This window comes from Natator depressus, chromosome 1, assembly GCF_965152275.1.
Source record: "Natator depressus isolate rNatDep1 chromosome 1, rNatDep2.hap1, whole genome shotgun sequence".
Classification (NCBI taxonomy): domain Eukaryota; kingdom Metazoa; phylum Chordata; order Testudines; family Cheloniidae; genus Natator; species Natator depressus.
In genome coordinates, this window is record NC_134234.1 from 196,122,118 (window position 1) to 196,183,065 (window position 60,948).

Here is a 60,948-nt window from a genome sequence, read left to right on the forward strand (position 1 = left end):
ATTAATGAAATTATGAACTTTAGATGAGCTTGTATTGTCCAGAAGGAAAGAGCAAGGCAGTACAAGACACATGTCTGGGGACAAGTCTGGGACTGGGAATTTGCTGGTGTCACTCTCCAATATAGTTCAGGAGTGGCTGGCTAAGAGCACTCATATAAACTCAGCTGGGAATAGTTTACATGCTAGAGGCTGTGTGAGAGCTGGCCAGGAGTGGCTGCTCTCACAGCAAAGCAGTGTAAAAGGCACCCCAGGCTGGAGAATTGAGGGGACACAGTTGTCTAACAGTCCAGTACCCTGGGTAAGGTCACAGAAATCTCTCGCCATTTTACACTAACATTCAGGGTGGTAGTACAGGGCACAGGCAGTCATAGGAGTTTTTAACCACTGTATCACTGCGAGCTGCTCCTAGCAGTGTTTAAGATGGTGGTAAAAACACCAATGATCTGTTTATACTAGTGATCCCACTGTTACAACAATGGTGGAGCTGCAATGATGGGAGTGCAAAGGTAGGAGATTTCCAAAAAGTGTCTAGCATATACACAGCCAGAAATTATTTGGAAAGCAGAATTTGCCTAGACAGTCAACTCCTAGCTTAATAAGATTTCACTGTAAGATGAAAATAAGAATTGGAAAGGATGGGAAGTCACCATCCTCCCTCCTTCTCAGACACTCATACCTTGATCTTGCAAAGAGCACATTGTACACAGACTGCTCATCTTCTGAGAGTTTTAACCGGTGCAACTGAGTGCGTCGCTCAGGCAGAGATACCTAGAGAGAAAACACAAACAGAGTCAGCCATTTACTGTGTAGAGATTTCAGAAAGCCCCATAATCACTGCTGATTCCTTCAGCTTCATTGAATCCAACATCACCGAACAACGTATGCAAGACTCTACTGTCTCAGAGATCGAACAGCTTGTCGTTCCCCAGGCCAGATGGTCCAGGAATGCTGTGCAGGCAACATGCTCAGCTCCTTGGGAGGAAATCTTTCACACTGCTTTGGATAGAACGCTGAAGCCCCTGTGGCCTTCTACAGAGCAGGGTTTCCTGTGGTCCTCCCCACAACGTTCAAGAGTCAAGGAATAACCACAAGATGGCAGCCATGAGCCGACGTGTGGCAGAAGCCATGGATCACCAGGCCTAACAGGATGGCGCTATATTTTAAAATGGGTCAAGCATGTCAGGTCCTAAATGGGTAGGATGTGATAAGGATGGGATGAGGTTTCTCATCTGATTTGAATCTTTAAAAAAAATAAAAAAATCCTTCACTCAAATTAAAGATGCTAAGCCATGTAGAGCACTCCCTGTTGGCTCTGCTTCTGCAGGTACAGTAACACCCTCAGGTTCCTCATCACAGCCACAGTAGCTAACAAGCGAGGCTGATAAGGAGAGAGGTAGTTTGGGCAGAGTTAGAGAATATATACACAGAAGGAACATCTACTATGTCCATTGAAACTTAAAAAATCCTATTGGATAGGCATCCCTACAGCCCACATACGTGCATCCCCAGCCACCTTCCCTGCAGGTTCAACAGCTAAGAGTGAACATGCCTCATTTGAGGTGAGGTGATTGGCATCTGCTTCCAGAACATCTCTCACCTCAGGCAACAATCGCACCCAACTCCAGCCCCAACGCCATTGCTGAAAACCCCTCCCCCCAGCTTGTAGTTCATCCCTCCAGATGCCAAGTTCCCTGGCATTCTTCACATAAGAAATAGCAAGGTTAAGGATGAACTCACAATTGCCAACCCCAAACATTCAAAAACTGAGTCCAGCCCCACCAAAATAAAAAGATTAAAAAAGTAATGTTGGGTTCTTTTTATTAGCCTTCTGTTTTTCCATCCCTTAGGCTATACTTGCTTCACATTTTCATGCTTTTCTCTGCAATCATGAGGGCCAGAAACTTACTTAGTTTAAATTAAAGCTGAAACTCTCATACAATATCATGATCCCAGGAGCTGGGGCTTTAGGAAAAACACTTAAAAAAAAAATAATAATCACAAAACCTCAAAAATCACTAGAGTTGACAACACTGAGCTATAAAACGTTTAATTTGCTAATATATTGCATGGAAAGAAATCAGATGCCTTATATTCCTCTTTGAATATTGAGACTCACTACTGGGTTTCTCCTCTGCTCTACAGTTCCAAAGAGGATCACACCTGCCAGTCACTGACCAACAACAACGTGCTGCTGCATTTTGACCCAGCTTTTAGTCCAAGAGTTAACATAGTGTAGCACAGATCTCAGGAAATGGCACCCTTCTTTCTGTGCTAAACCTAATCATCCTAAAGCAATCATGGTACAAACTGGGTGTTTAGAGAGCTGATAAGTTCTGCTTGGTTAGCACTCAGGTTTAAAGGAAGTCAAATGCTCTGTTTATATCAGTCAGTACTAAGAGGCAAAAACAAACAACTAAGCCTCAATTGCTACATGCTTACTAGGGCATGATTAATTTCTGGGGTTGAGAAAGCAGCTACTTGGTACACCGTTCACAATTAGGTACTACAAGCTAGCTGCACAACCTTTCTAGATGTAGCCTTTTATAAAATATACATATTTATTTAAAAAAAAGTTCTGTATGCCGAGATACCCCAAATAATCCATTAGAGGAAACCAATTGCTATCTTAAATTGTAAGTAGCCAGGGAAGGCCATCTTTGGTATTTCATTGCTGTTAAAATCCCAGTAGTAGGAACGGCTAGCCTGAATAAGATAAATTTGATACCTGATTATTTCTCTTCTCAGAGTATCCAGGCTCACCATTCTGACCTGGCCATTTGTTGGATGTAAGAATTCAGTTCACTGACTCTCTGCTCTGTAGAATATTTTAAATTTCCTAACTTCATTAGGAAAACAACAATATATAATGAGCTTTTTGTTCCATTTTGGGAAGCTGGGTTGGTTTCCCTGAAGAGGAAGCCAAGCCTCCTTGCTGGTGAATGACAGGGTCTGGTCTTGCATCCTAAACTGCAGAACAAAGGGAAAAACCAGTCGCAGAGTGACAAGCCCGTATATGAAAAACTACCATCTGATTGCTACATGGAGGGCACAGATCCCTTTCCCACACCCAGAAGAGGAGAGAGGTCATTACCAGGGGCTTGCCAGTCGAGTCCAACTGGTCCTTGGTTCTCCGCAATAAGAGACTCCTGGTTAAGATACTCAATCTCTCTCCCCCTTTCTTTGTATTGTTATCTACCTGATTCTTCCACAGCTTGAATTCATCAAAGGGAGAGCAACGCAGAAACCTACCAGGAGAAGAGAGAAAAGACAATTAATGCCAGTTTAAGTGAAGTTCTTTGGTTAGTCTCAAGAAGATCAGAAGAGAATCGGATTGCTTCCCGTCCAAAACAGCCTCGTGTTCTGTTTACATCAAATTCCCTCAAACAAAAGCCCACAACAGTAACAGAATCTATATTCAGACGTAGCACTGACACATCTTTGCACACTAAAACACAAACTGCCTGACGATCAGAGAAATCTTGCTCCCAATGGTGCTAGGGGGCAGTGCTGTTGGTTCAGCAGGGATCACCTCCTCTTTCTTAGTATACCTCTGAACACCTCATTTTTTATTTATTTATTTTTAAGATGGCAAAAAGAAAAACAGCATAAGAATTTGCCAAAAGGCATCACATTTAATGCTTCAAACTCCCATCTCTCTAAAAAACAAATAATCTGTTCATCTCAAGTTTTGTGCAAAAGTTCCCCTCCAATCAGCCAGCTTGAAGCTAAACTCAGGGATTAAATCAGATATTTTTGATTGTTTTCAAAAGTAACAAGTGTTCAACCCGCTTATGACCCAACTAGAGCCACTTTTTGTAGAGCCATCTAAATTCATAACTAATTTGTTGGAAACTACTGTAATAAGCACACGCTCCCTCATTCTAATGAAGCCCCAGCAATGCCACAGGAGAGAAACAATGACTATTGAGTGAACACAGCTGTTCATTAAGGTCAATGCCATGGTCAGTTCAATTCTCCTGTAAGAACATACAATAGATTAATAACTAACCTAACCCCCTTGTTTATGGGAGCAAAAGTATAAGCAATAGGTCAATGGCCCAGGATACAGAGCAACTAGGCTGTGGACCACCTTATCTGCAGGTGTAGAATCTAATGCCATACAAAGAACTGAGGTAAAACTACTGGCCTAGCCAAAATCCAGTCACCTGAGAAGTCTGCACTACCATAAGTTGCTTGATGGTATTGAATTACTAAAGAATAACCGGATTGGGAATCCTCACCACTAGCAAAGTTACTCTACACCAGGATCTTTGGTTTAAGATGACTGGACGATGCCCATAGACAAAGCTATGGTTACCCATAGACAAAGCTATGGTTATATTGTTTCCCACGTGGTCAGCTCACCTGAGCAGCGAGTACATATCCAGCAGGTTGTTCTGTATAGGCGTCCCGGTGACAGCCCATCTGGCACTGGCTCTCAGTCTGCACACAGCTATAGAGGTCTGAACTTTGGGGTTTTTGATATTGTGGGCCTCATCCAGTATAATCCGAGCCCAGGCTACTCGGAGCAGAGGAGAGCAGGGACATGATGTATCCTGGAGGAGAAAGTAGGCTTGAATTTATAATTCTATATCAGGCTGGGGGGAAAAAACCCCACATCCTGGAAAGCCACAAGTCGATAGGTTTTTTTGGCAGGAAGTCTTTCCCTGGTGGAAGTCCCCACAAATGTGAGCAGAGGTCTTAGCAGTCACCACTTCTATTGCGGTTCTCTCTCCACCCCTTTATAACATAACATGCACTGCTTATTTCAGTCAAGTAGCTCTGCAAAACTGTCAAGAAAGTCTACTAGCCCCAGACCAAAGTGTCCTTGGCTGTCCTTTACCATGATTATGGATGATAATGAAAAAAATGCATATTTTAATATCCTGCCCAAAAACATATTCATTCTGGACAAGGAGAATTTTGCCAGGTTATGACAAAAGGATAAATGTAATGCACCCCAAAAGATAAATCCCATCTCATTAATCCATGAGGGGAGATGTTACATTTACAAGTGTGTGGAAATACATAGATCCAATGGCTGCGGGAGACATATTTGGGTCTCTTGTGCATACAGATGTAAGGCATAAAAGTTAATATCATATACAAAGTGCACCTAGGGAATTGAAGTGTACTTCATCTGTACCATACAGCCAATTGAAAGTAGTTTTGACTTTAGTGTCTATCTACACTGCAAGAACACACACATGGCTGGTCCATGTCAGCTGACTCAGGCTTGCGGGCCTCAGGGTGCAGGTCTATAAAACTGCAATGTGGACAGACATTTGGGCTTGGGCTGGAGTCCAAGCCCTGGTTAGTTACTACTATTAAAAGTAACATGATTATTGTAACAAAGCTTAGGATAGATATTTTACTTTTTCTGTTTACTTTGTGCACTTGACAACTTGATTGTCTCCAGTCAGTTTCTCCTGTTTGTATAAGTCTCTCACAGCAACGGGGGATTGAAAAAGTAATATTTTTCCATGTTCAATAATCTTAGCTGTTTCTTGAAACAATAATAGGTTAAACAACTTCTCAATCTAGTATGATTTTTAAGTCTCTCTGTATAAAGCAGCCCCCTTGTCAACTGCATGTATCTCACCCCCACATCATGGTCCTCAGCAGGGACCTCTCCCTCTTCCTTCTTCGTGGGAATTTCTTTGGAGAGAAGATGGTAGGTGGTGACAACAATGTCATATTCAGAGAGGCTGTACAAAAAGAAGAGACATGCTTGTCAGCAATGAGACCCATCAGGAACCCCTTCTGCAAGGCAGCAAAATCAACACTCAAGGATGAACATGTAGGATGCTGTTCTGTAAGAGCCAGTGCGTCAATCAATCCTGACTCCCTATGCCTCCTACAGTTCTACTGTTGGGGACTTCTCCCCAAGACAGCTCAGCCAGTGAGCCTCCTGCTTAGCGCTTTGCTTCTCCTGCGCAGAATTGCTATGGCTTTGCACTTACGCCTCTACTTGCTTGTTCCGGTTGGGGCCATGGTACAGACAGACCCTCAGTTTGCCACTGCTTACGTGTCTCTCAACCTCCTTTTTCCAGTGGTGGATCAGGGATGCTGGACAGACGATTAAAGTACCTCCGGAGAGGACGACAGAGGAATCTTAAATAGAAAGACAAGAAAAGGAAGAGATTTCAGAATCTTCTCCTCATTTGAGTACAATTAGGATGGGATTTCCCAACCAGCTGCCTTGACTTTCCAAACCTTCCATCTATTTAGAGGAGCAGGCCCACTCTTCCCATTCACGTGGTTCTGCAAAGAAGATGTGTCTTTATTAAGTGTTTCAGTTCTTCAGTGTATTCCTGCAGTTGTACATTTTGGAGAAAAATCTGTATAATATTAAAAACACCACATGCAAACAAAAATATTTTAAAGCTCAGCTTATTTTTCATGTACTTGACATTCTTTTGTTGCTATTTTGTATTAACAAAAATTTCATGCATGAAGCCTTACTAGAATAATAAATAAGGATTTCAATATGAAGCACTGAAAGACTAAAGTGCCTTATTATCACACTTAATTATTTCTGTTTTAGCATGCTGAAAGTCTAAGAAAAAAAGCCAGAATGTGACATCTCATGAAAATCATCTATGCAAATATTTAAGTTTTGTTTTAGGAAAAAGAAATACTGATTGCTTAAGACACACAGAAAATCCTGGTAACATTTTTGGGAGGAATAAAAAAACCAAAACTCATAACAAATTAAATGAGGATGGAGCCATCATTCTGAGAAAATAAATTAATAACGAACGTTTCTGTATACGAGTCAGTTCTGTGCATGTGTGCATACAGGATACACCAGTGCAATCAGAACTTGAAAAGTCTGCAGGGTTGGGGTTTTTTTTTTTTTCCCCAGACTGTAGGAGGACATATGCAATCGCCACTTGCTTTAGTACAAGATATGCATAACATTACCTAGCTTCTATGCTTCAAAACTAAGTATAGATTCAATACCCATAGGGCAGAGGTGGGCAAACGTTTTGGCCCAAGAGCCACATCGGGGTGGGGAAATTGCTTGCAGGGCCATGAATGTAGGGTTGGGGCAGGGGGAGTGCGGTGTGCAGGAAGGAGCTCAGGGAAAGGGGCTGGGGCAGAGGAGGGGTGCACGATGTACGAGGGGACTCAGGGAAGGGGGTTGGGGTGCAGGAGGAGGCTCAGGGCAGTGGTGCAGGGAGGGGTGTGGAGTGCACTCAGGGCAGGAGTGCAGAAGAGGTGCGGCAGGGGGCTCAGGGTAGGGGGTTGGGGTGCAGGAGGGGTTTGGGGTGTGGGCTCCAGCCCGGCACCGCTTTCCTGGAGCAGCTCCGGAGTAGCAGTGGCCCGCACTGAGGTCAGGGCAGGTGGCCCCGGCTTCACGCCACTCCAGGAAGTGGCCAGCACCATGTCCCTGCGGCCCCCTGGGGGAGGGGGCACAGAGGGCTCCGCGCACCTGTGTGTACCTCCCCCAAAGCTTTCATTGGCCGCGGTTCCCCATTCCCAGCCAATGGGCGCTTCGGGGAAGGAACCCACAGGCAAGAGCAGCGCACGGAGCCCTCTGCCACCCCATTCCCCAGGGATGTGGTGCCAGCCGCTTCCCGGAGCAGTGCGGGGCCCACAGAACCACAGGGGTGGCAAATCCGCGGGCCGCATCCAAAGCCCTGCGGGGCCAGATTTGGCCTGCGGGCCATAGTTTGCCCACCCCTACCATAGGGGATTCTTTCCCTCACCCTCAGAGATGGAATGGTGTTTTTAGTTCTCTGTACCACATAGTTCTGGCAGAATCCTCCTTGCTGAGATTCAAGGAGGGGCGGGGAATTACACACAAAACCCCCCACAAACTAACAGTCATTTGGATCCCAAGAATATCTCCAAGGGTAAATGGTAATAGGCGAGTTCTATAGCAGTGTTTGGATTTCTCACAGACACATCCTTAGCAATCTTGCTAGGACTTTGACCAACCAAATAGCATAACATCCAACAAAGATTTAAGAAAGACCTGTAGTTCCTACATACTGGGCAGGCAGGCAGACGGGCAGACTATGGCCACACACACACACACACACAGTTACTAAACTCCACCCAACTGAGGGGCACATTTAACAGCTTGCAGAAATCCCAGGGGCAAACATAGGGGAAAAATGTAGCCTTCCGATATTCACGTGCAACTCACTGACTTCAGAAGGAGCTGCATACATATCCAAGGGCAAGACTGTATATTACTTGCACATAATGGAGCAGTACGCATCTGCCTTAATCCTGGCTAAATGGAGACAGACTACAAATCCCAGCATTCACATCTCTATCCTGATTCAGTGGAGCACTATGATCCCAGCATACACTTTCTGCAGGCTGCACCTCCAGAGCCAAGTGTAGGGCAGCCACTTTGTAGCACACTGTGGGTCAGACTTGGACCATCCAGGTACCACAACGCATGTTGCCCACACACAGTGCACATCTTTTAGAGAGCCCAGACACTTGAAGTACCAGCATTGTTTTGCAGTATAATTGTTCTATACCATGTTTCGACAGCCACATTTCCAATTTCTTCTCCTTTCCTTTCCCCTTCTCTAGCCTTTTCTGGGCCAGAATGAGTGCAATCATTGTTAGAGTCTTCCCCAGGCCCATATCATCTGCTGGAAGAAGAAGAAGAGGGAAAGTCAAGATTACGGCATGGAATGAGTCTGCATAGCTCAAATCTATGCTGAAGCATCTCAAACTCACAAGTAACACAGTATGATATTTGTTGATCTTGAAGAACTTACTACTGTAAGCTATGATTTGCTATGGGCTGCTGACCCATATCTGGATGGGAGACAAGGAAACCAGGATTCTCCAGGAAATGGATCCTGACTAAAATACGCTTTCACCACTGCCACCATGGTGGAGAATTAATTACAAGGCATGTTCTTGCCAGAAAACTGCACCTCAAATAGATACATTGCATTATTACGTTACTTACCCAGAATTCCTCCACAGGGTCTCTGACTCTCCCTCCAGAGTAGCCATGCAAGTGCTTGCTTCTGGTGCAGCAACAATGGGATCTGAAAAGATTAAGTACAGAATGTAAAGTGTAATTGCCGTTCAGAGACATTGCTCTCAGACATTTCTGTCCTCAATGCCAAGTTGATCAATCAGTCAAGTTCTGTTTTAGGGCAACTGTACACTCAGCACTTGTTTGTATTGGTTTGGAAAGAAAACTGACAGACATCTCAGAGTGGTACTAGTTACTCTGAGATCAGACTTTTTGCAATAGCAAGACACTATAAATGTTATAAGACAGACTAACTTGTGCTAGTACTTCACACACAAGCTGGAAGAAATTTTTAAATGTACAATATTTGTAAAGAAATATGAAAGATCTTTTATGAGCATGTCATTTTAAAAGCTTTATTTTACTATGAAAGATCACCGTCTGAGAAACAGATCTATCCAGTGTAGGAAAGTTTAAAAAACAATAATTGAGTTTTTATCCTTGGGAATCATGTCTAGCAAATAATGCAACTTCTGACCCTGTATGTTATATTATTGTATAAGCATCCAAACTAATTTATCATATGACCTGTAGTGGAAATCTGAGGTGTTATTGAGAGTAAAGGAATTTTTTCATGACTAACTACATTTAGCAACCATCAACTCCTAATAATGTTGGAGGAGGTCAAGTTTGACCATTTATTCATTCTCTTAGTATTCCTCTACTATCTACTGTATAGGACTGATTTCTGTACTTGAGTAAGGCAAAAAGCTATTTTTAATAATGAAATAGTCCATCTGATTGTGGCAGAGAGTTGGCAATGGCATAGCTATCAGCGTTTTTATAGAGTAGCTGTCACTGTAGTTCTTCATGAGGATTAAAGAATGACAATTAAATCTGCCCAGCAGGGACAGATTTTCTTTTGGTTCCCCAGACTCGGTTCGTGCAATACTGTGGCAAAAAGGGCTAATGTGATCTTTGGCTATATAAACATGGGAGTAGTGAGTATATGGGTGATTTTATCTCTGTATACATTATTGGTATGGCTGATACTGGAATACTGCACACAGGTCTGATATCCACATTTTAAAAGAGGATGTTGAAAAATTAGCTTATCAAAAAGATTGAGAGGTGACTTGATAACAGCGTATAAGTACCTTCACAGAGAAAAAATGCCAGATATTAAAGGGCTCTCTATTCTAGTAGAGAAAGGTGTAACAAGAACAAACGGCTTGAAGCTGAAGCCAGACAAATTCAAATTAGAAATAAGGCACAAGTAAAAACAGTGAGGGTGACTAGCCACTGGAACAAATTACCAAGGGTGGGTTCCCCATTTCTTGGAGTCTTCAAAGGCTGGATGCCTTTCTGGAAGATGTGCTTTAGCCAAGTTATGCTTTGGGCTCAATACAGAGGTAACTGGGTGAAATTTAATGGCCTGAGACATACTGGAGGTCAGATTAGATGATCTAATGATCTTTTCAGTCTTTAAACTCTATGAAACTATGAATTGCTAAAAGGCTTTGCAGCACACAGATGCAAAATTTGGGAGCTAACTGTACTTACCACCCTTCACTGTCTATTCAACAGGGAGTGCTCTAATCTACAACACAGCTTGGGCTAAATTCTATGGTAGGTTAGAGTACATACAAAAAGAATAAGAAGCGGGCAGCTGTGTCTGAGACCAGCACAGAGGATTGCAATTAAGATGATGATCAGAGGAAGAATGAGTAGTAGAAGAACTGTGAAGAGATATGCACTGTACTACTCATGCCATGTACAGAGAGAGAACTTCAGTCTCTAAGCTTGTCCACCTAACACCTTTCACTAGTGCCAAACTCACTATTCAAACCATCTCAAGTTATTTTTCTGCGGGGAAAAAACCATATGTGATTATGTATTAAGAACTGTATCATAATGCATACACACGAGGGGGCTGAATTATGGTTGTACAGGCAGCCTTAATCTGGCATTTCCTAACTGTCGAGTAAGTGACTTTACATCCTAAATAACATTATTTCAGCATAGTTTTTGTATGTCATATTTAGACTAAAGCAGCACCCAGAGAACCCAATCAGGATCAGAGCCCCATTGTGCTAGGTGCTCTGTAAATACATACATAGACATGGCCTCTATCCCAAAGACATTACAATCTTAAAGAAGAAAAGTGATAAGGTTCCAATGTAGCTGACAGAATGCTAAAAGTCTTCTGGTAAAACTGAAGATTCATACGTCACTCGCAGTACTGTAGTTTGCTCTTCCTACAAAAAAATGATAGAAGCGAAGGACAAACCTCTGCTTTTTACTGATGCACCTCTTGGCTTAAGTGGAACAGTATACATAAGGCAGTACATTTGTCTAGGAATAGGTAATACGTTGGAATTGCCCATTTTATAGCATAATCCCTGACATTATGTTTCATAATGGAGATTACATGAAACTGTGAATCAAATTGAGTACTGCTCTCTCTTGCTACTGGCTCACCTTCAACCCAGATGGGTCCTCAGCCACAGTCTCCTCTGTGGGGCAGGATTCTAGAGATCTGTGAAGATGGTTAATGGCATCACTTGTGGCACTGTGCACCGCCCTGAGTCGATCTTCAGTCATTCTGCCTCCATACAGTCCCTGCACACTGGCGCTTGCTAGGAAAAGGCAGCATAGTGAATGAGCACTGTTTATAGCACTAATTCCCACTAAAGCTCAGAGGCTAAAAGGCATGGTTAAATGGTTACAGGCTTCCAGAAAACACCACAGTGCACCTCCCTGGTAACAAACATGGATGAGTGTGATTAAAAATTGATTGTTTTATTTTTTAATTAACAAATACAATTTTTTAATTTAAGTTAAATAGAGGTTTATTTTTAAAAAAAAAACTTAAATGTGAAATTGACAACACAGGTTAAAGCTTAAATCTATTAAAATCATGTAAAAATAAATACAAAAAACATTAAGCAGTACATGTCTGCTGCCAAGTTTTAAAGAAAAAAATCAAACCATTGAACTAGTGGAAGTTACTGGCTAAGCACCTGGAGCCAGAGTTTGTTGAAGTGCTAAACCAGCTTTTGTCAGCAGGTGCAAAAAGAATATTTTCTTATTTCAGTTTATTCATCTAGTTCTTCAAACCTTAAGAAACCAACTGGGTGTTGAAAAAACAGAAACATTTGTTTTCCCCTCTTCCAATCCATGAATAAAAACTAGGTGTTAGAGGATGAGATCTATAAGCTTTAAAATCTGGAAGGACATGGTGACCAGAAACAAATCAGTTCAATTCACTAACTACAGATAATACTTCATTTGTTTAATAAATCAGTTTTAAAATGCAAAACATGCTTTAATAAATTTTGATTAACTTTTTTTTCTTATGTATCCAGAACATTTTAGTCTTATTTAATAAAAAAATTAAATGGTGCTTTTGTGTATTTTTGACTGAATTTGAATTTCCATCCAAACAGAGCTTAACACAAATCACAAGTAAAATTAATCATAATCTAGTAAATAAGAAATTCTTAATTTTTAAATTTTTATTAAAAATGATGAATTATGCATCTGAATAAATTTAAATTAAGCTATATAAATGCTTAAATAAATGTGTATAGATTAGAGAGGAAAAAAGGACAAAGTGTAGTGTAAAAGCTATATTTAGTTGCAAATAAACATGTTTTAATGGTTACCAACCAATAAGAATCCTTTCTTTAGAAAAACTAAAGAGTACAATGCAAAACAAAATTTAAACTGATGATTTAAATCAAGATTTCCGGCTTGCTGATTTAAATAACCTTGATTTAAATCAATCCACCCTGCAAGGAATTAGTATCTGATCACACTGCCTAATCCCCATGGGCAACATAGAGCTAACTTTTTTCATATATCTTATAGGTCACCAAACCCACCCACCCACGGAGTTCCCCACTTGGTTCAGGATGGAGAATAGCATACTGGGATCTATACTCTGCTTAATGAAGGACCACGTCAGCAGCTTGCCAGAAACCAACCTAACAAAATAAAGCAAAGTTTCTGACTCCCCGATGTACCCAGATATTCCTTCTATCAGGATTTACTCCTCAAGATACCTCATTGTACTTTTCTCTACACTAAGATTCTACGGAAGAAAGCAACTAGAAATTTACTGGAATAAGACGCTCTTGCTCATCCACAGAGTTTAGGATTCCCTCCAAACTGCTGCTTGACTATGGTACCTAATCTGAAAAAAGCCAACTGCTAGCTAGCAAGTAGGCCTAGTTTCTTGCTGCCCACTCAACCTTACCTCCATAGACACTACTGTAGTATTGACTGGGTCCCAGAGAGGGAGCTGAGCTGCAGCCATGCAATCCTAGAGAGGTTTTAGCAAGAGGATCCTGGAATGGCTGTGGGTTTTTCAGATGCACAGACTTGGATGGTTCAGTGGTCGTCCTGCTGAATGGGTTGCACAGAGATTCTTCCTGATTGTCACTACTCACACTGTTCCCTGTTTGAGAAGGGAAACATTCAAGGTTAATCGCTCGGCCATGGACTTTGTAGTCTCTCAGCTTTAGGTCAACATTTCAAGCGTGGTACAGTGGAGAAGGGACCAAAAGGTTTCACTTAACAAGGACCATTCAGTGGCGTATTTGAGACATGGGAGTCTCAGTTCTGTTCCCAGAGGATCTGTCCATGTTACAAGGGGTGTCCTTCTTGACACTCTCAGCATGTACAAGTGCCCAGGAACAAATGGCCCAGTGAATCTGAGAGGGTCCATCTCATCCACAGGTGATTAATACAGTTAATTAGATTAGTGAATTAGCATACAGGATTGTGAAGAAACTCCAAAAGTATCCGCTCAACCACATCTGGCCACAAAATGGCTGATGAAGTTTAGTACATTGTACACCTGAGGCAAAATAATTGAAATACCTTGTACAAAAAGTAAGGTTCTCAACAGAGAGAAAAAGTTAACCCTTAGGATACTGGTCAGTTAGACACAGGTGACATACATGATTTGCCGTAAGTCATACAGTCAAGTACTGGCAGGGCTGGAACAGAATCCAGAAATTCTGGAGTCCAGTCATGTGCTCAAGTCACTAGAGAAAACCACCTCTCAATTAAAAAAAATTTTTAAAAATAAAATAATCAACTTTAATACATTCCTTCATTCATTTTCAGGTGTTTCAATTAATATGCTGTGTCCAGCTTCCTAGCATTCCCATGGCTCTATATATGCAACACACCATGTATGAACTTATACCTTATGTACACACTGTAGTCGGACACACCACTTGGCAAAATACTGACCAATCCTCTTACCTGCCTCTGCACTTTCTGCTGTTGAGAGGCTGAGAGCACTGAGCGCAGCTTCCAAACCTTGCACTTGCTTTAATAATCTTTCGCCTTTATCCGGTAGAGCCTGAAGATTCACTGTCGCCAAAGTGCTCTGAAAAACAAAACCCAAAAATCCACGTCTTATCTACTCGGTACTGATATCCACCCCCCAACTACTTCCAACCAGTCTCTTCTACACAGGACAGTCAAAAGGTCAGAAGTAAAAAGGGTAAGACTTGCATTCTAGGAAGTCAGATATTTTAACCTAATTCTGCAATCTCCAAAATATTTGTAAGTGTAACGTAGTTCGTATAAGGATTATATCAATCTCTGGAGCATCTTTAACCAGAAAATAAGATAACTATTATTAAATTTTAGGGGAGGGGAATTAGGAACCCCTGATTCCCTAAGATTATGAGAAGGAGAACACAACCAGCATAGCCTAAAGATCTCAACAGCTCTCCAAGGCACTGAGTCTAGATTGCTTTCTTTATTCATTATTTTTACTCCTTTCTACACCATGTTATCCAACAGAAGCAACAGTTCTAGTAGCGAGATCTAAATTCTATTTTGACTTATGCGGGATCAACAGAATTTCTAAGTTTTCAGATCTTTATTATTAGTAATTATGAACAAAAGCGAAAGAACACATCTTGTTTTCTCCATCCCAGAGTAAGCATGCAAAGCTGGAATCAAATATTCTCCACGAAGTCATTTTTCCAAAGTATTACCAAACTTTTAAAAAGTGAACATGGCTGCAGTCTCCTCCATTTGATGCAATTTTGGGTGCTTCCCAAAATAGGTAGACAGACATGTACTAGCACTTCTCAAGCAAAGTTGCAAATAGCACTCAGGCTAGTCTCCCAAGTACAATCCTGCCTGACCCCAGGTACGGATTTGCGGAACTAGCCCTAGCTGTCGCCCATCCCACTGCAGCCACACGACTATTTGTAGTACGCTAGGTCGAGCGGAGATAGCACGTGTCTACTCACTCTGGAAAGCGCTCCCTCAGCTGCTATGTAGACACAGCCTAAGGTGCAGCCCATATGTTCCTACTATGTTGCTGACATGGCCCTCAGAGAAGAAAATACTAAGTACCCCCAAGCTAGAGGATATGAAGTTCTCTCACACAGCGTTTTAAGTGTATATAGATCCAACTGATTTGTGTCTAGCCTGAGTTTTTAGAAGCCTGAAGTGATCACCTTTCTCAAAGCACTCCAGAGTACCGCCTTATGTATACTGCTCGGTAGGGGTTATTAGTTTTGACTGAGCTGATGCAAACAGCTGCCTCGAGACTGGGAAGAGCAAAAGTGAAGTGTATAATAGAAACAACAACCTTCTTCTGTTTCAGCTGGACTGTAAGATGGTTCTGAAGGGCTTTGCTGTCCAGGGTTTCTTCCTTTTGCAAAGATGTTGCAACTCCTGAAGAGGAAGAGAAAATCCTTTGCTCACTCTTCCCAGATGTTCTCTCACGAACCTCCCCCTGTTGCAAATCCAATACTGACCCATCAGGTCGGTCTTTGCCCAACTTGGAAGAAACAAACACAACTTCACCTTCATCACTGTTAGTATTTTGAGTCACATATTTTCGCTCCCCTGGCACTATTCCTGCCTTTGATGGTGCTGGCTGTGCCACAGGGCCTCCTTCAGAGGGCACTTGGAGCAATGCTGATGGTATTGACAAGCCTGTAGCCTCCTGGGAAATCACACACTCTCTGGGTGTCACATTCTTTTCTCTAGCCTTCCCACCAGCATCTACCTTCACTTCTATTCCTTTGCCCCTGTCGCTTTTTGAGTCTCCCTTTCTGAGCTGCTCCTCTCTCAGTGGCTCAGTGCTTGCTTTTTGGGTGTCAAGGCTTGGGCATGAAGACTTTAGTTTCCTTTCTCTGTGCAAGGCATCTTTCACTGGCTTCGCACATGCCTCCTCCTCTATGTGCTCAGAGGATTTCTCAGACTCTCCACTGGTGCCGTATTTTTGTTTATCCCCAAAAAGGTTTCTCTCTTTCTGAGCCTCAGACTGACTTGATTTAGCTCTGGTCCCTGTTTCCTCCCCAAGTTCTGTGTCACTCCTCTTCTCCCCAAACTGTTTTTTCTTAATCTTCATTCCCATTGGAGGCTCTCTTCCCATCTGGGATTCAGATGTCAGTTTCTCCTCCTTTTTTTTATCTAGTGCCTGCTCTCTCTTTTCCTTCTGTTTCCCTCCTTCGATGCTATTTTTTTCCCTGTTGCCTTTATTAAGTAGCTTCCAGGAGGACAGTTCACAATTCTTGTCTAGAACTTTGAATGGATTTCGCTGACCATTGGGATTAAGGAATAGCTCTGATGCATACTGGGATTCTGCATCTACTGGCGGTTTGATGGCTTTGGAATCCTGCAAAATATGCAAATAAAATTATTCTTTAGAACATGAATTAGGAAAGAATATTAGCCCATCCACACCCTCAACCATGCCATAGCCCACTCAAGAAAGATCAGATTCTGGGAATATCACCCTTCCCATAACTCCAGCTAGGCTGTGTCAGAGCCGCCATCCTTCTGTTCAAGTACTAGTAAGTGCCTGGCTGTAGAAGGCACTAATGAGAAGCCTAAAGCTGATTCCTTGCACCCACTGCCCCACCTCAGGGAGTGAGCAGGATGTCTCATCAACCATGCAGCCTCTGGGAATGGGGATAGGGGAAAGAGAGACCACAGCTGGATACTGAACCCAAGTTGCCCACAACGCAGAGTACTCCCTGTACTTTGATCTGAGGCAGTTAGTTTTATCTAAGCCTGTAAAGAGAGAGGCCCCCGCATGAAATATTTCATTTTAAGAACAGCGGCTTGACACCTGAAATCCAGACGGAGCACTGCACACTGGAACCCATAGCCCATCGCAGGTTGAACTACAGGTTGCATAGTGGACAAATGTAAACAATTGCATGCTGTGAGCAACAGAGAGCTTAAATATAAATGACACGTGTACCTGCCATGGGATGCTCCCACACCACCTCTTCCCTTCCATCTTACTTTTAAGGCATCGATAGTATAGCCTAGTGGACAATAAGAGAAACCATGAGCGGCGAAAGCAAGTTTAGCACATATACCAGTATGTTCCATCACAGAGGATCTTTAAAAATTCAGTTTGCACAAGCAGTGTCCCAGACAGAGTCTCTGGATCTGCACTTTACAGGGATTTGTCTGCATTTAGTATATCGCTCAAGACCTTTGGAAAAATAAACGAGATCAAATCTAGTAACTCCCCAATGCATAGCTTTCTATAATATTAAAATCCTCTGGATACATTCATTTCCTCTGCTTATAGTTCCTCTCTTGCCTTGAAACAAAAACTGAAGGTGTGGTGACACAGAACATTCAACACGATTCAGTCACTGATTATGATCAAAGTCTTGGAACCCCTCATGGTTTACCAAAGCCCAAATTTCTTTGCCTTTTAAGAGATGGGCTGTGCAATGCATTTCTTTGAAGCCGGGGGCGGGAGGTGGTGGGAAAGGAAGGCGTTTGGCTATGGAATAAGAGGGAGGCTTCTTTTTTAATTTGGCAGCTGACAAACAGAGCTCTGTGAGATGCTTTTACTGGATTGCAGCTGTTTTCTATTTAATCATTGTGAATTTTAATTGAACACATGTTGAGAGCTTATGTGGGATATAAATATAAATAAATAATTGTACCAAAGAAAAACCTTTTATGATAACATAACATTGATACTAGTAAATAATTCGATCACTGAATAGAATAGGTTGGTCTTTAACATGAAAGGAGCCAAAATTTTGAAAGTTATTGAATAAATGAATCAAAAGATGGAAGAACAATGATAAGAAAGCCTTGTTTAAGTTTTTCAAGCAAGGCATTGGGAGTCAGAAAATTGGGTTCCATTCCACCACCTACTTGCTTAACTTCTTAAACTCAAGTTTCCTAACCGTAAAAAGGGGTAATACCCATCTCATAGGAGACTGTGCACAAGCAATAACAAAAATATGTTAAATCAATGTCAAAACTACAAGTAGCATTAACTTGCATATAGATTGTATCTATACTTTCACATATAGATATGTCTATCACCTATATGACAGAAATACCCATGTGACAAATTGGGAGAGCATCTGATTAATAATCACACACCTGTGTGATTTATCACATAACTGTAACACCTGCCCAATAATCCAACTCCCCAGGATTTATTTTAACATTTCCAACTGCTGAGCAGCTTCAAACAGCTGATGCTAAAACAAACATCATTAACCTGCCAAACAAATGTTTCCTCCCCATCCCTACTGTAGAATTTCCCTCAAAAACCATACATGTCCGAGACCTACGATGATCTTGGGCCAGTGACAACTTTAGTGTCCAATATCCAATGGCCCAGCAGGACTAGAAATGGGATATTGACATCACTGAAGGGGAGATCTGAGCCTTTCTAGTGGGACCTGGCTCTCATTTTTAGTCCTGGTCTGGCCAGAGCTAGACTAAATTATGACATTTTTATGTACAGGATTCTATTTTACACCATTTATTAGTGTTAATTCTCTCTGTCTGAGCCCAGCCCATTTGGACTCATGCTGACCAAGACACAGGCACAAGGACACAAAAAATAGTACTATGATTTTTTTTAAATCTCCGTAACGTTCCTAAAATAGATTTTCCTGTAACGTGTGTCATACAGAGACTACATGACGACACTCTATAAAAGTTATACCAGCACTTGTTTCTGATGATCTGGATAACTCAGAAATGGCTTTACCACGCACGATTAATGTGATCATCACAAACTCATGCCAATAAAATTCTTATATCACATCACTGTGTACTATCTATACAAACTATGTCTAGCCAATAGAAACTGAACTTTGTTGGGAGCTGATTTTTTGTAGGCCTTGCAGTGTCCAACACATATACAATCCATCCAAGGATATCTACAATTTAACGTTGTAAGTCATACTGTTTTAAAATTATGCCAATTTCAGTACAACAAAGACATCCCACCTCAATCCAGTTATTTACATTCTATGCTCTTAGGAGCTGGAACCTGCCATATTTGAAAAATAATATGCAAACCCGCAGAAATGTATACACCAAGCAGGATAGTGATCAGGCTGTGCTGCCACAAGAAGGAAGAGTTATCCTAACTTTTCAAATTAATAGGAATTACATGCTGTACATGTTCCCTTTAGACAAACCTACTTGTATTCTTCTCTGTCCTGTTGCTGAATCAGAACTTGCAGCTCCACCATGTACTTCTCATGGATCAAGCAGTAGGAAGCAGGAAGGCTGAAGGTGGGGGGAAAAGATTTGAGCTGTCTGAGTAAGAGCAATAGCAGAAACAAATGCTTAAGCCAAAATCCTTAGAGGAAGATCTCAAAGACACCTTTGTTCAGAGACATGTAGGAGGTCGGGTTCACAGAACTAACAGCTCATTGTCAGGGCTCCCCAAACAGCCCCCAATTCACTTAAAATTAATAAAAGGGCTAATCCCTTCTCTCTCTTAGTTTCCAGCACTTAAGACATGAAATGCCATTTATGTAACAAAAACAGTGGTTTTCTTGAACCCATGATTAACCCAGGTCTTCTGTATTGTTTATAATTTATAAAGGGGTAGTCAAGATGGGAAACAATTGAATCTCTGGTTTCTATACAGAAAGATTAAGAGATAAGATATTGATATTACTAGCTAATCTGTGGGTGAACTGCAGGATGGTCTATGGCTACATCTACAAACCACGGTATTTTGTAACCCATGATGAGTGTATATGATGCATATGGGCATCCGAGTTGAAGGTGTGTAGGCTAGTTGGAGATACAGGCTGACATTTTACATCCTGACATATCTCCTTTACCATGACTATAAAAAAGTTGATAACTGTTAATCAGTTGGTGTGATCAGTCTGCTGCCTATCATGATGACTATTATCACATTGTTCCCTTGTGTTTCCCTCACTTATCTGTATCTCTTATCTTAGTCTTAGACTGTGAGCTTTTTGGGTCAGAGACCAGCTTTTTGATCTGTGTTTGTACCACAGCTAGTGCAATGGGGTCCTGGCCTCTGACTAGAGCTCCTAAGAACTATGATAATAAAAACATTAAATAATAGGATACTCTACAGACTCTCTGTGGGGATTAGGATGTTTCTGCCTTCCTATCAATCCGTTCCACACTCAGATTATATGTTTAAACCGCAATGCTCCTCAGAACACATATACAGCAGCTGCCTTTGCTTAGTAATGAATATTGTTATAATGTAATCTGAGAGCGGATCCAACACTGGAAAACCTAAGATGACACACACCGCATCCCAGGCTGTGCCGTGACAGCTCAGCATCACCCCAGAGGATGGGGGGGGGGGGTACGTGTGCAGAACAGGAACCTCCACATCCCTAAACCTACTGTGCAGGGAGGGTGAATCCGCAGGGCGCCTGGTCCTGGACCCCGCACATGTAGAAGCTTTTCCCTTTGTTTGGCCCATCGCAGACGCCTGTTTTCAGGAAACAGAGAGACCCTGTGGGGAGGGGGGGAGAAAAGCAGCCTTGTGAGACTCAGCCTCCCAGCATCCGCTCCACTCTGAGACCCGGGGCTAGGGCGCTCCTCCAGCCCCGGGGATACCCCCAGCCCCAGGAGACTCACCCACGCCCAGTTTGGGGACCCCGCGCCAGGGACACCCCCCCTCTGGGGGAAAAAAAAAAGAAGAAACCCGGGCCCAGGGAGGCCGCCTCAGAAAAGCCCAGCCCGACCGGGGGGACACCGCAGCCCCTCAGGCATGTCACCGCGGCTCCGCCCCTCACCGTGCCCCGCGCACCGCACCGCCTCCATCCCCAGGCCCCTGCGCGGCCCCGGCCCCGGCCCCGGCCCCGGCAGAGTCTCCGGAAAACGTGTCTTGTCGGCCCCCCCGCTCTGGGAGCCAGCCAATCCGACATATGGATCCGGCCTCGTCACTGACACAGTGACCAATAGGAGCGGGGTGGGAGGATGGCCAGCCAATCGCAGCGGGGCACCGCCCTCCACCCTCTCCGTCTCTCGCTCCGTCTCTCTCTGCGCGGGCACTCAGTTTTCGAATGGTGGGGAGGAGGCGGGCAAAGCTAAGGGGGCAGGTCATTGGTGGGAAGCCAACCAATGAGACCTGGCGAGAACTCCTCCTTGCCCTCCCCCGCCTACACACCCCGTGGGACGCCCCATCCCACCCCGAGGCCGGGTCTTGTGCGTGTTTCCTGCTGAAGAAACCTGCTCCCCGCCCCCCCCCGCCCCCAGTCCTCCGCGCGCGGTGCCCCCTCCGCACGCAGCTGGAGCACAAGGTGCCTTGCAGTTGCCCTGCTCGTACCGGGCTTGGCCAGTGCTCCTTGCCTGCCTGCCCCATTTCTGATCTGCCCCTGGGGAAGGGCTGGATATTTGGCCCAGGGCACCGGGCAACTACCCCCCTACTCTCGCTAGAAATGGCACCGAGCTGTACGGCTGGACGGGACCTCAATAGATCACGTCCTCCATCCATCCCCTTGCGCAGAGGCAGGATTAGGGTGACCAGATAGCAAGGGTGAAAAATCGGGATGGGGTGGCGGGCAATAGGCACCACCTATATAAGACAAAGCCCCAAACGTTGGGACTGTCCCTATAAAATCAGGACATTGGGTCATACTAGGCAGGACTAAGTAAACCTAGACCATCCCAAATGTGTTTGTCCAACCTGTTCTTAAAACCCTCCGGTGACAGGGACTCCACAACCTCCCTTGGAAGCCTCTTCCAGAGCTTAACCACCGTTATAGTTAGAAAGTTTTTCCTAATATCTAACCTAAATTTCCCTAGCTGCAGATTAAGCCCAGTACTTCTTTTCCTACTGTCAGTGGAGATGGAGAACAGTCAATCACTATCCTCTTTGTAACAGCCTGTAACATATTTGAAGACTGTTATCAGGTCCCCCTCAGTCTTCTTTTCTCAAGACTAAACATGCCCAGTTTTTTTTAACCTTTTCTCATAGATCAGGTTTTCTAAACCTTTTGTTGCTCTCCTCTGGACTCTCTCCAATTTGTCCAAATCTTTCCTAAAGTGTAGCACCTAGAACTGGACACAGTACTACAGCTGAGACCTCACCATTGTCAAGTAGATCAGGACAATTACCTCCCACGGCTTACATTCAACACTCCTGTTAATATACTCCAGAATGATATTAGTCTTTTTTGCAACTGCATCACATTGTTGGTGCATATTCAGTTTGTGATCTATTGTATCCCCCAGATTCTTTTCAGCAGTACAACTATCTAGCCAGTTATTCCCCATTTTGTAGTTGGTTTATTTGATTTTTCCTTCCTGAGTAAAATATGTTGTACTTATCTTTATTGAATTTCATCTTGTTGAATTCAGACCAATTCTCCAATTTGTGAAAATCATTTTGAGTTCTAATCCTATCGTCCAAAGTACTTGCAACCTTGCAGCTAGGTGTCATCTGTAAATTTTGTAAGCATGCGCTCCACTCCGTTATCCAAGTCCATGAAAATATTGAATAGTACTGGTCCCAGGATTGATCCCTATGGGACCCTACTAAATATACCCTCCCAGTTTGATAGTGAACCATTCGTTGATAGCTACTCTTTGAGTACAGTCTTTCACCCAGTTTTTCATTGACCTTAAGAACATAAGACAGGCCATACTGGATCAGAGCAAAGGTCCATCGAGCCTAGTATCCTGTCTTCCGCCAGTGGCCAATACCAGGTGCCCCAGAGGGATTGAACAGAACACGTAATCATCAAGTGATCCAACCCCTGTTGCCCATTCCCAGCTTCTGGCAAACAGAGGCTAGGGACACCAACCCTGCCCATCCTGGCTAATAGCCATTGATGGACCTATCCTCCATGAATTTATCTAGTTCTTTTTTTGACCTTATAGCAATTTCATCTAGACCGCATTTCCCTAGTTTGCTTACATGAATGTCATGGGGACTGTGTCAAACGCCTTACTAAAATCAAGATATATCACATCCACTGCTTCCCTCCATCCACTAGGCGAGTAACTCTGTCAAAGTTAAGAAATCAGGTTAGTCTGGAGTAATTTTTGTTATTGACAAATCCATGCTGGCTATTCCTTATAACCTATTTTTCCTCTAGAGGCTTAAAAATGATTGTTTAAACATTTGTTCCAGTATTTTTCCAAGTATCAAAGTTAGGCTGACTGGGACTTGCGGGGGCAGCCAGGCTCTAGCTGGAGCCTGCAACCCACCCTTGACAGCCTGACTTTCTTGTCAATTTCAAGGCTCCAGCATGGAGCCGAGAAATTGACAAGAATGACAGCCAACAGCTGATGTAAGTAACCCTCAGTGTCCAGGGGGACACTACATCGCCCTAACTACACCAACATAAGCCCTACACCTCTTGTGGAGGTGGAGTTATGTCTGTGTAACAGGGCACTTACATTGGCGGGAGCACAGCTGTAGTGTGTACAGGGACATAGTTAGGTTGATGTAAGCTGCCTTATGTGGACCTTACTCTGTAGTGAAGACCAAGCCTCACTCTCACAATACTCTCTGAAGTAGAGAGCTAAGTATTTTTATCCTCATTTTACAAATGAAGAAATTGAAGCATAGGAGTGAAGTCATTTGCCCAAAATCACACAGAAAAATTCACACCTCTGAGCGAGGTAGTTCTACGGACCTGATGTAAATTTGTAATGTAGACCTGCCCACAGATTCAGCTAGAATTAGGATTCAGGAGTAACCAGAAGCAGAATGCTGGTGGCAACAGGGCCAAGAGATGAGAGTAGATCAAATAAATGTAGTATAATTTTTGACCATATTAACCATTTTTAAAGTAAATTTCATACTGCTGAGGTGCCAGACTGAGAGCCTTGGCAAAGATAAGGTACAGCATGAACAGCAACAACAGCAGACCTTCCTGGATGCTGTTCCTTGCCACTGTGCCTCAACTCAGTGTATTTTTTTTCACCTTGGAGTAGCTAACACGTGAGCTATCCTAAGGTAAAAAAAACAGTGAAAACCAGGCACTTTAGTTTTACCATGAGGTAAACTCACTGAGGTCAACCTCTGGACAGCGTGTAGGGCTGTTTACCTTGTACTTTACTTCCTGGTAAAACAAGATATTTTAAACAAGAAGATTGTTTGCGGTTCCTGGGAAGTAAGTGACAAGTTTTGGAACTGAAGGGCTTGGAAGCACAGCCGCAGGAGATTGTGAGATAATGCTGGCAAACTCTCCAGACCCAAGTCTGATGATCCAGACCTGAGCTGCATCAAGATTGCAAAATGTCTGGGATCTGACCTGCATTACAGCAGGACTCAGGATCTGACTCACCCCCTTAGCAGGATCTGCAGGCCTGAGTCAGAGGGGTCACTGGCCTGAGTGAGACTAATTTCTGCATGGACCAAAGTGGGCTTGAATCTGAGTCTGAGTTGGGGCTTACTGTGCTATGTGGACTTACCCTATGATAAGATTCCAAAAGTGGGGGACCATTTAGTGCCAATTGTGATACTAGTTTATGTAATGTAGAGGCTTGTCCACTGAGAAATGGACTGCAACAAATCAAACTCATTGAAGCCTTGTCTACATTGGACTTTCCCCCTAAAATTTCCCATTTTTGCATACAGCAGTGAAGTTCAACCCAGAGGAACGAATGGTGAGAGCACTTGAGTAGACAGGACACAGGCATTTTTAACACTGTTAGAATCATAGAATCATAGAATATCAGGGTTGGAAGGGACCTCAGGAGGTCATCTAGTCCAACCCCCTGCTCAAAGCAGGACCAATCCCCAATTAAATCATCCCAGCCAGGGCTTTGTCAAGCCTGACCTTAAAAACTTCTAAGGAAGGAGATTCTACCACCTCCCTAGGTAACGCATTCCAGTGTTTCACCACCCTCCTAGTGAAAAAGTTTTTCCTAATATCCAACCTAAACCTCCCGCACTGCAACTTGAGACCATTACTCCTTGTCCTGTCATCTTCTACCACTGAGAATAGTCTAGAACCATCCTCTTTGGAACCACCTCTCAGGTAGTTGAAAGCAGCTATCAAATCCCCCCTCATTCTCTTCTGCAGACTAAACAATCCCAGTTCCCTCAGCCTCTCCTCATAAGTCATGTGTTCCAGACCCCTAATCATTTTTATTGCCCTTCGCTGGACTCTCTCCAATTTTTCCACATCCTTCTTGTGGAAACGGTGAAATCCTTGTGGATCTTAAACATAAAAAAGAAGCTTACAAGAAGTGGAAGATTGGACAAATGACCAGGGAAGAGTATAAAAATATTGCTCGGGCATGTAGGAATGAAGTCAGGAGGGCCAAATGGCACCTGGAGCTGCAGCTAGCAAGAGATGTTAAGAGTAACAAGAAGGGTTTCTTCAGGTATGTTGGCAACAAGAAGAAAGCCAAGGAAAGTGTGGGCCCCTTACTGAATGAGGGAGGCAACCTAGTGACAGAGGATGTGGAAAAAGCTATTCCCCCAGGGGATCCTACCCATCAGTTCCCTGAGGGAGTCGAAGTCTGCTTTCCTGAAGTCCAGTGTCCATATTCTGCTGCTTTCCTTTCTTCCCTGTGTCAGGATCCTGAACTCGACCAACTCATGGTCACTGCCTCCACACTACTGGAAACTGGATACAGTACTCCAGATGAGGCCTCACCAATGTCGAATAGAGGGGAACGATCACGTCCCTCGATCTGCTCGCTATGCCCCTACTTATACATCCCAAAATGCCATTGGCCTTCTTGGCAACAAGGGCACACTGCTGACTCATATCCAGCTTCTCGTCCACTGTCACCCCTAGGTCCTTTTCCGCAGAACTGCTGCCTAGCCATTCGGTCCCTAGTCTGTAGCGATGCATTGGATTCTTCCGTCCTAAGTGCAGGACCCTGCACTTATCCTTGTTGAACCTCATCAGATTTCTTTTGGCCCAATCCTCCAATTTGTCTAGGTCCCTCTGTATCCTATCCCTACCTGCCACTGTATCTACCACTCCTCCTAGTTTAGTATCATCCGCAAATTTGCTGAGAGTGCAATCTACACCATCCTCCAGATCATTTATGAAGATATTGAACAAAACCGGCCCCAGGACCAACCCTTGGGGCACTCCACTTGATACCGGCTGCCAACTAGACATGGAGCCATTGATCACTACCCGTTGAGCCCGACAATCTAGCCAACTTTCTACCTACCTTACAGTGCATTCATCCAGCCCATACTTCTTTAACTTGCTGACAAGAATACTGTGGGAGACCGTGTCAAAAGCTTTGCTAAAGTCAAGAAACAATACATCCACTGCTTTCCCTTCATCCACAGAACCAGTAATCTCATCATAGAAGGTGATTAGATTAGTCAGGCATGCCCTTCCCTTGGTGAATCCATGCTGACTGTTCCTGATCACTTTCCTCTCATGTAAGTGCTTCAGGATTGATTCCCTGAGGACCTGCTCCATGATTTTTCCAGGGACTGAGGTGAGGCTGACTGGCCTGTAGTTCCCAGGATCCTCCTTCTTCCCTTTTTTAAAGATTGGCACTACATTAGCCTTTTTCCAGTCGTCCGGGACTTCCCCTGATCGCCAAGAGTTTTCAAAGATAATGGCCAATGGCTCTGCAATCACAGCCGCCAACTCCTTTAGCACTCTCGGATGCAATGCATCCGGCCCCATGGACTTGTGCACGTCCAGCTTTTCTAAATAGTCCCGAACCACTTCTTTCTCCACAGAGGGCTGGTCACCTCCTCCCCATGCTGTGTTGCCCAGCGCAGCAGTCTGGGAGCTGACCTTGTTCGTGAAGACAGAGGCAAAAAAAGCATTGAGTACATTAGCTTTTTCCACATCCTCTGTCACTAGGTTGCCTCCCTCATTCAGAAAGGGGCCCACACTTTCGTTGGCTTTCTTCTTGTTGCCAACATACCTGAAGAAACCCTTCTTGTTACTCTTAACATCTCTTGCTAGCTGCAGCTCCAGGTGCCATTTGGCCCTCCTGACTTCATTCCTACATGCCCGAGCAATATTTTTATACTCTTCCCTGGTCATTTGTCCAATCTTCCACTTCTTGTAAGCTTCTTTTGTATGTTTAAGATCCGCAAGGATTTCACCGTTAAGCCAAGCTGGTTGCCTGCCATATTTACTATTCTTTTGACACATCGGGATGGTTTGTCCCTGTAACCTCAATAGGGATTCCTTGAAATACAGCCAGCTCTCCTGGACTCCTTTCCCTCTCATGTTATTCCCCCAGGGGATCCTACCCATCAGTTCCCTGAGGGAGTCGAAGTCTGCTTTCCTGAAGTCCAGTGTCCATATTCTACTGCTTTCCTTTCTTCCCTGTGTCAGGATCCTGAACTCGACCAACTCATGGTCACTGCCTCCCAGATTCCCATCCACTTTTGCTTCCCCTACTAATTCTTCCCGGTTTGTGAGCAGCAGGTCAAGAAAAGCTCTCCCCCTAGTTGGCTCCTCCAGCACTTGCACCAGGAAATTGTCCCCTACATTTTCCAAAAACTTCCTGGATTGTCTGTGCACCGCTGTAGTTCTCTCCCAGCAGATATCAGGATGATTAAAGTCGCCCATGAGAACCAGGACGTGCGATCTAGTAGCTTCTGCGACTTGCCGGAAGAAAACCTCATCCACCTCATCCCCCTGGTCCGGTGGTCTATAGCAGACTCCCACCACGACATCACCCTTGTTGCTCACACTTCTAAACTTAATCCAGAGACACTCAGGTTTTTCTGCAGTTTCATACTGGAGCTCTGAGCAGTCATACTGCTCCCTTACATACAGTGCTACTCCCCCACCTTTTCTGCCCTGCCTGTCCTTCCTGAACAGTTTATAACCATCCATGACAGTACTCCAGTCATGTGAGTTATCCCACCAAGTCTCTGTTATTCTCTGTTGTTGTTTACCCCTGCAAGGGCCCATACCACAAAACAGACAATAGAAAATGACTCAGATATCAGTGATGTACTGGATTTGGACCAATGACATGGTGGTAGAAAGTTCCATATACCACTGGCACACCTTTGAGCCATCCAGCTCCACCACGTTTCTTGTTTTAAGATACTTTGCTAGAGCCAAACTATCATCAAGGAAATTGCCTCTTGTTATTGCTGAAACTATGCTTTAGGTGAAAAAAGTTTCCGTGTACATCCACTTTTATTTTTCAATGTATTAACAAAAAAGTTAATGTATCCATTTTAACACTTCAAGTTAGGGGAGCAGGGGAATACAAAATGAATATAAAAGTACCAAAAGTATTCTTTAGTCAGAATATTATTTCAGTTACACAATCCTGTGCCTGATAACATACAGTACCATAAAAATTACACAAAAATGGGTTAGCATTGGCCAACACTGATTACAGCTATTTTAGATTGTCCTCTTACTTCCGTAAATCCAGTCATAATAGCTCCTTTGATTTGAAATGATGGGGGCATATGTTGGTTTTTTTAACCTATTTATCACAAATATGAAGTACTGTTCCACACTAAAGGACTACTCTCATAGTAAACTCAAATTTCCATGGATTTACACCAGTGTAACTAAGGACAGAATTTTCCCCTTTGTCTATAACAGGGTGGGCAAACTACAGCCCGCGATCCGGATTCAGCCCACCAGCTGTTTTAATCTGGCCCTTGAGCTCCTACTGGGGAGCGGGGTCTGGGGCTTGCCCCACCCCGGCCAGGGAGCAGGGTCAGGGGCCATTCCACGCAGCTCCTGGAAGCAGCAGCATGGCCCCGCTCCGGCTCCTATGTGTAGGGACAGCCAAGGGGCTCCACTCTGCACACTGCCCCCGCCCCAAGTGCCGCCCCCGCAGCTCCCATTGGCTGGGAACTGCGACCAATGGGAGCTGCAGGGGAGGCGCCTGAGGATGGGGCAGCGTGCAGAGCCACCTGGCCGCAGCTCCGCTTAGGAGCCGGAGAGGGGGACATGGCCGCTGCTTCTGGGAGCCACTTGAGGTAAGTGCCACCTGGAACCTGCACCCCTGAGCCTCTGCCCAGGCCCCAACCCCCTGCCCCAGCCCTGATCTCCCTCCCGCCCTCCAAACCCCTCAATCCCAGCCTGGAGCACCCTCCTGCACCCCAAAACCCTCATCCTCAGCCCCACCCCAGAGCCAACACCCCCAGCCAGTGCCCACCCCCCACACCTGACTCCCCCGCCCCAGCCCGGAGCCCCCTCACACACTCTGAACTCCTCATTTCTGGCCCCACCCCGGAGCCCGCACCCCCAACCAGAGCCCTCACCCACTCCCGCACCCCAACCCCAATTTTGTGGGCACTCATGGCCCGCCATATAATTTCTATTCCCAGATGTGGCCCTCGGGCCAAAAAGTTTGCCCATCTATAATAATGGATGAAAACACATACCTAGCATGACACACCTAATTTGTCACTTGTTGATTTGTATTATTTGAGGAATGAGAGGAGGAGGAAAAATGTCATATTCATATGGAAACGATGACTCAAACTTTAAATGTATTGGGTGAGATTCTGATCCCATTAACAGTGGTGTAAATCTGCATTAACTCCATTGAAACCAATCAAGTTTCTCGACAGGGAACTAACTAAAAGTAGAATGTGTACCATTGGGTCTTATTTTTTTTAAAGTTGGAAAACATATTTCATAAAAGGTTATAAAACATGGTCTCAGGAAAACTATCTGTAGGGTGTCAGACATTGCAATTTATACAAAGTAAGGACTTTCTAAAGCCCTGATACAGGCAGGTACTTAAGCACATGAGTAGTCCCATGAAGTAAATGGGACTACTCCCATACTTAAAGGCATATGTTTAAGTGCCTTCCTATACTGGGGCATTAGAGATTTTGAAAAGGTTTATTTGCCTAATTAAATACCACTCTGTGTAAGGGTGGACTACATGCATTTTGATTTGATAGCTGACCATGATGTTTGGAACCATGCTTCCAGGGTGAAGTGGCACACCCAGAGATAGTAGAGAGATAGGGGGCCTCTGTGCATTTGCTACTGGCCCCCCATTGGTCCCCTGGGATGCATGTAAATTCGGGGGGGGACCCACAGCCTGTTCCAAGGGTGGGGTAAAAACGCACCCTCCTCATGGAACAAACATGACCATAATTGCTGCCTATCCTCACAAGGGGGTTTCTTGCAGGAGGGGATAATTGAATCATAAGAACATAAGAATGGCCATACTGGGTCAGACCAAAGGTCCATCTAGTCCAGTATCCTGTCTTCTGACAGTGGCCAATGCCAGTGCCCCAGAGGGAATGAACAGAACAGGTAATCATCAACTGATCTGTCCCATCACCCATTCCCAGCTTTTTGCAAACAGAGGCTACGGACACAATTCCTGCCCATCCTGGCATATAGCCATTGATGGACCTATTGTGCATGAATTTATCTAGTTCTTTTCTGAACCCTGTTATAGTCTTGGCCTTCACAACAGCCTCTGGCAAGGAGTTCCACAGGTTGACTCTTAATACTCAAAATACTTCCTTTTGTTTGTTTTAAACCTGCTGCCTATTAATTTAATTTGGTGGCCCCTAGTTCTTGTGTTATGACAACGAGTAAATAACACTTCCTTATTTACTTTCTCCACACCAGTCATCATTTTGTAGACCTCTATCATATCCCCCCTTAGTCGTCTCTTTTCCAAGCTGAAAAGTCCCAGTCTTATTAATCTCTCCTCATACGGCAGCCGTTCCATACCCCTAATAGTTTTGTTGCCCTTTTCTGAACCTTTTCCAAGTCCAATGTATCTTTTTTGAGATGAAGCAACCATATCTGCACGCAGTATTCAACCCGAAGGTTAAATCACATCTGCACGCAGTTATTCAACCCTAAGGTTAAATCACAACATTAGTTAACTCTGATTGCCAGAAAAAGATGGAATATGACAACTAATACTGAAGGACTAAGGACATGGTTGCAATATGTTCTATGCTTTTGTTTTAGTCTTGAACTATGACTTTCTTTAATGGCACACCATTGAGATTAAAAAAAAATTCCTCTGCTATGTAATTAGTAACACCTTTGATTATCAAAAATTAAAGAATTAAAGAAGGGGCATGTCACTCAGGTTGAAGAATGAAACTAAACCACTCACTTTCACAATGCATTTCCTTGTACTCTGTATACAATTTTGTAAAATGTGTGTGTTTCTTAATTAGTTATTTCTCTAACACCTCAAACTAGAAAACACTGATAACAACAACAGCATTACAGGGAAGGTGTAAGATGTGTTTTGTTTTGTTTAGTAAATAAATTATTTAGTAAATATATCATTAATAATATGTTAGTGAAATTAACATAGTGAGACAAATTCAACCCTGGTGTAAGCAGGTGCAACTCCTCAGATCTTCACAGGGGGCTGAATTTGGGTCAGTGTCTTGGTGCGTAAGGTGCTCTTTATGTAATGCTAACTATTTTGTGCTTTCATATGCGCCTTGGGGGTTTTCCCCCCATGCTTATGCCTTTGGGCCAGAATCTTGACAATTACTTCAACGCAACCTAATGGTGAATAAGAGTGAACCCAATCCATCCAAACTATCCTATGGTTGCCCCTTTAATTCAGGCTCCTTGTTCTCTTTCCCTTCAATGGCATTTTTGGTCAACTTGTTTTGCAAGGGTTATAAAATAAATGGAACATTAAGAAATTGTTTCTAATAATCTGATGGGCTATTATACCATGTGTGTGTTCATACAGACAGCAATTAAAACAGCATCACCTGTGAAAAGAAATCCAGTGACCTAGCTTTCTCCCTGCATATTCATCTCACAATGGCAATAATGACCTCGGTGCAGGGCATTTCCTGGAAATTGATGGGATTATAGATTCTTGAACATGTGCCCAGAGCTGTCAAAAGATACATTTTATACATTGAAAAATTAAATAAAGTAAAATGAATGAGTGACTGGGGACAGTGGGCTACTTTTCAGGTCATCAGCTCCTCACAATCCATTGTTATTAACTATTTCATTCCCGAATATTTTGTAACTATGCAAAACACCCCATTTAGTGGATTGTAGAGGTCTCAATTCAACAGTCCATCTTTATTCTGCAAATCACATGCTTAATTTCAAGCATACACTTAAATCCCATTGACTTCAATGGGACATAAGCAAGTACTTAAGTTAGGCATGAGCTTAAGTGCATTGCTGAATAGGGATGGATTTATGCATGTGCTTGAATGCTTTGTTGAACTGGGGCCAGAGAAAGGTGTGATCTACTAGCTTAAGAATGGGATTGAGTTTCATGAAATCCAGAGATCTTACCTTCTGATATTCTGTCTATGGCCTTGGGTAAGTCATACACAGCCAAATTGTCACAAGAGCTCTCTAATTTTCAGGTTTTAAGTGCCCAAACTGAGATGCCTTGTCCCTGATTTTCAGCGGTTTTGAGCACCTGCAGCTACCACGTGGACACTCAAAAACTGAGTCACAAAAAATGAGTGAGCACTTCTGGCAAACTTGGCCCTTCACTTTAATGCAGGGGTTCTCAAACTGGGGGTTGGGATCCCTCAGGGGGTCATAAGGTTATTACATGGGGGGTCGCGAGCTGTCAGCCTCCACCCCAAGCCCCGCTTTGCCTCCAGCATTTACAATGGTGTTAAAAACATTAAAAAGTGTTTTTAACATACAAAGGGGGATCGCACTCAGAGGCTTGCTGTGTGAAAGGGGTCACCAGTACAAAAGTCTGAGAACCCCTGCTTTAATGCTTCAGCAAAAATGGGAATTAACTGCTTACCCACCTACCTGCCTCTTGGGTCTAGGGGGCTGTAAAGATTAATTCATGTTTGTACAGCGCTTGGAATATGAAAAGTGCTATATAAGTGCTAAATATTGTTATTTTAAGATTTAATGAGTTAAACTCCAAGAAATACTTGTAGTGAGGTAGCTATTGCTTAAACAACACAAAAAGATATACTCCCTCATAAAAATCCAACTCACAAAACTTTTCTGTATATAAAGGATGAATCCAGTATAACGTCAATATTAAGTGGCAATACAGTATTTATATTCTATCTCATCCTTGTTTAATCTCAGTGGCTGTACAATGCCTCTAAGTAAAAACAAAACAAGGAAAGCAAATTGTAATTCTCACTGAGAACTAAAAATCCCCAAAACAAAATCTGTCCATCTTCTAAAACTATTTCTGCCATCTTTCCAGTGCTTGGCTGCCTCTACCCATTATATATGTGAGAATGATGTATCTGCTCTCTGTAGTAAAACATTTGTCCAGTGGAACAAAAGCAATGTGTCATATGGCCTCATATTTAGCATTCCCATGGTTGCACAGTCAAAAATATAATCCACCATCAAAGGTGAACAGGACAGTAATTTGGATAAAAGGGATCCTGGAAATCTGAAAACTAGGCTCAGATTTTGTGCTTTAGTTAAATCCATGGTCCAAAATAACACTGTGTATAAAGTTCCCAGTCAGTAGAGCCATCAAATTTCCTCTTTTAGGGATTACATTGATAGCCCCAGGGGTCAGGAAAAAATCTCTACAACACCATGTATAATGCTGCACGGTTTTTGTTTGTTTGTTTTGCTTTCCTATGAAATATCAGGAACTGGTCACTGAAGGATACTTGATCTGATGGACCAGTGGTTTGGACAAGTAAGGCAAATCCTATGTTTTTATGTGCTGTATAATGGATAAAAACATTACACAAACACATGTACAGTACCCTGAACAGTAAGTAAATACTGTTCTAAAATGTAGATGTATGTATTTAAAGACAAGTATTCAGGTATTTTCAAGTGTTCTTGACTAAAACACTGAAGTTAAGCCATTCTGAATACCCTGCTTCTTTTAAAATAATTATTACTATACTGGATCATACTTAGTGGTTTCTTCTAGTTCAGTGCTCTTGTCAAATATTCCCTTCATCGATGCTTTGCAGCTGAAGTCTTTGGCCAGCTTGGGCTCTGCCACCACGCCGTGCACCCACATTGCCGCCTGGTACAGTGCGCGAAGGAAACAAAGATCCTGGTAAAGCATCTTCTCCAAACAAGCTGATTTTCACATCAGCTTCAATAGCTTTGGCTAAACTGGATGCATAACTGTCCAGAGATTTATGGACTTCAGCTTTTACATGGAGAACAGAATTCTTTGCAGCTTCTAAAGAAAAAAGAAATTAAGACAGAACACTTAACAATAACATACCATGGCTGTGCAAACATCTGAGGGCAAATATTTGTCTTCAGGACTGCAAATGTGTGATCATGTCTTCTACAAATGACTACTATTGCTACTAATAGTACTTTATGCTTCCACAGCATCTTTTGTCTAAGGATCTCAAAGCACACTATGAACACTAATCTTCACAATATCATCATGTCAGTTAGGGAAATTATCCCCAAATTACAGATGGGAAAACTAAGGACTGATGAAGCAAAGCATTTAAGCACATGCTTAACCTGATGTCAGATGGATTACCCATGTGTTTACATGGGACTACATGCTAAATAATTTGCTGGATTGGGACCTACGCACAGAAAAGGTTATTGGCCTGATCCTGCCAAAGTGCAAAACTTCCACTTATTACATCTGGCACAGAATTAGGCCTTATGGGAATTACATGATCGTGGGAAAGAAATAAGTGACAGAGCCAGGAATAAAACTCTTGAGTCCCAGTTCCCAGCCCCTTCTACTCTAACCATTAGTTTTGTACACAAGGGAATTCTCAATTTCGTTTAGACCAAAATTTCACATTTTGTTTACATAAAAAGGGGGACAACACAAGAAGTCACATAGCTCATGGTATGTTTTAAACTTGGTGAACACCAAACTTTGTATATATAGCAGAACCTCCCTGTTCTACACTTCACTGATCTGCAAAAAAAACTGGTAGCCTCCCCCTACACCTCAGGAATCCATTTAGACAGCCTTGCAGAATTGCTATAAATGTCTGTGAGGCAACACACAAAAGCTACTTGGCTACCCTGTATCATTATGAGGCCAATAGTGGAAAAGTAATGATAATTGTTAAATAAAACGTCAAACCAATTCACTCTAGAGTGAGTGTGTGAGTAGAATTTTGCTAAGATGATTTTCAGGAGATGCTTCAGAAAAGCTCTCATATTAATAAGACTCCATTATTTTTGGCTAAATATACTATCATATGTGTGTACTGTAGAGTCTCAAATATTAATGCTAATAATAAAATCAAAGGTAATAACAAGTACATTGTGTAATGCATTGTAGCTGTTTTTATACTGTCCTCATTCACTTATGGTTTAGTAAATTCAATCACTTGCAATTGGCCTCCTAGTTATTAGCCCAAATTCAAGAGGATCTGCTCAAATTAAATCAACCCTGCAGTGTTCTAAAGCCAGTCCCAGCAACATGTTGCTAGTATTGAGAACCAACATGTGAGCCTAACTAGGAAAAAAAATGAAACTGATTTGTCTAGTTTCCCTGTCCCAGCTGAGACAAATGCAAGGAGCAAACAAATAGCATAAATGGAGATAAATACATTCTTTCCTTTTAAATCCTTTAAACGAACACAGGTAACGGACAGGAGAGACAAGACGGGACGGCAGAAAAACATCAAAGTGGGATGGCAGAAAAACATCAAGGTGGTGGAGTCATTGTGGGGAAGAGAGGGGAAAAAATCCAATGGGGAGTAGACAATGCAAATGGATAAAACCCCAGGAAAGGCTGTTGTCCCTGCATGAATGAGGCCCATGCAGGGAAGCCCCATTTCTGATCCTTGATCTAGACTGGAACTATTTAACAGAAGGAAGGCCTGTTATTAAGCTCGTCTATCCAGGTCAATGACTATCCCTGAATACAAAATAGTGTACCCCCAGATCGAGGGCTACTCATATTTTGAACTGGAAACTGCTATTATCTATTAACTCGAATGGCTTTGTCATAGCGCTGCAGGTGTGTGTGAGTGTGTGAATGCCTGGCCCCAGAGCATGCTAGTGCTTCACAGGGGAAGCGTGGGGTAAGGTCATCACTGGGGTAAGGTCATTCAAGGACCTTACACCAATGGAGGATGGGTTGTACCTCTGTTCCATTCCGCCACGCCTCCTCCCCATCTCTATTCTACCCCGACATCCTCTCCATCCCTTTATTCTGAGAGCATAAGGGGTGGCAGAGCTGGCTGTTTTTACCAGCTTTCTGCAAACGATGAGTTCTCCAGCACAGGGGAAATTCTCCACCGACTATCTCCAGGCGGTTGAAGGCTTATGCAGCACAAAAGTGGCCTTAGCTCTGCAGAGAATCCAGGCCCATGTTTGACATGCTGTACTCCTTGTGTAGGCCTTTGGTTTTAATTAACAAAGATAACACAGGCTCTAGCAGAAATATGTTATGCACCACTTTGGCTTGCTGTGTTGGATCATATTAAAGAAGTTCTGTATTAAAATCACAAATGAGTTTGATTCCCCATAGTTTAAATTCCAGGGTATTACTAATTAAGAGATCTCTTGGTTTTTGGTACTGTTTCTCTCCCTCTGTGCGTGAAACTTGCAAGCTGCTAATTGTGTTAGTACATTCTAAGACAGAGTCTGTTCTCAAAGCAATTCTTTGTAACAACAACTATTCACACAGAGAGAGACTCAAAGCAATACTCTGAAACAACAGAAACAGCACCCGGAGACTCCCCGCCCTTTTGTTGTATTCATCTCACTTTGTTAACAATTGTGATTAAAATAGAGATAGAGGATGTATATGGATGGATGCTTGGTGTGGATAATAACTGAATGATCAGGGAGGTGCCAGCCTAAGAATCCAGTGTCCATCGGCTGAAGAAGGCATCAAGTGGAAATAACCAGAGGACCCCCGGAGGGCAGACTGGAATCTACCCAACAGCCTCAAGGATGGGAGAACCAAAGAACAAGATAACATCTGGCAGCACGGAGCCATCAGGAATGTGCCATCTGCTGATTGATTCAGCAACAGCATGGTGAAGCAATTCCCACAGACTGACATAGGAAGAAATTCCTATAAAAATGGACTCTAGAAAGTGAGAACTTTGGGGTCTGATTCTGCAAAGCAACTTCCAGGAGCATCAGATGAGCATCTGACAAGGCCCTGCTCCCTCCTCATGTCCAGGCCACCTGGCCAGTGGCTTGGCATGAGCAACTCTAAGGCTGGTAACTATGATAACAACCTTGCAGAACCTGTGTGTGTGTGTGTGTGTGTGTGTGTGTGTGTGTGTGTGTGTGTGTGTGTGTGTGTGTGTGTGTGTGTGTGTAGAAATATGAAATTGAATGGAATGTTATAGCTATAACCAACTGCTTACTATGATTCTTTTTGTATTCACAATAAATGTGGCATTTTGCCTTTTCCCCTTTAATAAGATCCTGCTGGTTTTTATTTTATTGGTATAACAGCTGGTACACCCCAAGCTTCCTAGTATTCCCGTAAGAATTTCATACAGTTCTGAAGAGCGCTCTATTGTCCCCTAGATTGGTTTGATATAGTGTGGTGCAAGAGCAGATACCGTTATATCAAACCACACATCTGTCAGGGATTTCACGTCATGCCTACCTGAAGAAGAAGAAAAGAAAGAGCAGATCTTAAAAGGAAGTGGATGGATGGCAGAAAGACAGTTGTAAAATGTACCCTGCAAGTGAGTCCAGCCTCACCTCCCTGGTTCCAGAAAACGTGCACTTCCCCCCCTTCCACCCACCTACCAACTGGCAGCATCAGGATGGAAAACAGCAGGGAGAAGCAGCTCAGATGGCATGGGACAGCGTGTCCACAGGGGTTGATGAGGTAACTAATGGGAAGTCAGAGCAGGCAGCAGTGGCAAAAATGAGGGACCCAGCAGTAAAGGATGGGGTGAGCAGAAGTTGAGGTCTCTCAAGAAGGTTGTGGAGGAATCAGCAGAAGGGAGGAATCAGAGCACCTATTAGAAGGGGAAGGATGAAGAGCCCAGGAGTGATACTTGTCCTCTGTGTTCTAAGGTTTAAGAAGGGGACAACTATGCTCGGCAGCCATCATGGAGGTGCAGTGGGGTCATCCCAGGTGAGCAGCATTACAGTATCCCCCCTAAACACACCTTTGATTTGCTCCACTTCGTCTTCGAATGTCACCGAACTCCTCCGTCGATAGGGATAAACGCAATGCGGGTGATGAGCTCCATCTGAACTATAATCCTCAAGCAGCATCACATCTGTCCCTGAAATGCAGAAAATGTTGGAAATAATAACGACCCCTGAGAAGACAAACCTAAAATTATCAGAGGAAATGAACTTTTGAATTTATAGCCTTGAGCGCCTCTCTTCAAAAATTGCCTAAAATGTGCTGATGCATTATCATTCTGAATTCAACTGTGATGGGCTTTCAGACAGGGACAGGGCCAAGTTACTACCTTATCTTAATCAGAGGTTAATCTGAGGACAACTCCCTGCTTCTCCTGAGCAAGAGAAGGATTGTCTACAGATGGCATTATTCAACAACAGCTACTCCAAAATAACTATTTCTGAATAACGCCATAGATGGGCACACTTATTCTTCAAAAGTGGATCAAGCTAAATAGGCACCTGTCCACGCATGGAGTTCTTCTGGAATAGCTATTGCCTTTTACATTCACACTCTACCTGAATTAATTTTCAAGTGTGGACAAGCCCTTACAAACTGGCAACTTGGGAGACAGACAGTGGGGGATGCCTATAGGAAGATCAGATTCCATATTCAGAATGGATGGCAAGCCAAACTGGGGAATGTTCTGATCAGTCTATTTTGCCTTTGTTAACTCATTTTGTTTTCTTGTCACAAACATTATTCCTTAAGGAGAACACTTGGCTGACTGATCCTGTTTTTCCTTCTGCTGAGTCATTCTACCACTTTATGGGTATTGATCTCATGAACATTATTTCATCTACCTGCGTTTCCTCCATATTATTTTGGTACAAAATAAAGTTTACCTGTCATTGTTTGCAGAACACTAAACTCAATGTCTCTGCCATGCTATCACATGAAGGGCCAAATTGTGGCCTGTCTCCTCACTCCAGTGCAGTTGTGGCTGAGTACAGACACTAAGAGTATGTCTACACCGCAATTAGACATCCAGGGCTGACCTGTGCCAGCTGACTCAGGATCACGGGGCTCGGTCTGAAGGCTGTGTAACTGCGGTATAGACATTTGGGCTTGGGCTGCAGCCTGAGCTCTGGGACCGTCCCACCTCGCAGGATTCTTGAGCCCGGGCTGGAGTCCAAATGTCCACCCTGCAATTAAAGAGCCCCTTAGCCCAAGCCCCACGAGCCACAGTCAGTTGGCCTGGGCCAGCCATGGATTTTTAATTGCAGTGTAGACATACCCTATGACAGTCAAAGAGGCATTCTGCCTCCCTAGCATAGAAGCAGACAGGCCGCCTCAGGGAGCACTAGGGGAGCGTGCTGTGTCAGTGCTTCTTACACCTGCTGCTGAAAGGCACAGCATGTGCTTCCCTGAATGCTTGTGACGCTTTACTTTTGGCCCAGATACTTGTGTACTCTGATGATGGATCGAAAGCTTCCTACAACAGCCATTCAATGCTTTGTAGCTTGTCCCAAATGATTCATCAGTCCGATTACACCCTCTGCAGACTAGGGCTTTGTGCCCTCTTCACCCACATGAGTTCATTTGATTCCTGGATTTATTCTTATCACAATAGCCAGAGGGTCCAGGACCAATTTATAGTAAAGGTGACAACACACATCCATGATGAATTCCATGAGACAAGACACTGACCTTTACCAATGATTTATTTAGCAAACCTATTTTTTTTAAATGAAGGATGGTCCAGAATTGAACTGTGATATATAAATATTTCTATTCCATCCTGTCAAATGTCTTCTCCAAATACTTAGTAATGAGAGAGTGAGCTACCTTCCTCATAGACCATATTAAATGAGTGGGATATTTTTAATGTTCTGTGGATCATCTGGGGTATTGACGTCAATGGTGCAAGATCAAAGCCCTACTCCTTGGAAACCTAGCCAGCCTGCAATGGATGGGTAGAATTAGGAAGAGGACACTCCAGTCCTTGAGACAATATTTTAGCATATATTTTAAAAACTACATTGAGTAAGGAAATTGGCCTGTAATTCTTCCCCAGAAGTGGATCCCTGTCTATAAGTGATGCTAAGATAGTGTTTTGACTGGATACGGCTGATCCTATATTATCTGCCTCATTAAATATTTGATCTGTAATGGGCATCCCTTGATCTTTTCTCTGTATACAGTTCCTTTGGCTTGTACTGTCTGAAAAGCCTGTCTTCTGTCATTCAGGATGTTCAGTGAAGTGGGATATTTCCCAATTCAAATTCCCTAAACACTGGGGCTCCTGACAACTTATATCTTTGTTTTGGTCAGCAGTGGAGGCCTCTTAGTGCCTTTCTTCAAGGATGATAACACAGGCTGCTATAAAGAGAAGAGTTTTCCATTACCCTTTATCACCTATAGCTGCACTTAAGCCAGCAATTCACCTACAGAATTAGCGGAGTAGTGTTGTCTTCATGAAAAATCCCACCTTGCCAGCCTCCTTCTCCCACTCTCCCAGTCAGAGGCAGGCAGAGAGCAATGCAGAGCTGCAGCTGTCAGAAGAGCGCTCTCTGGTGTTTGCAGAGCAGAAATACTCTTTAAAATAGATTGCAGAAGGAAGTTTTGGAAAACTTTCCTCTGTTGGTAGTTAAAACCAAAGCCCCTCTATTACCACCGCTGGAAAATTACTGGCAGATCACCATGCCCTTTTCCAGGCTACTGCTCGAGAGATCCATGACAAAGATGGGAAGCTTCCGTTCTATAAGAGAGGCTTTAGCATAGAGTGGCCAAATGAAATCTCCTGTAAGCAGGAAGTGAAGAGACCTATTTCCCCAGCAGTTTGCTGCTTAGCTCCCTGGGGGGCCGGGAAGATCACTGAAGGGAGAAGGAGAATAAAGGAATGGGACAAACAGATTATCTTGCTCCAAGATCAAAAATACAGAGGAGAAGCTAAGGCGGGTCTGCTCAGGGTACCATAGGACAGTGGTTTTCAACCTTTTTTCATTTGCAAACCCCTAAAAAATGTCAAATGGCATTGCGGACCCCTTTGGAAATCTTTGACATGGTTTGTGGACCCCCAGGGGTCTGCGGACCACACGTTGAAAACCACTGCCATAGGAGATGCTTAATGTTATTGTTCACCTACCAAAAGATATCTGTACATAAATACAGACTGTCCACAGAATTCTGCAAGTAAAATCTTTCCATCTGAGAAAGGAAAACAATAGAGTTACCTGAATCCTGAGAGCAGCTGAAACCAGTGTCCCCTGTGCTGCTGCTGTGTCCTAAAGGCCGCCCACCTGCCATGAGAGCTGTGAGATGGGGAGATAGTCCCAGATCTGCAAAACAGTTTAATCATCACTGAGTTGTGCTCTGTATGGTAGATCTACTGTAATGATAACATCTTCAAATAACCCCCACATCCGAGTGCCTGATTCTACCCCCCAGCTTTCCCAACTTTCCCTTCTCCCCATTTTTCCTGTGACAAGACAACAAAAACCACCCTCCAGAGACCCAGCTGCCAAACTACCTGGATTTCCCATCTTGCAATATCATGTCACCAGCTGCCACATGCTCCTGGATTCTTTCCACATGGCAAGCCTTCTGTCTACCTCCCCACAACAATTTGCAAGTATGTGCAGTTTATCAGGAGAGCTGATTATATATAGAAATATATGCACTCAGGGCTAGAAAAACTTATCAGACACCCTCTAGCCAAAGGATTAAATCTAGTAGCTAGAAGTAGCTATAAAAGACAAGTGTATTGATGGGATGATGACTAGTGAGGATCAGCTAATGAGCTAGTTTCCAACTTCTTTGCAACCCTCAGATGCTAGAAAGGGGGAAAACACTGGGATTCTTACTAAGGCACAGTCTTAGGGTCCTGCTCAGGGGCTCCACCTTTTCTATCAGCCTCTGGCAAGTAGGGGTCTGATAAATTGGAAGCTGCCCAGCCGACTTTTGCAGCTGGAAGGAGAAAGAAGCTTTCTGTCTTTTCTTCCTCAGCTATGCTTCCACTCCTTCCAGAGCCTGTCTCTGAGAGCGACCTGGCTTCTGCAATGGGGATGCAGGTTTCCAATGCCCTCATCTTCCTTCCACGTTTTGCGTCCTCTTTCCCCACTAATAATTCCAGAGCCTGCCTCTACATTTAGCCCTCCCAAGCAGTACCATGAAAGTGAAAATTTCAAAGAGTGCTGAACTAGCAATCCTGAAAATGATCAGAATCTTACTAATTTCAAAGTGCTACAATGTGGCAAAGCTCTGAGCAGCAGCAGAGTTACTGGTGGTGCCTGTCTGCAGACTGAAGAAGACACTATTGTACTGGAATGGTTTAATTACATTTACAAGGTTTTCTTCACAACCAGAAGGACTAGAAACTTAATTTAAACAAAAAAGCACTCAGATTTTTTTAAGTCACTAGAAAAAATTGCCACTGGTGAGACACACATATTTTTTAACCTCGTACATAGTTGACATGTATCAGGACACTTAGTCCGAAGGAGTGGAGTGTTATTGCAGATGAGAAGGAGGTCATGGGCTTGCCCCAGCTGGAGAATTTAAAAGCTGGTGTCTAACATCCATAAACTCTTATTAGGCCTGGTCCAAAGCCCATTGAAATTAAAGGAAAGATTCCCATTGATTTTGACAGGCTTTGGATCAGGCTCATCATGAGGAGAGGGAATGTTCTGCCTTTTTCTAAGCTGAATACAAACTTTACACTTGCAGAGAGTAATAAAATCTGTGTATCAAAAGCATATTTTCCTATCTTACTATACCAAGGCAAACATAACTGCTTGCCAGCAAAGATACAGATTGGTCTAGCAGGCCTCCCAGAACATAGAATACTTTTAACACTAAGAAGCACTTGGAATTAGAGAGTGGTCCTAGGAATCTGAAGGATTTTCTCTGAGATTTTTATACAAAACTACGTTGGCGAGGAACAGAGTATATTATTATTTACCACCAACACCTGACTTGGTGCTATACGCCATACAAAAATAAAAACAGTCCCTGTCCCATATAGTTTACAATCTAAAAGGCAGACCAGAAAAAGGATGTGATGGACTGGGATATCTAGAGATGGAGATCTCAATTTTTGTGGGTTTTTTAAATTATAAACTTACTGCTTGTGAGCCTTGTGGAAGAAGTAAATTTTTAAAGGGACTATCGTTAACTTAAAACTTCCACTTCTGTCTGTAAATTTTTTACCTGATATTGTTACAAGGAACACCTAAGATTATGGTAACCAAATGATATTAGAGAAAAAATATTTTCTTTATATGTTTCCGTTTGTTCACTCCTTGCATCTGACAGCACTTTGCGTCTAGTCAGTTTCCCCTGCATGGTTGGTCAATTTCATATACTGCTTGCATTGCCTTTTCATACAGCAGGTGGTGGTGTTTTTCCCCCTCTCTCATTCTCAAAAACAGACCATCATTTTAACTTTCCCAAATATTTTGACCTCAGGGATAGACCAGGCCTGGAAAAGTTTAGCACAATAGGTAAAAGTCTGGGATGTTATAATCAACTGAATACATGGTCTTAGAATGGGAAGTTTGAAGCAATGTTAACTATAGCTATTGTTACAGCTTTAGCTAAAATGACAACCTTAGCAAGGAGAAAGGCAATATCACTTGGAAAACATTTTTATATTAAACTGGAAACATTTATACTTTGCTCCTGAAAAATATACTGGGCGTGATTCTCCATTCTGTGACACTGGTTTTACACCAGTAACTCCACTAAAGTCAACAGTGTTACACCACCACAAAACCAGGCAATGGAGTGGAGAATCAGACCCACTGAGTATATTCATAGTATAAGAATGCTCAGATTTGGATAATTTGAAATAGTGTGTGCATATGTGTGTGTGTTTAGAGGAGTCTCAGCAGGGGAGAAAGGAAATTATTTTTATTAGCCCCAGGGTTAAATCTTCTCTGCCAGGGAGAATTTAGCTGCATCAAGAAAGGGAGGTGAATTCCCATCAAAGGCAGGGAACTCATCACAACTTTCCTTCAGATGGGAGATGTAATTTGAAAAACGGTCCCTTGAGAGCTCCCTCAAATACATCGCTAGTTAGTATTTGTTCAGCCCTTGGAAGATGCCATATGAATGCAGATATTAAGTATCAGCCTCAAGGGAAGAGTGTTTGTTACCTGTGATCCTATTGGAAATGCTGAATAATCTGGCTGTCCTATGACGCTGAACAAATGACTCCCGGTAATACCGGTCCCCAAAACACATTCCTAATAGTTCTTTGCGCACTGTTTTGTTCCAGAGTCCATAAATCAGTGGATGGCAAATGGCACTTGAAAAAGATAACCATGTTGCTAATGTCTCCAGAGCAGGAGAAATGCTATTTTTCCCCCAAAGTGCTTCTGACGTAATTACTACCATGTAGGGCCCCCATGTGATCACAAAAGCACCAATGACAACCAAGATGGTTATGAAAGCTTTGCACTGATTGGCTGAGTAGACAACCCCTTGGAAAGCATTCCTTCGACTGCCAGAAGAGGAGGTGGAGGTGCTAGAGTTCTTTCTCCCATTCCTCTGAGCGTCCTCCTCTACAATGACCACGCTACCGCAGTGAATCTTGCGCGCTTTAATCCTAGCCACGCGAAATATGAATCCGTAGCAGATCATCATAACCAGGAAGGGCAGCAAAGCACACCAGATCTGCCAAAAGGCTGTGTAGCCTGCCTCCTTATGCCACGCAGCCACACACATCCATTTGAATTGATCGAACTCCAAGGAAGACCAGCCAAAGAGAGGAGGAAGACAGCCAATGAGGGAGTGTAGCCACACGTACACAAGGGCTACAACTGCTCTGTTTCCTGTAATCTTCATTGGATACACCATTGGATACAAGACAGCATAGTACCTGGGAAACACAAAAGGAGACATCAGTAGCATCATAGAAAAGTACAGTAAGCAAAGAACTGGGTTTACTGATTAAGATTCAACTCCCATTGGAGTCCAGGGAATGACTTCCCCATTTCTGCTCCCCAAACCTCAAATGGGGTTAGAGGGACACTTAAAAAAAAATCATATTTCAAAAAATTATTTGCGGACAAGAGCTCAAAAGTCAAGAAGTGCCCAAGATCAAGCCGCATATGCAGCCTTAATTCTGCCTACTGATCATAAAAACATGAGAATGGCGATACTGGGTCAGACCAATGGTCCATCTAGCCCAGTATCCTGTCTTCTGACAGCGGTCAATACCAGATGCTTCAGAAAGAATTAATCCTGGTGTGAATGCATTATTGTAATGAGGTTTACAATTACACATGATTACATACAGCTATGTTATTATATGCTATGTTATTATAGCATCAGTTGCTATGTTATTATAGCATCAATTGATTTTAACAATCTTGCATGTGCAGCATCTTGAAATATTAATTTAATTATTTTCTACCTTTCTATTTCATGATTTTACATGTAATTGCAGGGAAAATGTATTATATTGGGGAGGCAGTGTTGCCTGCCGGATAGTGCACTAGACAGAGACTGAGGGGACTGAGGTTTAGCTCTGCCACTGGCCTACTAGATAACCTTGGGTATGTCACTTCACCTCTCTGTGTATCAGTTTCCCAATCGATAAAATGGGAATAATGATACTGAGCTCTTTTGACTCCCTCCTGTGCTTTGAGATCTTCTGAGGAAAAGTGCTACACAAGAGCTAGGTATTATTAATCACTATAATTGCAGTGGTTTCCAACCTTTTCCATACCATACCCCATGTTACAACAGAAAAAAGGTCTGGAACCCCGCACCATCCATCTAGCCCAAAAGAAAGGGAGGGAGATCATGACTCCCAGGTTGAGAACCCATGTTATATTGTATTGTTTGAAAAACAGTACGTAATTTTGTTCATGCAACCTTAACTCTGACTTTTCATTGCTTTACCCATGGAACCTTCACAGTCTCTTACCAAAACTTTTTAGATTGATAGATTTATAGATTCCAAGGCCAGAAGGCCTGTGTTTGTCTAATCCGGCCCCCTCTAGAACTTCACGAAATGAATTCCTAGAGCAGATCTTTTAGAAAAAACAGGCAGTCTTGATTTAAAAATAGTCAGTGATGGAGAATCCACCACAACCCTTGGTAAGTTGTTCCGATGGTTAATTACTCTCACCGTTCAAATTTTACACTTTATTTCCAGCCTGAATTTGTCTAGCTTCAACTTTCAGTCATTGGATCATGTTATACCTTTCTCTGCTAGATTGAAGAGCCCATTATTAAATACATGTTCCCCAGGCAGATCCTTATAGACTGTAATCAAATCACCCCTTAACCTTCTCTTTGTTAAACCAAACAGATTGAGCTCTTTGACCATGTTTTCTAATCCTTTAATTATTCTTGTGCTCTTCTCTGAACCCTCTCCAATTTATCAACAACCTTCCTGAATTGTGGGAACCAGAACTGGACACAGTATTCCACAGCGGTCACACCGGTGCCAAATACCGAGGTAAAACAACCTCTCTACTCCTACTTGAGCTTCCCATGTATGCATTGAAGGATTATATTAGCCCTTCTGGCCACAGCATTGCCCTGGGAGTTCACATTCAGCAGATTTTCCATCACAACTCCCAATCTTTTTCAAAGGCACTGCTTCACAGGATCAAGTCCCCCATCCTATAAGTATGGCCTAGATTCTTTGTTCCTAGATGTATGCATTTACATTTAGATGTATTAAACCACATATTGTTTGTTTGTGCCCAGTTTGGAATTAATCACTGCTATTCATAACAAAAAGAGGAGCTTACCGATCTATAGCAATGAGACCAAGAGTTAGCATGCTGGCTGAGCTGATCAGCATATAAAGCAGGGCAGAAAAGTTGCACCAAACTACTCCAAAGATCCATTCCCGCCTGATGGAGCTGGTGACGACAAAAGGAAGCACCAGGACAGACAGAAGGAAGTTGGACAGTGTCAGACTGAACACAAACTTGTTGCTCAGCGTAAGGAGGTAAGACTTCCGATAGAGGGTGACGACAATCACCAAGTTGCCCAAGCAGATGAAAATAGCAATGACGATAATAGCAATCGACTCGGTGACTCTGACTGCCCCGTCTTCCTGTGCTGTGAGGTTTCTCAGGCCCTTCCCATTGCTGAAGGAGGAGTTGATGCTCATTGTCAGAGCACACATTGACAGAGCAGACAGTACATGCTGGGCAGCTGGAACAAGGAGAAGAAAAACACATGAAAACATTCACCCAAACAATATTGTATTTTCCATGTCTACAATATCTTTTCTTCCAGGATCCCAAGGTCCTTTACCCAACATTAATCAAGCTTCACAGCACCCATAGGAGGCACATAACCATTTTAGATGGGGAAACTGAGGCCCAGAGTAAGGACTTGACTTTCCCGAGGTCACACACAAGTCAATGGCAGAACCAAGCACAGAACCCAAGAACGAGGCTGATTGGAAAATAGGGGGGAAATTTTGAAAACATTTCATTTAATATTTTCCAGGAGTGGAAGGGGGCCATTATGTCAAACTTTTGACTAGCCCTACCCATGAGTTCTAACTCCCAGTCATCTATGCCAAAAAGCTTTTATGAAAAGAAACAATAATGGAGTTATAAATGGTCTTTGTTGATCTCTCTTTATACACGTTACAGTTTGTGGTATTTTACTCTGGTCTGTGGAGCACTTGCTTGTGTTCCACAGAGAGCTGCTAGTCACATGACACAGGCTCTTCCTCATTTGCAGCTGCTAAATCACATTAAAAATACAGTAAAAGATTCTCTTAATATCACTTTTGCAATGACTGTGGTTGCCACAGGAATGTTCTTGTATTGCCAGTGAGCCGGGGGAAGTGGTCCTCTGTGTGACCGTCAATGGGAAATGTGTCCAAGAGGCAATTCCTTTATTAAGATCTCATCTACGGTATAAAAATGTTTGAGAGCCCTTGACCTAAGGCTTTATCACTTCTCTCAGCTGACCAACACCATCTCCCCCTCAGGCCCCAGAAATATTGCTCCTGGTTCCCCTGAGAGCCACTGTGACCTCCCCTTAATGTCTCCAGCAGAGGAATTCCAGTGGGCCTGTACCAACTCCTCTGGGTGCCTGATTAGTGGCAGTTCCACAGCCGGCTGCCTCACGAGGCTGCTGACACCACCCTCTGGCCTCAAAAGTGTCACTCCTGCTTAATCACCTTCCCCCTGGCATGAGCATTGGTGCTCCCAGTATCGGAGCAGATTTTTCTCTTTCCACAGCCCTGGAAACGGAATTGGATGAACCTAATGTGCAGCCCTCTCACTGCTGTGTCAGTGAAGCCACACACATACTGAATCCCAAAATCCAGACCAAGAATTGAAAAAATAAAACGGGAATGTCAAAAAAGATTGGCTTCAAATTCATGCAAACTTGGTGTTAGCATTTTTTGGGGACTGCTGACTCGGAAGGGATGCCTTGGCTGGGACTCCGGCCATCCACCCTTCCCAGCTGGGCACAAATATCCACAAAGTGTCCTACATCTCTGAGGTAGTTAGAGTTTAAAGGGGTGCTGCCAGCCTAAAAATCATATTTTTCCAAACAAATTTCCTTCCATGTGTTCCTAAGAAAACCTTAATTTACTGACATTAAAATAATTTTTAAAAAATCGCATTTACTTTTCACTACCAGTGAAGCTGATTGTTTATGGTTTGCATTTCATTTGGCATAGACCATGAACATTTTGCATAAGATCCTGGCTGCTTATGGCTACAACTCTATGGGTATAAAGCAGCCAAAAGCCAGCTTCCCTGGCTACTCAGGAAGGATCTCTCCTATGTAGGAGGAGCCTCATGTGGCAGTTGGGTGACCAGACAGCATATGTGAAAAATCAGGACAGGAGGTGGGGGGGCAATAGGAGCCTATATAAGAAAAAGACCCAAAAAATCAGGACTGTCCCGAAAATCGGGACATCTGGTCATCCTAGGTGGCACAGAGACATGGATGTGGCTTGAGCAGGAGTGTCATGGCATCTCAGCAACCCTAGCTGCTGTAAGGGTCCCTTTGTGCTTTTGGCAGCTGGCACAAATCAGAACAGCCCTCACGCAGCACGAATTTATGCCAGAGTGCTGGAATGATGAAGAACAACTCCAGGATCTGAGAAGTCCAATGGTAGATTAAAGTCACCTTTGCATATTCCCTCTTCAGCTGTGCAGAGCACTCATCTGCCACAAACAACGATTTTATCCTTTCTTTTTTGTTTATTATAGAGACAAGGTGGGTGAGGTAACATCTTTTATTGGACCAACTTCTGATGGTGAGAGAGACAAGCTTTCGAGACACGCAACCCACCTTGTTTCTCTAATATTCTGTGACCAACACAGCTATAACTACACACATACAACAATTATTGTTTATTGTCATTTTCACTTTCAGGTGCTCAAGCACTAGCACAATGCTGCAATGGCTGAGTTGCTAGCACTGTAAGAGGATGTTTAAAACCTAACAAAAATCCATTTTCACTAGTTTTAAATGCCACAAAACCCTAAACTTGGTTCTAAACTACCCCAGAGAAATAAAATAACCATCCTTTTCAATGTAACAAGAACATTTAACTAACAAATTAAACATGCAGAAGAATTTTAATTTTTTAAAAGCTTTTTAAACATCATGATAGGATCCATCAATTAGTTTAAATCAATCCACTTGGAACACCCGGTGCTCACCATTCCACTGGCAGTCGTATTCCTGGGCACATGCCCTCTGTGTGGTACATGTACAAATCTTCCCTGCAAATTTTAAAACATCCAAAAGGCAAAAAAGCATCCCTCCTTTGACCCTCAACCAACAGAGAACAGAAACATGAGACCAGTCATCTAAGCAGTAACTGATGCACTGTGGGAAAGCAGCAGGAGGACTATTCGCACTGTTAGAGCTAATATGCCATCACTTGCTATCCACACAGGCACTGCACTGATGGCAACTGGCTTGGGAGGTGGGGGTTGACAAGGTGGTTAGGTGTGGCAGAGCAAGCACAATCCAAAGTGTTGAGCAAATGCCTGTGCACCACAGGGAGCAGCTGTGTGTGCAGATGCAAGGTCTGCCTGTTACAGGTGTACTGCAGGGGAGGGTCCAAATGCTGGTTTCACCCTAATTTCTCGAATGTAGACAAGGTCCCACTGAGCAGGCACAGAGTTGCATGCAGGTAAGGGCAAAACATCAAGGCAGGGTCCTGCAGATAATACATTTTCTCTTATTCCACCCCTGTGTAGCCAGAGCATGGACTGGGAAGAAAATCCCAGGGGAACACTATTGCTACTGCAGCAAGGGGCTGGGGGTGAGGGAGCACGGGGAGAGGAATTCTTCTAATGCTTCAGGCTGTGGCTTCTGATGGGGCTTCTTCTCATAAACAAACTACAGAAACGCAACCTAGATGGAGCTACAATAAGGTGGGTGCAAAACTGGTTGGAAAACCATTCCGAGAGAGTAGTTATCAGTGGTTCACGGTCATACTGGAGGGACATAACGAATGGGTCCCGCAGGGATCAGTTCTGGGTCCGGTTCTGTTCAATATCTTCATCAATGATTTAGATAATGCCATAGAGAGTACACTTATAAAGTTTGCAGACGATAACAAGGTGGGCGGGGTCACAAGTGCTTTGGAGGATAGGATTAACATTCAAAATGATCTGGAGAAACGGTCTGAAGTAAACAGGATGCAATTCAATAAGGACAAATGCAAAGTACTCCATTTAGGAAGGAATAATCAGTTGCACACATACAAAATAGGAAACGACTGCCTAGGAAGGAGTATTGCGGAAAGGGATCTGGGGCATCATAGTGGACCACAAGGTAAATATGAGTCAAGAGTGTAACGCTGTTACAAAAAAAGAGAACATCATTCTGGGATGTATTAGCAGGAGTGTTGTAAGCAAGACCCGAGAAGTAATTCTTCTGCTCTACTCCGAGCAGATTAGGCCTCAACTGGAGTATTGTGTCCAGTTCTGGGCACCACATTTCAAGAAGGATGTGGACAAATTGGAAAGAATCCAGAGAATAGAAACAAAAATGATTAAAGATCTAGAAAACATGACCTATGAGGGAAGTTTGAAAAAAAATTGGATTTGTTTAGTCTGGAGAAGAGGGGACATGATAACAGTTTTCAAGTACATAAAAGGTTGTTGGAAGGAGGAGGGAGACAAATTGTTCTTAACTTCTGAGACTAGGACAAGAAGCAATGGGCTTAAACTGCAGCAAGGGAGGTTTAGATTGGACATCAGGAAAAACTTCCTAACTGTCACGGTGGTTAAGCACTGGAATAAATTGCCTAGGGAGGTTGTGGAATCTCCATCACTGGAGATTTTTAAGAGGAGGTTAGACAAACACCTATCAGGGAGGGTCTAGATAATACTTAGTCCTGCCTTGAGTGCAGGGGACTGGACTAGATGACTTCTGGAGGTCTCTTCCAGTCCTATGAGTCTATGGAGCAAAGGGGAGATGGGAACTTGTGTAATGCTGCAGGGCAGGGGAGTGGAGCCCAGGTGGGAACGCAGGGCAGCTGCTGAGGTAACCCTGCAGGGTAGGTCTGAGCCCGGGCGCCGGGAGCAGAGGGGAACTGGGAAGCAGGGGCGCTCTGAGCCGCTCCCGCTGCAGGCCGATCACCCGGGAAGAATGGCATGCGGTGGCAGAGCAGCTGTGAGCCTCCTTGCACAGGCCCATCGTCCCATCGGAATAACACTTCTTTCCTCTCCTTCGCCGGCTGCTCCAGTCCCCCGGCGTCCGAGTGAGACACAAGCTCAGCCCCGGCGCGGGCAGGTCCCGCGTGGCCCGAGCCTGCTGCAGCGAGCCCCGCTCCCGCCCCAGCTCCGCACTGAGACACCGGGGCAGCGGAAATCGCAGCGCCTGTCGCGGGCCCAGCGGCCCCGATCGGGGACTGGGCAGCTCGCAGGGCTCGCGAGAAGCAGGAGACGCCCCCGCCCTCAGCCTCTGCAGCCGCTGGCTGGGGCCCCCCCTCCCCTGCAAGCGGAGATGCAGCGCTCGGCTGCTCCTCTGCCCTGAAATCCAGCCTCCCTCCCGCCACGGGCTTGTCCCTCCTCCGCACACAAAGGCTGGCGCGGGAGGGAGAGTCCCGGGGAGGGGTGGGGCCGGGGAGGCCGCAGGGGCAGGGGGCCGCGAGACCCCACCCGGGGCCGGGAGAGCCCCGCAAAGGAGGCACAGGACCCCCCGCCCCGCAGCTGCCATAAGCTCCAGTGAACAAACCGGAGCGCTCCCCCCTTGGTGTGGGGCTGTGGGACACACTCACCGCCGGGCCGGGCCCAGCCGAGCCGCTTCCTCCTTCCCCCGCCGCCTCCGCTGCGCTCAGGGGCGGGAGGTTTCGGGTTACAGCGCCCCGGACCCCCCACAGCCGCCGCCAAAAGAGAGGCCCGGAGCAACTGCCCGACCCTCCTCCCTCCATCCCCCTTCCACACATCCCTCCTCCTCCCTCCATCTCCCTCACATCCCTCCCTCCAGCCCCGTTTCCTCTTCCCTCACATGCCTCCTGCCTTCATCCCCCTTTTCTCCTCCCTCCAGCCTCCTTCCACACATCCCTCCTCCTAACCTGCTCCCTCCATCCCCCTTTCCTCCTCCCTACCTCCTTTATCCATCCCTTCTCCCCTCCTCCCTCTATGCCCCTTCCACACATCCCTCTTCCTCCCTCTATCCCAGCTTTCCTCCTTCCCCCTTCCTCCTCTGTGTAGCCTAGTCCCTCTATGTCCACTTTCACATCCCTCCTCCTAACCTTCTCCTTCTATCCCCCTTTCCATATCTCTCCTCCTCCTAATCTCCACTATCCATTTCCCTTTCACATTTTTTCCATCCACCCTCCTTTCCACATCCTTCTTTTTCCACCCCCTCCATCCATCTCTTTCCATCCCCTTCCTGTTCTATCCCCCTTTCCAGATCTTCTCCTCCCCATCCTGTTTTCCACTCCGTCCTTCCTCCATTCCTTTCTTTATTCAGAGTAGTAGCCGTGTTAGTCTGTATCAGCAAAAAGAACGAGGAGTACTTGTGGCACCTTAGAGACTAACAAATTTACTAGAGCATAAGCTTTCGTGGGCTACAACCTGAAGCAAATACTCACCAGCAACCACACACCAAAAACACTAACCCAGGAACCTGTCCTTGCAAGAAAGCCTGATGCCAACTCTGTCCACATATTTATTCAAGTGACACCATTATAGGACCTAATCACATTAGCCACGCCATCAGGGGCTCGTTCACCTGCACATCTACCAATGTGATATATGCCATCATGTGCCAGCAATGCCCCTCTGCCATGTACACTGGCCAAACCGGACAGTCTCTATGCAAAAGAATAAATGGACACAAATCTGACATCAGGAATCATAACATTCAAAAACCGGTAGGAGAACACTTCAGCCTCTCTGGCCACTCTAAAAGATTTAAGGGTGGCAATTTTGCAACAGAAAAGCTTCAAAAACAGACTCCAAGGAGAAACTGCTGAGCTTGAATTGATATGCAAACTAGATACCATTAATTTGGGTTTGAATAGAGACTGGGAGTGGCTGGGTCATTACACATATTGAATCTATTTCCGCATGTTAAGTATCCTCACACCTTCTTGTCAACTGTCTAAATGGGCCATCTTGATTATCACTACAAAAGTTTTTTTCTCCTGCTGATAATAGCTCATCTTAACTAATTAGCCTCTCACAGTTCGTATGGTAACTTCCAATTTATCTGATTATATATATATATAAATATATATATATTACTTTATGTTCCATTCTATGCATCCAATGAAGTGGGCTGTAGCCGATGAAAGCTTATGCTCTAATAAATTTGTTAGTCTCTAACATTCCTTTCTTCTCTCCCTTCTCTTTCCCACCTTCCCTTCTCTCCTCTTATCACTTTCCAATCCTCTTCCCATATTTCTTCAATCAGCAATCCCCCTTTTCACTTTCTTTCTGGACAGGTATCTTTTCTTTCCACCTCCCCATCTGCCACAACCCCTTCCCTCCTGTTCCTTTGACCCACTGTGTACCCTCTCACCTTCTCTGCTATTCTTTTCTCCCTGCCCCTCTTCATACTCACTGGACCAAATTCAGAGGTGATATGTAACTTAGATTCCATTACACTAATTTAGACTCCTGTAGACATTGGTATATGTAACTTTAAGTGTGTGGGGGAGGGAGGGAGGGGATATCTACATGAGCATAAAGAATCTAATATACGTTACCTCTGCATTTGGCCTTCGGGCTCAGATGAGGCATAGAACAGCGAAGGCATTTGCCCAAAATCACACAATAAGTCAGTGGCAGAGGCAGGAATAGAACCCAGGCATCCTGACTCCTCATCCCTTAATCTTAAAGCATCATGGGCCATGGCAAATCTCAAAGGGACAGCCTCGTTACAAATTAAGAACCACCTGGGTCAATCTGTGGCTAGGTCTTTAAGGTGCTCTGGCTAGATGTTCAGTTTGTCCATCATCACTGGCAATCTTATTGCACCACCAAAACTTTTCACACCTAAGTGATCATTAGCAGGGTAGGGGCATTCCTTGGTATACATGCTTCAGAATTCATTGGTCTTCCATTCTAATAATATATCCATGCCAAGAAAGCTGCCAAAATTGAACAAGTGCTGATCTAGCGTTTTAGAAAATTACACGTGCCTTTCCATTGCAATGTATTTACATCACAAAGTATTTACTTCATAATGTATTGTAAATATATAATGCAATGATCATTGTTCCTAAACAAAATACATATTTATATTATCACCACTTTAAGAAAATTGGGCTCTGGGGATTGTAGTATCGTGTGTGCAGGTTTGTTGTCTTGCGACTAAAAGGGTGGGACTGAGACAACATTAGAGGGTTTGATTGTTCAGCAGCTGAAGAGCTGCATTAAACTGCAGACCAATCAGAACACTGATATCAGCAAAAAGAGTAATTTATAATTTAACAGTCAGACCCACAGGAAGGGGTGGTGCTGGGGAAGGGACTTGTGGGGGCTAGAGCCACCCCAAAATTTGCTTTAGCCCCCCCGCCAACCATGCCTCCCAGTGCAAAGGTCAAACATTAGGCAGAAGTAAGGGTGGCATGGTATGGCATTGCCACCCTTACTTCTGCAGTTTTATGCTGCCGCTGCCAGCTGCCAGGCTCCAAAGGCAGTGCTGCCACTGGCAGCAGCACAGAAGCAAGGCTGGCAATCAGGTGCTAAGTCTGCTGTGAAAAGTGACATTGACAAAGTTTCTTCATGCCCCCCAAGTATTAAACAGTAGCTATTTTTAAAAATAACATTTCTGTTTATAACAATAATTCAATTAAAATGTGTTTTAGTCTTAATTTAAAAGTGGTGGAAAAGATAAATTGCTTTTAAACAGTGGGGTTATAAATTTAGCATTTAAAATGTGTTAAATGTAGGAAATGTGTTTTTTTAATGTAGAAGGGGGGAGGTCACACTCAGAACCTTGCTGTAAGAAAGGGGTTGCCAATACAAAAAGTTTGAGAACCACTGAATTACAGCAACCCTGCAGGCTGCTCTTACATACTACAGCCTTATGAAACTATTAGCTGATCCGCAGTTTAGAACAGATAGAGCTCTTTGCACTTGGCCACTGCCCTTCTCCCCAAGATGCACTCTCACCTGTCTCATCCCTACACTATAGTTTGTATGGAAGGGCACATAAAGCTATGCAAGCTCTATGCTTCCCTTGTGCTGGGGAATTCCCAAGACAATTCTGGCCCATTTATGCTACAGAGCAGCCTAGAGTGGCCACAGTCTGACCCAGCATCTAATCATCTCATTTTATTCAGTTGATGGTCTAACATTTTCATCTAATTTTACCAGACCTATCAATCAATATCTTGGCACTGCATATTTTAGGCTCACTACACTATCATAAATATTTTGCTCAACCTTCCAAACCTTCCAAATGTCAGCTTGGGACAGAGTCCAAGTGCTAGATTCTCTGCTGGTGAGATCCACGCAGTGCACGTACGTGTGTGTGTGTGTGTGTGTGTGTGTGAGAGAGAGAGAGAGAGAGAGAGAGAAAGTGTTCAGACTGATTAAAGGTTAAATTTGGTTAAAGCTCCCTATGGGAATAGCTATACCAGCATAAGCACCTTTATACTGGTATAACTGCATCCACTCTAGGGGATGTGTATTGCTTAATCTATATTGGTATAATTATAGTTAAGGCTATGATTTTAGCACAGAGGTCACAGTGTTCATGGTAACTGTGAACTTGAATCAAGTCGGTGACCCTGCAGCCATGGCTCCTGTCCCATGGGGCTGGGCCCGCCTCCCCACCCTGGGCATTGTGACATGGCCCATGTGGTTGCAACTGTTACAGCTCAGAGCAACTGCACCTGTATTCCCCTCTGTGGAACAGCATGGGCACCTCCTCTAGGCTTCTGGCTCCCCAGCCTTTGCCTCTGTTAGGTGGAGACATCCGTCCGTCTCCCTTCTGACTGGAGTATTTCCAGGCTGCACAGTCCTCTGACTATCCTGTGATATCCCCAGCAAAAGACAGGCTGCTTAAGCAGGCTTCTTTTGCCTTGTCTTCGGAGATAGGTAACAGTGTAATTGGCACAGTTCTAAGTTACCACACAGCTCTTTCTAGGGAAGCACATTTATTCTTAAGGTAAAAGCAATTCATGGAAAAAATATTAAAATAATAAAAGAACCTGTTTGCATGCTAATAAATTTACCAAAGATTACCCCAACTCCAACATGGGCTCTGGGAAATGAGCAACCCTTCAAACTCCCACACAGGAGTTTACAAGTTCATAACACCCTTTTGCCCAGAACAAAAACATTCATGAGTTTGTGAGGCACTCATTTATCCAGTTTGGGCCTTTGAAGAAACCATGAATAGGTAATCTGCCAGGCACAGCTTCAGAGGCGGGTCATTTACATTCCCACACCCAGGGCTTAAATTCTCAAAGATTATTTCCCAGAGCGCCCCTCCCCCATTTGGGGCTCCGGGCTTTAGCTCCACAGGTGGAGGGTGTGGGAGGTGCCGGGGCTCGGTGCTTCAGCCCCTGCAGTGCCTCCCGCGGGGCTGAAGACCTGAGCCCCAGCACCTCCCACAAGGCTGAAGCCCTCAACCACTGCGCATGCTGCAGGGCTGAAGCCTGAGCTAGGGCGCCTCCCGTAGGGGGAAAGACCCGAGCCCTGGCGCCTCCTGCGGGACTGAAGCCCTGGTGCATGCCACGGGGATGAAGCCCTGATGCCTCCCATGGGTCTGAAAATATTTACAGGAGCTCTGCTCTGGTGGGCTGCCGCTGAATTTAAGCCCTGCCCTCACCCCACGCATTTCCTAGGAAACCTGCTCAATTAACAATTTACACTGTTGCAAATATTTCTTTGAAGTTCCTAACCATGACAATCACAGTCCAGACACCGCAAGAGGAGAACACGGGGTTCCCAGCTGCTGGGTGACACAGTAGCTGCATGGAAAATGCTCAGCTCTGCACTCTTGGGGCAGCCACCTACGGCACAGGTATTTCTCAAGTCTCCCCATTGCGGTCACAGTTAAAGTCATAACAAAAGGAAAAAAGACAGGAGGCCAGCCTGATGCCTGTTTGCTTTTCTCTCTTCCTCGCCCCTTGACCAGCTGCCACCCAGTTTGACTGGGCAATTGTCCTTGGCCAGAGTATTTCCCTTTGTGACTCTGAAACGTGCCCCAACGTGCAGGTCTTGAAGCTGGGCCCAGTGGCGGAAGGCGATGTACAGGCTTTTGCTAGGGCAAGCAGGCAGGGGTGGTCTTGGGGGCTAATTGTCTCTCTGGAGATGAAAATCAGCACTGTGGGGCAAGAACGAAAGTCACCATAGAAGGAAGAAATGTGGTGGCTGAGCAAAGCATTTCTTTCTCCCCCCTTCAGAAGGCAGTGCCCTCCCTATTGGGGAATCAAACCCCAGGCTCTCATATGACAGATAGGGATACTCACCACTATACCAGCAAGGAACAGAGCATAGCCTTGCACTGCATGGAGCTCCAAGACACCAGCTATGACCAGCTTACACAACACAGGCCCCACCAAGCAACAACACCCCTTGCTCTCTTTTCCTTTCTAAAGGCTTTGGCTGCAGCAACAGCCCTGGGAAAAGCCCTGGCCCTCCTTACATGTCCTTGCCCAGCGGGCTGCCTTTGGGGGCTACACAGCTCTTCCCACAACACCTGCCTGGGACTTTGCCCTCACTGAAGGGCTGCTCAGCACCTTCTTCCTCTTACAACTGATTCTTTCTTCCCTCCCCCTTCCACACTTTAGACGTTCCTCAAATTCACACCATCACAAACTCACCCATGGCCCCTTTGGCTTTAGAAGCGACTCTTCTGTTTAGGCAGATAGATACTTCTGTCTCTGGCTGATCATTGTGTATTTTATGCCTCACAATGTGACTAGTTGCATTACTAAGCCTGATGCTAATGAAGATTGTGAATTCATGTGAGAGAAGACCAGCAGGGGGAAAAAAACAGTGAGGGGGTCATCTTGTTTATGAATAAAGACAATTAATTTGGGGAGTATAACTGGGGGTACTGAGGTACACCTTGGATTCTTCACCAAGGAGACAAACTTTTGTCAGGGTTACTCAATGGCGTATAGGGGTTTGTGTTTTAATGCGTCTCAATTTTTCACTTCAACCTCCAGATGTGAGTAATTAAAGTTAAGAAAAGATGTGTTAAACTTTAAAAATCACCCTGAAAAACGGTGTCACTGAGTTTGGCAAGGACAAATTGCACGTTGATGGTAATGTGCTGTAATGTGCTGTTCTGTACTGTATGCAGCAAGGCTGTAGATTACATGGAAAGCGCTAAACATAAACTGAATGAAAATAAATGAAAACGAGGCTGAAACAGCAAGGCCATCAACAACAGTAAAGAACAATGCACTGTGACTGGATCATTCCAGCTTTTTTATGAATTAAAAAAACCTGCAATTTTCTGAAAGTACAGAATACATAGAAGTAGTTGGTTTTATATAAAAATACAAATTGCAGTTTATTATTTTTATTTTATTATAATGATTGATGGCACTGGTAGGCTTAAAACTTGCTTAAAACTTGTAAATATACCAATAAAACATTGTGTTTTACCGATGCCTATATATACTGAGGCTAGGGAAACTAAAGTTCTGCATTTCATTTTAATCATAGAAAAACAAGGATTTTTTTAATGAGAAAATTTTGGGTTTTTTACCATAGAAAACTAGGATCCCTGGTTATGAGTTTATTTTACATGTAACCCCTCATTTCTGATACTTTGACTTGCTACTTTTGGAATCTCTACACCAGAGGTTTTCAAACTGGGGGTCAGAACCCCTCAGGGGGTCACAAGGTTCTTACATGGATTGTAGTGAGTTGTCAGCCTCTACCCCAAACCCCGCTTTGCCTCCAGCATTTATAATGGTATTAAATATATAAAAATTGTGTTTTTAATTTATAAGGAGGGGTCACACTCAGAGGCTTTCTATGTGAAAGGGGTCACCCATACAAAAGTCTGAGAACCACTGCTCTACACTTGTTTCCACAACAAACAGGTAAGTGCCATGTGTTAAACAGAGCAGGGATCTGAGGCGGGACCGGGAAGCTGGGGTGTGCGGCTCCTTTGGGCGCAGTAGATCTGTGAATTCTGGGTGCCCAGCGGAACAGGGACTGGTCAGTCCAGGGGGAGGCTGGAGGGTTGAAGCACCTGCAATGCCCATGGCAATGGGGCGCAGACCCCTGCCAGCAGGTATAGACAACGCTAAGGCCAGGTGGTAACGAGGTGCCTCAGCCTTGGGGACCCCAGGAAGCCTTGCAGTCCCCGGGGAGGGCGGGATGTGCCAAATCCGAGCAGAACTGCGGACACCTGGGCCAGGTCGCAAGGCCCAGAGTAGGGCCCAGGACTGGAGCCTCCCCTGGGGGCAGGACAGGCTGGTGTAATGTAGGATACTGCTCTGCCTAGGAATGTGCTACTTGTGGGTACTGAGCATGCTCAGTTCATCTGCTGAAGCCACTGCCCTTCACCCTGCCCTTACACCCGTAGGATTCTGCTGACTGCTTTTGACAGGGGTTAAAAAGTGGCAAAGGGGACGAATCGGGGGGGGGGGATGGGGGGGCAGGGTTTGAGCAGGGGGTGGAAATGTACTGATCTGGGGGGTCAAGCAGCTGGAGGCAGCAGTAGGAGAGGGGCTAAAGGGAAAATCAGGGATGAGGGGGAGAGGAGGCGGAGTTAAGCCCAGGAGTGAGGCGCAGGCAGAGGGTGTCAGAGGGCAAAACCCGGCACAGGCAGGGGCCCAGGGGGTAACAGTTACCCCAGTGGGACTGAGACACCAGTGTTTGCCAAAATGGTGGGGGGCAAAGGGGCTTTTTTATTTCCCCTCTCACAGAAAGCACCTCTCAGCATCGGCTTCCCAGGGCTGCGTTCTTAAAGGCACAGGCATCCCAATGCCGAGTCAATGCATCTCTTTGTCTGATCTAACCTACTGAGGCTATGTCTACATTACAAATTTCAAAGCGCTCTCGCGGGTGCCAGTGCTCCTGGTAATCCACCTCGACGAGGGGATTAGCTCCGAGCACTGGGAGCCAAGCCTGTCCACACTAGTGCTTTAAAGTGTTCAAACTTGTGCTCGGGGATGGGGGTGATTTTTTACACCCCTGAGCCAGCAAGTTAGAGCGCTTTAACTTGCCAGTGTAGATAATCCCTGAGACTTAATTCAGTGAAACATTTTACATATATCCCCTCAGAATCAAAGAATCCCTTATCACTATATCTGAATGCATAGAGTCTCCAAGCAGTTTCCCAGGTTGTCTTATCTGCTGCTGGGATTCCCTGAATTCCCTGAATTTTTAATTCTAATTTTT

General features: G+C 44.2%; 2 protein-coding genes across 4 annotated transcripts in view; both read right to left on the reverse strand.

The window, feature by feature from the left end:
* Positions 1–21,088, reverse strand: part of TTF2 (transcription termination factor 2) — a 35,142-nt gene extending 14,054 nt beyond the window's left edge. For both annotated transcript variants that reach the window (XM_074973581.1, XM_074973573.1), the window contains exons 1-15: positions 21,025–21,088; positions 20,630–20,741; positions 19,430–19,516; positions 17,214–17,280; positions 15,588–16,622; positions 14,237–14,363; positions 13,221–13,421; positions 11,441–11,598; positions 8,948–9,029; positions 8,505–8,621; positions 5,964–6,114; positions 5,603–5,708; positions 4,366–4,556; positions 3,092–3,245; positions 677–768 (exon numbers count right to left, since the gene is read on the reverse strand). In XM_074973581.1, the coding sequence (XP_074829682.1) occupies positions 677–768; positions 3,092–3,245; positions 4,366–4,556; positions 5,603–5,708; positions 5,964–6,114; positions 8,505–8,621; positions 8,948–9,029; positions 11,441–11,598; positions 13,221–13,421; positions 14,237–14,363; positions 15,588–16,622; positions 17,214–17,280; positions 19,430–19,516; positions 20,630–20,741; positions 21,025–21,052 (2,708 nt within the window). In that variant the 5' untranslated portion in view covers positions 21,053–21,088. The remainder of the gene's footprint in view (positions 1–676; positions 769–3,091; positions 3,246–4,365; positions 4,557–5,602; positions 5,709–5,963; positions 6,115–8,504; positions 8,622–8,947; positions 9,030–11,440; positions 11,599–13,220; positions 13,422–14,236; positions 14,364–15,587; positions 16,623–17,213; positions 17,281–19,429; positions 19,517–20,629; positions 20,742–21,024) is intronic.
* An 8,372-nt stretch (positions 21,089–29,460) lies between these two features.
* GPR161 (G protein-coupled receptor 161) lies at positions 29,461–52,511 on the reverse strand. 2 transcript variants are annotated; one of them, XM_074973601.1, is made up of 6 exons: positions 52,395–52,511; positions 46,918–47,329; positions 44,305–45,029; positions 41,383–41,487; positions 38,184–38,303; positions 29,461–34,285 (listed from the first exon to the last, which is right to left on the reverse strand). In XM_074973601.1, exons 2-6 carry the CDS (start codon positions 47,298–47,300, stop codon positions 34,038–34,040), a joined length of 1,581 nt encoding a protein of 526 aa, XP_074829702.1. In that variant the 5' UTR covers positions 47,301–47,329; positions 52,395–52,511; the 3' UTR covers positions 29,461–34,037. The 2 variants fall into 2 exon arrangements, with proteins under 2 accessions (XP_074829702.1, XP_074829693.1); XM_074973592.1 differs by lacking the exon at positions 52,395–52,511 and adding an exon at positions 49,819–50,342.
* Positions 52,512–60,948: the final 8,437 nt, after the last annotated feature.

Coding starts and splice junctions, on each gene's coding strand:
- GPR161 (XM_074973592.1), bottom strand. CDS start 49,918: ATGCTTTTTTGCCTTTTGGATGTTTTAAAATTTGCAGGGAAGATTTGT. Junction 47,330..49,818: donor ATACGACTGCCAGTGGAATG/GTGAGCACCGGG, acceptor TCCTTGTTCCAG/CTGCCCAGCATGTACTGTCT. Junction 41,488..44,304: donor CATTTCCAATAGGATCACAG/GTAACAAACACT, acceptor ACTGTTTTGCAG/ATCTGGGACTATCTCCCCAT.